The 72,089-nt window shown below is 44.2% G+C and overlaps 2 protein-coding genes across 2 annotated transcripts; one reads left to right on the top strand and one right to left on the bottom strand.

The window, feature by feature from the left end:
* The first annotated feature begins 1,999 nt into the window (after nucleotides 1-1,999).
* LOC308329271 (uncharacterized protein) lies at nucleotides 2,000-26,197 on the top strand. Its single transcript, XM_080783493.1, has 4 exons — nucleotides 2,000-2,308; nucleotides 3,435-3,569; nucleotides 4,664-4,825; nucleotides 24,615-26,197. Exons 1-4 carry the CDS (start codon nucleotides 2,080-2,082, stop codon nucleotides 26,054-26,056), a joined length of 1,968 nt encoding a protein of 655 aa, XP_080639619.1. The 5' UTR covers nucleotides 2,000-2,079; the 3' UTR covers nucleotides 26,057-26,197.
* A 6,646-nt stretch (nucleotides 26,198-32,843) lies between these two features.
* LOC308329875 (NBAS subunit of NRZ tethering complex-like) lies at nucleotides 32,844-67,845 on the bottom strand (the record flags this gene model as incomplete). The annotated part of the gene is made up of 17 exons (XM_080784376.1): nucleotides 32,844-34,569; nucleotides 35,312-35,443; nucleotides 35,945-36,104; nucleotides 37,961-38,100; nucleotides 38,232-38,415; nucleotides 39,398-39,487; nucleotides 40,202-40,404; nucleotides 41,359-41,574; nucleotides 47,980-48,326; nucleotides 54,346-54,614; nucleotides 59,709-59,819; nucleotides 61,340-61,563; nucleotides 62,702-62,839; nucleotides 63,368-63,444; nucleotides 63,579-63,702; nucleotides 64,187-64,295; nucleotides 67,715-67,845. 17 exons carry the CDS (start codon nucleotides 67,843-67,845, stop codon nucleotides 34,285-34,287), a joined length of 2,940 nt encoding a protein of 979 aa, XP_080640502.1. The 3' UTR covers nucleotides 32,844-34,284.
* Between the last annotated feature and the right edge of the window lie 4,244 nt (nucleotides 67,846-72,089).

Raw genomic sequence — 72,089 nt, 5'->3', positions numbered from 1 at the left:
TCTGCATCTTCTCTTTTGCTCGAGTTATTTGAGTTATTAGATTTTTCTGAAATGGTTTCAGTCTTTGTGTGACCGAAGACAGACTCATACTCATCCTTATTTAGTCTAATTCTCACTCTGTCCTTTTCCAGTCGGTCATTAAATTCTTCTTTAACAGCATCTTTTCGTAGATCGTTAATCTCGTTTGTGAGAGTGACACATGCTTCCATCCTCTTAAGGATCTCGTGTTGGAGTCTGGTTCTGTATAACTGACTGATACTCAAGGCAGACATTATCCCGACTTGACTGGATGTCTTGGTTTAATCTATTAATGTCGTCTACAGTGCAAAAGGCTTTTAATTTAAACCTATTTTCCCGTGCAATCTTCTTCCATGTGTCATAAGCCTTGTTAAATGATTTCTCTTTTTTCTTCGTATCCTTCTCACAGGAAAGGGAGGGTGACACAGAATTGATGTCTCTGGTCGTCGTGTTGATGATAACTCACTGGTCTCATATCCAGCAGTGAGTTTTTACTGTAACTGCCCCCTGGGCTTGGTTAATGGTCGTTGATAATGAGACAGTAGTTTCCAAACTGATGATGATGATGCTCTTTATTTTGGTGAAGCACCAAGATGCACCGTAAAAACTGCAGATAAAATATATAATCCAAATTAAAGTCAAAATACAACAAAGTCTTTAAACATAGTTTAGCCAAAAATAAGCTTCAAGCTTGACAATAAACACAAAGGTAAATCTTAATCATCATAAGCCAACTGGTAGCTATAAAATGACATTATAGACATTAATTAACTCTTGTAAACGAAAATAGTCCTTCAGGTAGCCATGCGTTGCAGTCAATGTCACACGACAATAGTGTTTACATTAAGGCAATAAAAAAACGCTCTTTTTAACTAAAAGAAACACACACTCTTGGCACTATGAAATATTCCTGCAATGTTCACATACAGACCTCATTCCGCCTTCCAAGGGGGTTAAAAATGGAAATAAAACATTATAACTGAGAGAGTTCGTTCTGAACTGCACGCCATCTTGTCTTTCATTGAACTTTCAACTCTAACGTCACCTTGTAGGAATGCCCAGAAAGGACATGGGCCAACTCTTCCACCTAGTGGACAGTTTTAAACCACACATAACCCAAAGCTGCTCAGAATGTAGAAACCACAATAAACCATGGCATATCACCTAAAATATAGAAAAACAGGTTGGTGGCCATTTACAGATACCACTAACCAACTCAGAAAGTACATAGACATAGGCAAGCTGGAAGTTACGTAGCGAATAGCTAAATCTAATAATTCAATATGTGAGGCTAAGATTTGAAAGTTTGTAGCGGTGTGTGCAACAACAAGCAAGTAGGCACTCGACAGAGTGCAGTAGTTGTTACTGCGGCCAGAAACCTCTTATCTCCATATTGAAACGTTCTGTGTTTTTTCATAATATCCTACCTGATGTTGCTACAGCGTTTTATGATGAATTGAACATGGTGGACCCTATTGTAAACAAGTGGTCCACAGTTATGTAGTTTTGTATTGAGTTGTGCTTGAAATGTACTGTAGCCTACCTCTCCAATCTGTTAATAAATTATTAAATCAATCATAGCATCACACAAGCATCAGAAGGAGTTTGAAACTCTCCAAGTGAAGTGTTTTGAGCTTGTAGAATTGTTCATGCTTTTGAATTTGAATCCTGAAAAGTAACAGTTTTGGACATAGCCCTATAGATTTCTACCCGGCAGCAACGATATCCATAGCATATGTTTAATGTTTCCATCCATGGTTTTATTTAACATTATTTTGATTCACATTCTCTCCACATTGATCTATTCTAGTCTATTCTAAATCTATCAGCGACAGTTACACACCTCCTCCACCAGGGGGCGAAAGGCATTAAGGCCACTGTGCCCTGGATCCTGTGTTGACCAGGAAGTAGAAGGTCGTGTAGTTCTTATTCTTCCTGTTGACAAGAGGTTTCTCCAAACGAACTAACGGAGACGGTTTCACAACAAGAGGAGGTCAAATGTCTCATAAAACTAGTTAAAACGTCTCATAAATAAGTTAAAACGTCTCTGAAAGAAGTTGAATGTCTCATAAAGCAGTTAAAGCGAATGAAATGGAGTCTGTACGGCTGGAGATAAACGGACACATGACGTCGGTAGGAGAGCAGATATTGTGTGTTTTGGAGAAACACACAACAAGCGGTGATGTTGTTCGGCTCAGGGTGTTTGTGTTGGAGCACCTCAGCGCAGCCGCACAGTTCATGTGCAGCCTCTTCCAGAGAGAGATGGACACACTGCTACACACCGCTGCAGGTGTGTGTGCTGTGTCCCACGGACCCCACTTTGAGAACCACTGTTAGCCTAGGGAATATATCTGCCTTGACATCCTCTATGGTGTGCCAACTTGGGCACAAAAAGTAAAATAAATCAATTAATAAATAAATAAAAACACTGCTAGACCAGTTTTCGGTTCAAGTCAAGGTGAAGGATCTTGCTTTCGTGAGTGTACGAGATCGGTAATACATTGGTCAAATCATGACATTGTTAGACCATCTGGGGGAAATAAATGAATAAATCTGCGTCGTCGTCCCCCACGCAATTATAGCCTATCTAAAGGTAAAATCCACCAGCCGCCTATGGCTGAAACAATTTAATTCTTTACTGTTGATCATTGATCATGCTGAAATGTCACCCACTGCCATTTTAAGAACTTTCCGCCACTGGGTTCAACCATCTATAACAGGGGCCGGCAATTCCTTTTGGACATGAAGTTCCATGTTTTCATTTACCTGATAGTCAGTGTGCCATGTCGTCACTAACCCTACGTTTTAACACCTGGAGACCTTAGAGACCAACGGCGAGCGTCGCTTGAATTTCATTGGCTATCACACACTATCGCCGGGCGACCAAAATATGAATTATTTTTATTTTTTCGTCCGACGTTCCTCCGCCCTCTTTTCGATCATCGCCTGTTCGCCTGCTATCGTCTCTATCGCCAGTAGTTGCCGGATCCCATTGACAAATAATGCACCTTCGGAAAATTCGTCTGGCTGTCGCCCGCTGTTAAAACGTAGTGTAAGTTTAATCAACAGCAACTCTCTACCATTTAGCTGGGGACCACATGGAACACCCTCAAAGACCACTGGTGGTCCCCGGACCACTGGTTGAAACCACTAGTCCACAGGCTGTACATAACCTTTATTTTGTACCTTCTATTTTATACGTTTTTTTTAATTTTTTCACACCAGGATGTAATGATCGTTGGACTCCCAGACTCCTTGCCCAGTCAGTCACAGTTATCAGTTTGAACCAAAATGTGGAATTATTATTTTTAAATTACTCAACCGATAAGTCTATGGCAACCCAGTGGAAGAAAGAGAGACAGAAAGTGTCAGTAAAAACATTCACTTTTTTTCCTCATTTCATTTTTTTCCCATAGTCTTCCTCGCCTCAACAGAGGAGTTTGCTGATGAACATCTGGTCCAGGAGGAACCACAACCTCCACACATTAAAGAGGAACAGGCGGAGGCTGATGTGTCAACATTGACATCACTACACTGTGACACTCTTTCAGGTAAATACAACAAAATAATTGATTTAATTTCATCGATTCAAATCTTAACCTTGTGACCTGGCCGTTTTTGAATAACCACAGTATGAAATGTGTTGTAATACCATACTAATTCAAATCTGCAAAGTAACAATTATTTATTTGTAGTAACTACAAATAATTGTTGTGTAAAACGTTTAGTGAGAATGAACAAATAATTAAATTCATCCAGAGAGAGAGAATATAATAAAAGGAATAAAAAAGAGAAGACATATTTGTTGTCCTTTAATACTCAGGAATAACATTAAACTCCATCCATTGTAGGGCTGGGTTGTAATGGGAAATATGAAATTGTGCATTCACACCACTAATTGTAAATTGCATATCCTGATGTCTAGTCTAACTGGGTGTGGTCTACAATGAGTACTAGGCCTCTCTCGACACATCAATAGGCTTTTGTTATGACCAAAGTGTCGGTGAGACGGTTCCTGGACTCCAGCTGGGTAACAACACCAGCCCAGCTTCTGTCTTTGTATAGGTCATGTTTATTCATCACAGTTTATTCGAACCCATCCAAGGTTACTAGACTCCGACCACTTGTCATTTTAATTAGATTTGTCCCATTGTCTGATATGGAGACTAGCTGTCTGGTCATGTGACCAACAGTTACTCCTCCTCCTTTGAGTAAGACTGTATAAAATTGACATACATATAACGTATTGTTCTAGAGTTCAGTTGGAAGATGGTTGTGCTCTGGAGATCTCTATTAAATTGAACTGAATGCCTCATCTCATCTTGTCCTCACCTTATCTTTTAGTTTAAGTGGTCTTGTGTTAGTATAATTTCCACGACAGGGTACGGTAACCACAATACCGCCATGCCGTGGTTATGTATTTGATGCATTAATGAATGACAAGCCTGATAAATATTGTCCTTTCCTTGTCGTTTCTTTTCTCTTGGTGCGCAAAGCCTCAGTCTCAGCATGTCACTAATGTAACATGGTATCAGTCATAGTCAATAGTCAAAACTTGACTATTGTAATTCCCTCCTTACTGGCCTACCGGCATGCACACTTAATACTAGTAGTTCGTTCTTACCTCCTCTCTCCTCCTTCTTAGACCTCTCACACCTCCCTGTGTGTAAAGAGGAGGATTCTCCTGAACATCAGGAGAGGATCTCCAGTCTGGTCAAGGAGGAACCACCACCTCCACACATTAAAGATGAACAAGAGGAGCTACTTTTAAAACCAGAGGAGGCTGATGGGGTTGACGCTCCCTCAGGTAAGAACTGCATTACTACTAATGTAAAAACATTGAACAAGGAGACTGAATTGAAAAATGCCCTTCGACACAAGTCTGCTGTTTATGTCACTGGGGAGAGAAAGCAGTATCTCTTTGACTTTGTGTCTATGTAGACCTATACCTGTTTCACCAAAGAGCTTCTGTCTAGATACACATCTAGATCACGCACCTCCCTTTGTTTCACATTATAGAAAGTCTTTGCAAACCTTTTTCCTCTTTTTTTGAGAGGCGCTAGACCCTCCTATGACCACTAGAGGCGCTAGACCCTCCTATGACCACTAGATGCACTAGACCCTGAGCACTGATCACCCCATAGCGATGATTTGATTGGCTGAGCAAAGTACATATTGAAGGTAAAAGTGAAGTTGCCTAAAGTGATTGGCCTGGATGACATTTGTGATTATTTGATTGGTTGAGCACGGAATATGATGTATGATTATAAGTGCGCCCCTCACACAGGTGTGATTTGTATTAATTTATTTTGGAGGAGGAGCAGTTCAAAGTTATGTGACTGAATATTGTGTTGATCTGTAATGTAAAGTTCACCATATCCTTCTACCCTAATCCTTCTACCCTAATGGACAGGGGGTACACAAGCACATGGCCGTTTATCCGTGCTCCTTCTCCTACAAAACTACACTGTTAGCACACATCTCTCCATGCAAAAAATAATCTGCACGCTCCCAGAATCCAGCTGCACTACATTGCATCCACGCAACTGTCATATTTACTGTACAAATATTACTTTTATCAGACACACTGTTATTGCGCAACATTTCGCTGCGATGCAAATTACATCACAACTTTCTCATTACCCGGCACCTCCCCTTTTCACTGCACACACACACATACACACATGCACGTGCGCACACACATACACATGGCACAGCAGCACGCTAAAGCACAGTATGCTACAGTACTGTACTGTACAGTATGGTAATGCACAGGACAGCACAGTATGGAACAGTACAGTAGCGTACAGTACAGTATGGGACATTATTGTACAGTGCAGTGTTGTACAGTACCATACAGTGCAGTATGGCACAGTTCAGTATGATACATTACGGCCCATTAGGGTACATTATGGTACCGAACCATACAGTACGGTACAGTACAGTACAGAAGAGAGCAGAGCAGAACAGAGGAGAAGAGAGCAGAACAGAGTATAGTACAGTACAGTGGAGTACAGTACAGTACAGTGGAGTACAATATAGTACAGTTGAGTACAGTACAGTGGAGTACAGTACAGTTGAGTACATTTCGCTGTGATGCAAATACATCACAACTTTCTCATTCCCCGGGACCTCCCCTTTTCACTGCACACACACATACGCACACGCACACACATACACATGGCACAGCAGCACGCTACAGCACAGTATGCTACAGTACTGTACTGTACAGTATGGTAAGGCACATCACAGTACAGTATGGAACAGTACAGTACAGTATGGGACAGTATTGTACAGTAACTTATAGTACAGTATGGCACAGATCAGTTTGATACATTAGGGTCCAGTACGGTACATTATGGTACCGAACCATACAGTACGGTACAGTACAGAAGAGAAGAGAGGAGAAGAGAGCAGGACAGAGGAGTACAGCACAGTGGAGTACAGTACAGTACGGTACAGTACAGATGTGTACAGTACAGTGGAGTACAGCACAGTATAGTACAGTGGAGTACAGTACAGTTGAGTACAGTACAGTTGAATACAGTACAGTGGAGTACAGTACAGTGGAGTACAGTACATTTTAGTACAGTTGAGTACAGTGCAGTTGAGTACAGCACAGTACAGTACAGTACAGTACAGTACAGTACAGTACAGTACAGTACGGTACAGTTTGGTACAGCTGAGTGCAGTACAGTTGAGTGCAGTACAATACAGTACAGTACTGTGGAATACAGTACAGTACAGCGGAGTACAGTACAGTCCAGTGGAGTAAAGTACAGTGTAGTCGAGTAAAGTACAGTGCAGTACAGTGAAGTGCAGTACAGTACAGTACAGTACATTGTAATACAGTACAGTACAGTACAGTGGGGTAAAGTACAGTATAGCACAGTGGAGTACAGTACTGTGGAATACAGTACAGCACAGTACAGTGGAGTACAGTACAGCTGAGTACAGGACAGTACAGTGGAGTACAGTACAGTAATGTAGTACAGTGTAGTACAGTACAGCAGAGTACATTACAGTGTAGTACAGTACAGTACAGTACAGCATAGTACAGTACAGTGGAGTGAAGTACAGTGCAGTACAGTACAGTACAGTACGTACAGTACAGTACAGTACAGTACAGTACAGTACAGTACAGTACAGTACAGTACAGTACAGTACAGTACAGTACAGTACAGCTCAGTACAACACAGTACAGTACAGTACAGTACAGTACAGTACAGTACAGTGCAGTACAGTACAGTACAGTAGAGTACAGCAGAGTACAGTACAGCGGAGTACAATACAGTACAGTACAGTACAGTACAGTGGTGCACAATACAGTAGTGTGTAGTACAGTACAGCACAGGAGTACAGTAGAGTACAGTACAGTGTGGAGTACAGTAAAGTACAGTGGAGTACAGCACAGTACAGCAGAGTACAGTACAGCCCAGTACAGTGGAGTACAGTATAGTACAGTATATTGTTCTGCAGACAAGATATCTGTGAAATCCGCAACAGGTTTTAGCCCCTGGTTTATAGCCGTCAGGACATCGGTGTCTTGCCAAGTGAATGACACCTTCGCCGCCCTGTCCTCCAACAGTACTGCTCGAATAGCTGGTGCCTGCTCCAGGATACGGTCAATCATCTTTTGTCGGTGACAAAAGTGAAAGGTATACGTTTGCTGGCCTACTCTACTTATTAATGAACCATTAAATAATACAAATATGAGAATTGGGCTATATTGGCTTATTGGGCCTATGCCAAATAAACTATTATTTAGTAGAGCTATCTTACTGTGATGAGACGGTGATCTGGTAGTTCCATGTCCTGTTGTTTCCTGTGTAGGGCCTGCTGTCTGTGGCCCCATGGTGTTAACAACAGGCAGGCAGAGTGGAGCGGTGTGACCGTGCGAGGCAGCTGATTTATTCTTCATTGTATGCCGGTGTCGGCATGTCCCGTGGCAAATATAACTAATCTACAAGCTCACAACGCATTGCATTAACGACGCATTTTAACTTTTAACTCGGCTCCTGCACCGTCATATGATTAAAAAGCTTAGGGGAGACTTCTCCTTCTCCTGCTGCAGCCTGGCCAGACTCATAGCGAGGGTTCACTGATGTTTCTTCCCCGGAAGAATCTTCAGTGAATCCCGCTATGAGGCTGGCCAAGCCAGGCTAGCAGCTGGGTGCCCCTCTCTGCCTCTGACTGAAGGTTCTGTGATCTCACCAGACAAGCCGCCGATTAACGTTATGTGGCCCAGAGTTAAAATTTGAACCTTAATATATATTCAGTTATTCATTTATTTTTTTGATTTGAAAATCCGTTAGAATATGGAATTTTCGTTGGCAGCAATAACATATACATCAGCAAACAAACAGAAACAAAATAAGGTTGAGGCAATTAAAAAAGGGCATACAACCGGCAGCAAATCAAGCAGTGCAATATGACAATAAAACAATAGCATAGAGCATAAAACCAGTGAGTATATGAATAATGTGCTGCTTACTTTCTATGTAGTTTACCTTTAAGCCTTGAATGTGTAAGGAGACCAATAGCTAGGTGGGAAATGGACATGATAGTTCAGTTGGTGATAAAAGCATGACATTTGGCACAGATGACCTTCATAGAACCCTAATTGATAATCAACGCAGAATTCCAAAAAAATTCAAGATGGCCGCCAGTTTGCAATTGGACCTATACGTTTTGGACTATACCACTTTGCTAGGGCTGTACATCTTTGATTTCACCATTATTTTGATATAAGAGAATATGTTCTGGAGGTATTTCTACCAAGTAAGATCAAAATAACATTAAGTTCCAATATGGTGACATGTTTTCCAATATGGCTGCTGATAAATTACATAACTGTACATCTGCTCATGGTTAATCCACAGTTGGTGATACAAGCATGGCATTTGGCACAGATCACCTTTATACCACCCTAATTGGTAATCAACCTCAGGCCACGCATAATTCCTACATTTTTCAAGATGGCCGCCAGTTTTCACCAGTTGTAATGTCTTCAACTGTGCCTATGTTTTGGACTATATCCTTTTGCTGGGGCTGTAGTTTTTATTTTTTTCATTTTGATATAAGAGAACATGTTCTGGAGGTATTTCTAACTAGAACTGCACTCTGTCGAGTGCCTACTTGCTTGTTGCACAGTGCTGTAGACCGCTACAAACTTTCAAATCTCAGCCTCTCTGTAAAACAAGATTTGCTATATTGAATTATTAGGTACGTACCTTGCTTTTGGATGAAAAAAAGGAGTATTTTGAAGTATGGTAATGATTACTTATGTTTGTTATGGCAGTGGTGTCAGATTACATACATGTATACATAGGGGCATTACCTTTAGTTTACCCCACACTGAAACATGTCATCGTTACGTCACCATCGATAACCAATTATACCCTGGCATTTGTACATATATTCACCACGTCATGCTCATACTGTATGTCTATATATATATATATATATATGTATATGTATATGTAATTTCTGAGTTGGTTAGTGGTATAATGTGGTTACTCGGGTGGTTTGATGCGTATGTCCCTTGAATCCACCAGGCACTGAAACATATCATCATTACGTCACCATCGTAAACCAATTATACCCTGGCATTGGTACATATCTGGGACATAGGCTTCGTAGCATGACGGAAAATATACCTGCACGGTCTGCTTTCGTATGTCCCGTGCCAGCATATGACAGCTAAGGGACATTGGTACATATCTTCATCACGTCATGGGACATATGCTTCGTAGCATGACGGAAAACATACCTGCACGGTCTGCTTTGTGCCAACATATGACGTCATATCATATGCTGCTAAGAGACATATGCATCGTAGCACCTGACTGATAACATTACTTGCACGCTCTGCCTGCACAAGTAACAAGTAAGATCACCTGTACACCTTCCGAAAGACTAAAGCCCTGTCTTCCTTGGCTCGGCTCTCCCGCACTGGCACATCCTGTCAATTCAGGTGCAGCAGTTTAACTTTAATTTGGGGCAAGCTAAACAGCATTTTAGCAGTATCACAGCTATAGTGTCAACCAGTGTGCCCTGGTACTGCAATAACACAATAACAAGTTGTCAATTGGGCTTTTGGGATTTTGTAAACCTGTCAGCCATCTTCACAAATTGAGGGATTCTGCATGGCACGAGGTTGATTACCAATTAGTGTGGTATAAAGGTGATCTGTGCCATATTTCATGCTTGTATCACCAACTGTGTATTATCCATGAGCAGATGTACATTCATGCAATTTATCGGCAGCCATATTGGAAAACATGCCACCATATTGGAACCTAATGTCATTTCTGACCGTACTTCGTAGAAATACCTCCAGAACATATTCTGTTATATCAAAATGAGGGGGAAATAATAGAAAAATGCAAAATGATATAGTCCAAAACGTAGGCCCAGTTGAAGCCATTTCAACTGGCGAAACCTGGCGGTCATCTTGAATAAATTAGGAATTATGCATGGCCCGAGGTTGATTACTAATTAGGGTGGTATAAAGGACAAGGTGATCTGTGCCAAATGTCATGCTTGTATCACCAACTGTGGATTAACCATGAGCTGAACCATGAGTAGTACAGTTTATCGGCAGCCATATTGGAAAATATGCCACCATATTGGAACTTAACCCTCTTATTCCCAGCCTTAAATCACATCTTTTTGTGGCTTAGGCCAGATTTGGCGACTTTTTGAATGACAATAGAAAAATGTGAGATATGACCACAGTGGCATGAAATATCTCATTTTCAAGCTGCATGTCTCTACTTCACAATGAAAAAGGAATTATGACTCTAGCATGTTCCTTCGTTGACTTATAAGCATTTTAGTACAACTTGGTTTCACTGTTCACTGAAAACCAAGGTGTATTAAAATGCTTATTACTAAACAATGGAATATGCTAGAGTCATAATTTCTTTCATTGTGAAGTAGAGACATGCAGCTTGAAAATGAGATATTTCATGCCATTGTGGTCATATCTCACATTTTTCGATTGCCATTCAAAAAGTCGCCAAAGCTGGCCAATGCTGGCCAATGCCCCATTTCTTAATTCGTCATTTTCATGCAAAAAGAAAAAACAGCGGTCTAAATAAATTATATATATATAATCCGGCAGTTTAACTGTAACACCCAAAACTGCCACCAGATGGCGGGAACGCACCATTATGCTGAAAATGCCGTTAGAGTCAAATCTCTTGACATCACTTCCTGTTCAAGGGTGTAAACAACAAGTGAAAGTTTGACATCTCAGAAGATACCCTGACTCTTCCGCATTGCTAAACTAGCATTAGCTCTTTCTTATTTTACTCAAATTAAGCTCAAAAAAGGCCCAGAAGATCTCAAAATGTCCGATTTTTTTGCCGCGATTCACATAGAGACGGCGCGCGTGCACGATAGTGCACGATCGCGCGGATTTCGGCCGGTTTTTAGTAGATTACATAAAAATAAAAAATAAAATGCAAAAAAATCGGAAAAAAATGATAATTTTATTAAATTTTTTTGGAATTATTGTCTACCACGTCCACAACGTCCTTGGCCTTGAGGGATTTGTTGATAGCACGTCAAAAAACACGTCCTTGGCCATGAACCAGTTAATGTTATTTTTGTATCTTACCTGGTACAAATACCTCCAGAACATATTCTCTTATATCAAAATTAGGGGGAAATCAAAGATTCAGCCCCAGCAACGTGATATTGTCCAAAACGTAGGTCCACTTGCAGCAATTTTGAAAACTGGCGGCCATCTTGAAAATGTAGGCATTCTGCGTGGCCCAAGGTTGATAATGAATTAGGGTGTCATAAAGGTTATCTGTGCCACATGTCATGTTTGCATCACCAACTGTGCATTAACCATGAGCAGATGTACATTTATACAGTTTATTGGCAGCCATTTTGGGAAACATGCCGCCATATTGGGACCTAATGTTACTTTTTATATCGTACTTGGTAGAAATACCTCCAGAACATATTATCTTACATCAAAATGAGTGGAAATAAAAAATATTTACAGCCCCAGCGAAGTGATATAGTCCAAAACGTATGTCCAGTTGCAGCCATTTTTGAAACTCGTGGGCCACCTTGAAAAAAATGGAAATTCTGCGTGGCCCGAGGTTGATTATCGATTAGGGTCATATGAAGGTGTCCCGAATTTCATGCTTTTATCACCAACTGAACTATCATTTATTGAAAACAGCTATTTCCCGCCTAGCTACAATGTTCCTTTGCCTAATTAGTAACTGCACCTGGTAGCCTCAGCAGGGTAGTTAATGAGGTGATTAGTTTGGTCAGTTCAGTTCAAGCCAGCACACTGTCAAGATTTCTCTCTCACTGCATGTTGAGTTAACCCTTTCTCTCAGGCCTTGGACAGGATAAGTCTGTAAGTGTGTGTGTTATTTGTTAAACTTTATGGCTCTCAAGCATATCTTGGCTCTTAAAGCAATATGCTTGTAAGTTGGTTTGATCTTTTCTAAAATGTTGAATGCATTTAGTACAGTGAGTACAACATGTTCTTTTTGTAATCGTGTGTGATGCATACAAATAACTAATGTTTGGTTTTTTGATTGTACAGTATATGACACCAATGTTGTGTTTTCTATTTTTTCTGTTTTGCAGTTTTACAAATTTAAGTTATCACCAGTAAAGAACCTAAACCAAGTCACTGCCTTTTGGAGCTTTATTGGGAACTTTGTTAGCTGTCTGCCAAGCCATACAGACTGTACACCAAACGTATAGTAAGGGCAGAACAAATAAGAACACTCAATTAAAAGCAATAGTTAAAAGGTGAGTCTATCTACCGAGGGAGTCTGTCTAAGCTGAAGCGTAAGTTTATTCCAGGCTGTCGGGATGTAAAGGCAGAAGGCAGCCTCACCATGGTCGCCATCTTTTTAGGCACCTCGAGCATGCGCGCACCTGAGGCCCTAAGAGGGCGGCCTGGGACATAACTAGGTAGGCAGTCGAGGAGGTAGGAAGGTGCAACACCGTTTAGAGCTTTATATACAAGTAAAATGACTTTAAAATCTATCCTAGAACCAACTGAGGGCCAGTGTAATGAGGCTATAACTGGGGTGATATCCTCTCTCATTTTTGTTCTTGTTAAAAACCCTGGCTGCTTTGCACAAGTTGTAGCCTGCCCGTGGTTTTGTTTGGCAGGCCAGAGAAAAGGGCATTTCAGTAATCGAGTCTAGAGAAAACAAAAGCATAGATCAACGTCTTTACATTCTCTAGCGACAAGCAGGCTCTAATTCGTGCTATGTTTCTCAGATGAAAGAAGGCCGTCCTGGTAGCCTGATTAACTGGCTTATTGCCACCCTAATTAACAGTGGATTGTGCCTTCTACCTGCACTATTCATATGTTTAATTTGTCATTTTAATGCCAATAGAAAAATCCGTGACATACACACTATATATCATTTTAACATGATAATGCTATAGTATTATACCCAGTCCTGATGGTGGCAGTAACTTCACCATTATGCCAATTTTGACCAAATAGAGCGAATCTGGCGATATCACTTCCCGTTCAACAGATCACAACATCCGATAGCTTTCTAAACTGTGTTGTGTTGTCAGATGTCCGGGATGCTAAGCTGTCATCGTTTATTTTTTATAACTAAGTCAAATGAAGCTCTAATCAAGCCCCAAATATCGCATTTTATGCAGCGATGCACATAAAGACTGTGTGTGCGAGAGCGTGCACGCGAGGATTTCGGACGGTTTTAGGTAGATTACATCGGCAGTTAGCCAAACAAGCTAAAAGTTGCTAAATTTTATTACATTAAGCCCCCGATTATAGGGAATTGATTACGTCAATAGCGTCAGTGGCCATATCAGGGATTTATTGATTCAGTATGTCAATTACGTCAATAGCCATAAGGGTGTGCATTGAAGTTCAAATCAGAATCAATAATAACCCCAAGGTTCTTTACCGTAGTGTTACTTTCTACAGTCAGATTACAGTCTGTTTTTTATCAGTTCCTTCTGCTCACTAGAGCCTATTATGAGAACCTCTGTCTTGTTCTCATTAAGCTTGAGAAAGTTCTCACTCATCCAGCATTTAATGCTGGACAGACAAGTCAACAGCGGGTCTAGGGCAGAGGGCTTGTCCGGGGCTACAGAGAGATAAAGCTGGGTGTCATCAGCATAAAAGTGAAAGTTCACTCAGTGGGTGGCTCTAATGAGTTCTCCCAGTGGCAGAATATACTGTACAGTGAGAACAGTAGAGGTCCAAGGATAGAGCCCTGCGGAATACCAGAGCTGATTCCGTGTTTGTCTGATACAAATTCGGCTAGATTAACAAATTAGCTTTCGGCTAGATTAACAAATTAGCTTCTATCGGATAGATACGAGGTAAACCAGGACAGTGCCGTGCCTCGCAGGCCTATCAAGTGCTCCAGACGGTGAATTAAAATTAAATGATCAATCGTATAAATGCAGCCGTTAAGTCCAGGAGAAGGAGAACGGATACTTTCAGTAGTGTTTCAGTACTGTGGCCTTTCCTGAAGCCTGATTGAAATTTATTATGAACCTTATTGTTCTGTAGAAACCTCCAGCTGATGGAAGATGATTTTATCCAGAACCTTGCCCAAGAAGGGCATATTTGAAATGGGCCTGTAATTTCCCAGTACAGCAGGATCAAGGTTATGTTTCTTGAGAAGTGGCCTAACTACAGCGGTTTTCAGAGCATCGGGATATATGCATATAGGTGCACTATATATTAAAACACAACAGGTGTCAGGCAGTGGTCTGATAGCTCAGGTCTATTCATAATCTTGTCCATTGTAATATTAAAGCCTCTAGATATTACCACGTCCAGGGTGTGGCCATGCTTATGTGTTGGTCCAACAACGTGCTGAGTAAAATCAAATATTTGTATGAAGTCCATAGTTATGGTGTTGGAAACAATGTCCAGATGCAGATTTAGATCACAAGTAATGAGAGTTCTGTTATAGTCAGTGGAGCAAATGGATAAATGTTCTGATATTTCTGTTAAAAATAGGGCTTTACTAGACTTTGGGGGGGGGCGATAGATATTAATTAAAGGCACGGGAGATTTATTTTCCAGTATAGTGGCATGACATTCAAAAGATCTAAAGCTGCCAATTGTCAGAGGTTTGACCTCCTTTTTTAGCTTGAGTGAAACTATAGTTCGAAGGACATGCTGGGGCTAGTATGAGTATGAGCCATGTCTTAGTTAGGAAAATAATGTGGAGTTGCTCTTCAGAAATAATGTAATGTACAGAGGAGGATTTGTTAGTTAATGAACGTATGTTAAGTAATGCAAGGTTTAATTTGGTCGATGATGATGGTGAAATGGCACGGCTCAGTGGGCGTAGACGGTGGAGTTTGGCACTGCGTTTGGGGTGATGGTGGATGGATACTGTAGGGGGATTCCTTTTGCCTATAATTGTTGGGAGGCTGTATGGATGGGTGTCAACAGGAGTGATCAGAGTCATGTAATTAGTCGTTTTGTTATTGTTATTTGGGACAGGAATGGTGTGTGCGTGTTGTGGTCTGAGCCCAGTGGAGACGGGGCTGAGGAACAGGGCGGAACTAAACTGGGAAGGACCGGGGGGACGTCAATAGTAGACGGACACGGACCAATCTGCGGTCAGCACTGTGTGGTGGCTTACACGGCGGGTGTAAGCCACCAGTTGTGATTGAATGACAAACTACAAGCGTGCGATCCACACTCTTTTTCTGTTGTGCCACTGAGTTGGTGACAGCCAAGTTTTGTTGTAGCCGAAACAGTTCAACCATTGCCATTCAAGTTTTGCAATGGCAGCCTTTATGTTGCTGGCATTGTCCGTTGTTATTGCCACAAGCTTTTCTTCCTTCAAGCCCCAATTTGCCCTGGGGCTTGGAGGAAACTAGCGTTTCCCCAAAAGCTATTTTGGAGGCACTTTGATTCTAGCTTCCACTCCGGGGTGATGGCATGGAATGGCAGCGACATATATGGTGCCATGTTACGGCTGACCACATGTCAGTCGTCGGTGAATAGAACTCTGATCCCGACACCAGCTTCTGCAGGTCCTCTCTCTCTCTTGATTGTATAGGGCAGGTACAGCCGTCTTTGAAAAATACCTTCTATCGGGCAACTCGTACCATGGATCCAGTTTGCCCACCATGTTTTGGAACTCTTTTTTTCCGACTGTGTTGAAAGACACCATTCCCTTTGCCAAGTAGTTGGTTACAGCCGCGGTGCATGTCTTCCACCTTCTACTGTCTTGGCTGTATGGCGTGTATTTGGCAAAAGCAGCTGAGATTCCCATCTATCCAACAGCTGCAGTAGGTGTTTTGCGGCTGCCCACGTTGGTTGGAGCCGTGAGATACATCCTCTTATAGGTCAGCGGGTGTTTCTTTTTTAGATACGCTTTTAAGTTGGACGTGTTGCCGTCGGTAGCCTTAACTCTGTTCAAGCAGACCTTGCATACTGGCCTGTCCAGGTCATCTGGGTCTCCATTCGCGTTGGGCACAAAGCCAAACTGGGGCTGTTGCATTACGTTTTGAGACCAGGTCTCCGGCTGCTATTTGGCCCATGGCCATTTTCTTGCTTTCAGTGTGTGTACATCTTTCTAGCATTCCGTGGGTATCACGCTTTGCTTAAGGCAGAAGAAGCCCATATTTGGGATCACTCGGAAGAGCGCAGTCAATATTCACACCGAAATACTTAAGTACGACCAGAGTGTATTTTATAACTTTATTATTAATTCATTGTGATACAACAAACAACATTTAGTAAACACATCCGTAGTGGCTAATCTGCACAGTATTGACCTTTTGTTTAGTCCTGGTTTTAGATTGTCACAATAACAGATTAATTGAGCTATTTACGACAGTGAAAAGTGTCTTATTATAACCAATTATAGGCAGTTGGACTGATGTTAGTGTCAGGTATTAGCTAGTTGTAGGCATAGTGGCTTAGTTAGTTAGCATAGCTATGTAGCATGGCTAGATATTAAACCTGAAACAGATAGGAACAAAGAATATATACATTTGTTACGTTACATTCCCTTAATACGTTCTAATCATTGATATTGAACAGAAATAGCAGGCAGAGTATAATCATTATTTACCATGTCCCCGCCCGAAGTCCCTTTCTTCCTCAGTTGAGTACGGTAACATGGCATTGGTCCGACCTCACGTTGGCCCGACCTCCCGTTGGTCCTACCGGTGGGACTAAAGAGAGCCCCTACCATTCCTCATAGCCCGACCTCCCGTTAGTTCGACCCGTCGGGCAGTTCGCACTAAAGGGACGTCCCGTTGGTTCGACCTCCCGATATTCCGGCCACTGTCAAAACAGCTTTTTCAGAGCGCATTAAATGTCTTGTAATGTCATGTACATGTCTTGTGCGGAGATATCAGAACCGTTCAAAGCTGCTTTTTCAGAGCGCATTAAAGCATGTCTTGCACGGAGATATCAGAACCGTTCAAAGCTGCTTTTTCAGAGCGCATTAAAGCAGCTAATCAATAGCGCATAGGCCGCCTGACATTACATTCGGATTTGATTTAGGCTACGCACTGTGAATGTGTTCAGAATGTGCGCACCGAAAAATGGCCGATCTGCAATCTCACAAGCATGCATAAGACAATTGCTGTCTGTCTGTCTGTCTGTCTGTTTCTTTATTGATTCCCGTCGGTAAATTCATGTGCCATAGAAGGCTATACATACATAGGCTATATATTGTCTACCGGTATATATAAAATGGAATGGATCGTACTGCCCTCTGCCAACGCGCGGTCTTGAGTGCTGCCTGCATGTGGTCTCTCTCTCTCTCTCTCTCTCTCTCTCTCTCTCTCTCTCTCTCTCTCTACTCATCCGATCATTTTCTAAGTTACATGCATTCAAAGAAATAATCAGACGAGTCTGTCAAATGCACACCATGAACTGTCTTGGATAACTGGCCAAGTTGTAGACATGCTTGAGATCGCAATTAATCGTTAACATAGTAGTATTAGATAAATATTCATATACAATATAATAAGATTCAAAGACATGCTAGTATGTCTGTCGTCTTGTAGAATGAAACATTGCTTTCTGTGCTGAGTTTGATGCAGTGATCTGAGAGAACAAAGTTTGCATGCCAAAACACGTCAGAAAAAAGAAAAAAATCTATAGTATGGCAATGGCAGCCAAACAATCTGGAATGACTATACCTCATTCTGACAATAAGAGATTATCCATAATTGTTTTGCTAAATCCGGTGTATTTGCTGTCCATGGTGCTGAAATAGGCTACTCAAGTGGTTTCTTCAAAAATAGCCGATCTGCAATCTCACAAGCATGCATAAGACAAGCTGTCTGTCTGTCTGTCTGTCTGTCTGTCTGTCTGTCTGTCTGTTCCTTTATTGATTCCCGTCGGTAAATGTGTGCCATAGAAGGCTATACATACATAGGCTATATATTGTCTGTATAAAATGGAACGGATCGTACTGCCCTCTGCCAAGGCACACGATGCGCGCGCGGTCTTCCCTGAGTGCTGCATGTATTCGTGTTGGGTTGCGTATAGGCCTATAGCCTATACTATATCATTATCCATAAGGACCCCTCCCCAATGGAAACAATTGGGCGTCTATCAACGCAGGAAAGACGGCGCGTGCACTGCTCCTTGGCATGCAGTGTCCGTTTCATTGATTGCAATGTATTGGCCTATATGGGCTATAATTTGATTAGGTCAGACATTAGGCCTACTATAAATATGGTGGGTGTTTATATGTGATTAATGTACGATGGATGCACAACCACATAGGCTATTATTTTGTAAATCCACCTTGCGATAAAACATGTGAGAAACACATGAGCATTTAACTACAACTACTTAATGACTAGATCTGTAAAATCATCTGAAACTGAATACAAGCAGAGAGACAAATCATATATTATGAACTTTTATATACACACAAATCACAACATTTGTTAAATAAAATGTAACAAAAAAATACTTTTTTGTGACCACCACACTCTGGTGCGTTATCCACTCAAAACTACAATGTGCGCTCACATTGAATTCTGCATGGAACAGTCTCTAAAATAAAAATAATTGGCATATAGCTCTTGCCACTCTTTTTGATGAAATGATGAAACTTAAAAGAAGAAAACGATAACGATAAACGATAACGAAAAAATGCATTTCTTTCACATGAAATTGTGAAGTGAATACTGGATCAGTATTATTCATCCAGTGTGCGGACACCCTGATTATAGTCGGGTTTCAGACGCATAATTCTCTCCTCCAGGCGCCTCCATTTTCTCCTCTGTGTTGGTCTGGCCTCCCTCTCTCAGCAGCTGCTGTTTGGACCTCCGTCAGCCGCTGTTGGTCCTTCACCTGGCGCAGGAAAATCCAGATGGATGGATGGATGCTGCCTCTGGAGTGCCGCATTCCACTTCTGATGAAAACCTATAAACAATAAAAACAATGGATGAACAGTGGTGGAAAAAGTATCGCATTAAGTATCAAACACTCCGTTGCAAATCAAATTAGCCTAAATAACGTGAGTAAACTTACAAAACAACGAATTGGTTTCAAATATACTTAAGTAAAGTGAAAGTTTAATCATTATGCAGAATGTACCATTTCATGTTTTAAAATGTCTAAATTACATAACAATCTTTTGCAAATAGCCAATGCAAATGTATAAATGCAATGATTTAAGACGTAATTGTAATTCTTTCTAAATGAACTACCCGAAACGTCACTATATACAGGCTAACTATTTGTGCGCAAAGTTTACTCAAACTCACCCTCGACATGATTGTTGGTATGGTTGTCTGAGTTCCTGGTGAAAACGTTCCACAACCTTGGAGGGAACTGGCTGTTTCCATCAATATAATTTCACTCCAAGTATTGAATGAATTCAGCCAGCCTAGGGTAGCGCCGTCTCACTCTAACAGTGTGCGCCGATGCTGCATGACGGTGAAAATTCTCACGGACCAAAGCCAGAGGCAGGTACCCCATCGCCATGAATTTTCTGATGCATCGCTGCACACTGTCGTGCCTTCCATATGGGCCTGCAAGACTGAGCTCCTGGCCCCGTCGCCAAAGACTTTGGGTCTCCATTGGTGCCCTGTCACGCGACGCACCCTGCGTTTGACATGGGCCAAGATTTGCCTGTATTGGCCGACAGTCTTGCCGGTCACTAGGCACATCACCAACGGCACCACTCTGCCCAGATAGTTGCCATGGATTGTGACGAACTGTTCGTAGGGCCTGGGGCAACTTTTGAACGTGCCATCCATATAAATATCCTGGCACCTGGATATTGGCACCCTCCTCGTCCAGGTCAAAGACCTGTGTCTGCAACCATCCACTGCAGCCCTTCCTCCAACATCGCCAATAAATCTTTTCTCCCTTCGCCTTATTTTTACAATAACGGTACCCATCATGTATGAGCACCTTCCCTCCCTTATACGACGTATGCCATGGCTGATTTGGAAAGAAATTCCTGCCACGAGATGCTCGCCTTATATAATACTTAATACAGGCGCTGTGCATAAAAGTGATTGCACTCAAATTGGGTTTTGTGAGTAAAAGTGATTGCCCTCTAGGTGTTGTGCGTAAAGAGATTTCCCTGTACAAATTAATACATAGGTGCTGTGCGTAAAAGTGATTGCACTCAAATGATCAATGCGTAAAGAGATTTCCCTCTACAAATTAATACATAGGTGCTGTGCGTAAAAGTGATTGCACTCAAATTATTAATGCGTAAAGAGATTTCCCTCTACAAATTAATACATAGGTGCTGTGCGTAAAAGTGATTGCACTCAAATTATTTATGTGTAAAGAGATTTCCCTCTACAAATTAATACATAGGTGCTGTGCGTAAAAGTGATTGCATTCAAATTATCAATGCGTAAAGAGATTTCCCTCTACAAATTAATACATAGGTGCTGTGCGTAAAAGTGATTGCACTCAAATTATTCATGCGTAAAGAGATTTCCCTCTACAAATTAATACATAGGTGCTGTGCGTAAAAGTGATTGCCATATCACGCGAAAAGCAAATGGCGAGGGGCGCACAGAAAGCATGGATGCATAACCGGCCAAGAGCACTCCTATGATTTTATATTTTTACCTAGATGTTACCGATTTGGGAGAATAATGATAACACCCCTTCTCTATTTATTTATTTCCATTTTAATATAGTGTGCTATTGAACCATGAAGAAACCACTTGAGTAGCCTATTTCAGCACCATGGACAGCTAATACACCGGATTTAGCAAAACAATTATGGATAATCTCTTATTGTCAGAATGAGGTATCGTCATTCCAGATTGTTTGGCTGCCATTGCCATACTATAGATTTTATTTTCTTTTTCCTGACGTGTTTTGGCATGCAAACTTTGTTCTCTCAGATCACTGCATCAAACTCAGCACAGAAAGCAATGTTTCATTCAACAAGACGACAGACATACTAGCATGTCTTTGAATCTTATTATATTGTATAATGAATATATATCTAATCTAATACTACTGTTAACGATTCATTGCGATCTCAAGCATGTCTACAACTTGGTTATCCAAGTTATCCAAGACAGTTGGTGTGCATTTGACAGACTCGTCTGATAATTTTTTTGAATGGCATGTAACTTAGAAAATGATCGGATGAGTAGAGAGAGAGAGAGAGAGAGAGAGAGAGAGAGAGAGACCACATGCAGGCAGCACTCAAGACCGTGCGTTTGCAGAGGGCAGTACGATCCGTTCCATTTTATATAGACAATATATAGCCAATGTATACATGTATAGCCTTCTATGGCACATGAACCGACGGGAATCAATAAAGGAACAGACAGACAGACAGACAGCTTGTCTTATATGCATGCTTGTGAGATTGCAGATCGGCTATTTTTCGGTGCGCACATTCTGAACACATTCACAGTGCGTAGCCTAAATCAAATCCGAATGCAATGTCAGGCGGCCTATGAGCTATTGATTAGCTGCTTTAATGTGCTCTGAAAAAGCAGCTTTGAACGGCTCTGATATCTCCGCGCAAGACATGTACATGACATTACAAGACATGTAGAGAGAGAGAGAGAGAGAGAGAGCGAGAGAGAGAGAGACCACATGCAGGCAGCACTCAAGACCGCGCGTTGGCAGAGGGCAGTACGATCCGTTCCATTTTATATTGACAATATATAGCCCATGTATGTATAGCCTTCTATGGCACATGAATTTACCGACGGGAATCAATAAAGGAACAGACAGACAGACAGACAGCAATTGTCTTATGCATGCTTGTGAGATTGCAGATCGGCTATTTTTCGGTGCGCACATTCTGAACACATTCACAGTGCGTAGCCTAAATCAAATCCGAATGCAATGTCAGGCGGCCTATGAGCTATTGATTAGCTGCTTTAATGCGCTCTGAAAAAGCAGCTTTGAACGGTTCTGATATCTCCGCGCAAGACATGTACATCATGACATTACAAGACATTTAATGCGCTCTGAAAAAGCTGTTTTGACAGTGGCCGGAATATCGGGAGGTCGAACCAACGGGACGTCCCTTTAGTGCGAACTGCCCGACCGGTCGAACTAACGGGAGGTCGGGCTATGGGGAATGGTAGGGGCTCTCTTAGGTCCGACCGGTAGGACCAACAGGAGGTCGGACCAGCGGGCAGCCCCCTTGAGTACTGGGAGGCTCGTCTTTTTGGTAGAATCTGGCATTATACATGTTGCAAGCCCTTTTTAAAACCTCTGTTCTATTAGACCTTCCTCCAGGGTGGGTCTAAACACTCTGCATCAGCTCTTCCTGTTATTGGCTGTTTGTCAGCTCTAGGAAGCCTGGGCTGTGGTACCAAGGAAGTGAATCCACTCACATGTGGTCGCCGTGTGCTGATCATGTGGACATTGGAGATGTGCCCACCCCCGCTGTGTGAGTTGGCCTGTGTGAGAATTCCTTGTTCCTTATCAGATCCCCCTCTGTGAGCAAGATTTGGGAAAGCTCCTTGAGAAAGGACATTTTAACCCCCTCATAGTCCTTTGTATGACTGTACTTCAAGATTATGGATCAGTTCAACCCATGACATTACTAGCTGCTTTACAATAATTAGACATTCTATGGATTATTATAACTTGTAGTAGTTTTAGTTAGACATTTGGTGCTTCTACTCAATGTGTCCCATTTCACACCTCTTTGTTAACTCAGCAAAGCCAGGGCCTGCTCTGGGGTCAGGGCCCAGTGACAGTTTAGTACTGAGATTATTGGCACATTATGCAGTGCGACTCAAAGATTGTAATTCCTGATTCGTGCCTGGTCGTACGACGGTGTCACGCCAAACGCAGTCGATCTACAAGCCCACAGCATGGCACATCCATGATGCCTTGTGGGCTTGTAGATTCCAACTAGATCACAGTTGGATATAAGTGAAGTTGAAGCAGACAGTAGCCTAGTCAGCCTACCTCAGTTTGCAGCGATACGTGGCGAACAGCGACGTAACCACGCAGGCTGGTCATTGCGGATGTTATTCCGGATGTAGCTGAAGTAGCTAGATGTAGCCAAAACACTCTAGAGCTGATCGACAACAACGGGAGGTGTGATTATTTCTACCGCGACTAGCGACTGGACCGCGGTGGGCCGTCTAACACATACTATTTGCTTAGAATTGGACGGAATGATTTAGATCAAGAGTTATTAACGTTTTAAGATTTTCGGTCTTGTCGACTAAACAGGGGGGGGAAATTTTTGATGACATCTCACTGTTGCGCAACAGACACAATGTTGCACAACAGACACAGAGATGCGATCAGTTTTGATATCAATAATCTCCGTCCTATTAAACACTCTAATGGCCCGGGGTTATTTAATCCATTCAATTATAGTGCACAATCGATTTATAGCAACGGAGCAATTTTACAGACTGGCCGGAAGTTATACCAGATGTGGCTGGAGCAGGTAAATGTAGCCAAAACACTCTGACTGGACAGCGGGGGCCCGTCTAACACAGGATATTTTCTTAGAATTGGACGGGATGATTTAGATTGCAAGTTATTAACATTTTAAGATTTTCGTTGTCGTTGGCTAAACCGGGAGGAACATTTTTGATGACGTCCCACTGTTGTGCAACATCGATAATTGCGCAACAGGCGCTCTTAGGCCTTAGAGTGATGCGATCGGTTTTCATATCAATAATCTTAGTCTTTTGGATCAAACTTTGTTTGGATGGTGAACTTCGTCCTGGGCGATTGAGCTCCATTCAGGGCATCACACCGTACTAATTAATAGGACGGAGACCTCCGTCTAGGGCCCTTAAACACACTCCACTAGAGCTGTTGGGCTCCGCCAGATGTTGGTCAACTCAACACTCTTTGCATCTCTGTATGTATTTATCATTTTATCTTACTGACGGCACGGTGGGCGGCCGTGTGCCCCAATGAAATTGCGCTGTCTGCGTCATGGCCCTTACGCGCCTGGTGGCAAAACACAGCCATCCAAGTTTACTGTTTTGTCAGTCAGCACACAATCACATTTAAAATGTGGAATACGTGGACAAAGAGTATTCTGTTGATACATTTTCCATCCACTACTCTGCACTGAGGTACGAAGGTTGAAGATTCAAACCTTTATAGAGTCTCTTTGTATTCTTTTTCTTAGACTTTCTGCACGTCCCTGTGTGTAAAGAGGAGGTTCCACCTGAAGAGGAGAGGAGCTCCAGTCTGGTCCAGGAGGAACCACAATCTCCACAGATTAAAGAAGAACAGGAGGAGCTACTTCAAAGAGCAGAAGAGGCTGGTGGGTCAACGTTGACATTACTAGCAGTGAAAGGTGAAGATTATGATGAAAACAGAGATACAGAGCCTCTAGCCGGCATCTCAACTGAAAACATGAAAACACAAGCTGATGTGGAGGACTGTGGAACATCACAACCAACTAGTGATGAGCAGCTCCTCTCTTCACACTGTTCTGAATCTGACACTGAAGACAGTGATGAGTGGGAGGAGACTAGGGGAGATCAGTCAGCTTTAAACACACTGAAATCACAAAACACACAGAATGTGGGAGGACAGCGCAAGCTGTCCCAGGACCTGAAATCATCTAAACAAACTGACTCCATGAGGAGTCACACAGGGAAGAAACCTTTTACTTGTACAGAGTGTGGCAAAATGTTTAAATTAAAGCAACATCTGAAGAGGCACTCAATGATTCACACAAGGAAGAAACCTTTTAGTTGTACAGGGAAGAAACCGTTTAGTTGTACAGAGTGTGGCAAAATGTTTAATCAAAAGGGAAAACTAAAATCACACATGATGACTCATACAGGCGAAAAGCCCTATACTTGTACAGTATGTGGTACAGGCTTTGCTACCACACGTAATCTAAAAACACACATGAGGATTCATACAGGTGAAATGCCCTTCTCTTGTACAGTTTGTGGTAAAGGTTTTAATCAGAAGAGTAATCTAAAAAGACACATGGGGACTCATACAGGTGAAAAGCTGTTTTCTTGTACAGTTTGTGGTAAAGGCTTTAATCAGACGGGTAATTTAAAAACACACATGAGGAATCATACAGGTGAAAAGCCTTTCTGCTGTACAGAGTGTGGCAAAATGTTTAAAGGCCAGGGAAATCTAAAAGTACACATGATAACTCATACAGGTGAAAAGCCGTTTTGTTGTACAGTTTGTGGTAAAGGTATCACTCACACTGGTGATCTAAAAATACACATGAGGACTCATACAGGGGAAAAGCCGTGTTCTTGTATAGTTTGTGGTAAAGACTTTATTGATACGGCTCATGTAAAAATACACATGAGGACTCATACAGGAGAAAAGCCGTTTTCTTGTACAGTTTGTGGTAAAGGCTTTACTACGACAGGTGATCTAAAAAGACACATGATGACTCATACAGGCGAAAAGCCGTTTTCTTGTACAGTATGTGGTAAAGGCTTTACTCGGATGGGTAATAAAAAAGCACACATGATGATTCATACAGGTGAAAAACCCTATACTTGTACAGTATGTGGTAAAGGCTTTATTTATATGGCTGATCTAAATGTACACATGAGGACTCATACAGGTGGAAAGCCTTTAGTTTAAGACATATGATCAGTCAGTCTAATCCAGGATGACCAATGATGCAAAAGCAGAGGAATTACACAATCTGACAATATCAACATGACATGATAGAATACTGACTACCGTAATAGTTTATTGTGATCTTATCTTGTTTTTTTATGTGATGAATATGGATCAGATAAGGTACACGGGCTGACACAGTTGGAACATGCAAACTGTGGTAACTTCATAGAAAGAGTAATATGCGTAGAGTTATTTACAATCAGTCCTGTACATACAATGTCTCTGTTAGGAGCTGTCAAGACCCCAGGGGTCACGGGACAGTTCTAATCTTGATGAAATCTGCAATCCAACAGCTGTGTGTTCAGGGAGCTTCCTGCTCTGTTCTCTAGCCTACAATGTATTTGTGATTGAATCAGTTAGACCTGTTAATAATATATTACATTCTACCTTTGTGACATTATGTGTTAAATAAGGTTCTGCATACTTTATAATATAGTATTGATATTTAGTTAGTCCTATTGATATAAACCGTATAGTCACTGTGCCACATGAGCTACATGCCAGACGTCCCGCCTACCTCTTACAGGAAGATCCGGTAAAAGCAACAATCTGATTGGCTCCCATAAGAGAGGAGGCAGCCTGTTTGAATCCGGAGGGGGGACTTTGTGAAGTGAATATATGGCAATGTTTGGGACCACTGTTTTGTGTTCACATAGATTGGCTACTACAATGTGACTCCGAACTGAGGGCACGGGGCCTTCAGCCCGTGCCTCTGCCTTGTTGTACTGAGTGAATCCTGACAATAAAGCTGGATTCGTAAGACTGCAACCTGCCTGCCTACCTCCGTTCCTTCTCACTCATTCAACCATCGCTGCTACAAGACAAGGGTCATTTGACACAAAATATACATCATATGTAAAACAAAACATTACATTTCCCCACACCTTCCCCCAGCATAAATGCAAATACATCATTGTCCTCTTTCTCTGTCACGTCTTTGTGCACTGTATACCAGTGTTGTTTTTGGCAGGTATTTTTTGATTGTGTCAGTCTTAGTCTTTTGGACGAAATGCTTATTAGTTTTAGTCACTCTTAGTCATTTGGGAAAATGCTTAATTAGTCTTAGTAATTTCTATCCTTGATAGTTTTAGTCGACGGAAACTCCTAAGGGTTTTAGTCAGTTTGTCATTTTAGTAAAAGGTTTTAGTCATTTTAGTAAAAGGTTTTAGTCCAGTTTTAGTCAAAAAATTAAAAATGTCTATAGCGTACAGGTATTAATACATTGGCATTGGAATCAAGGTTGACAGGTTGTCATTGTCATTTGAAGCTATATGATTCCCTGCTTTCATATGACATGAAAACAAATACAATGGCAGTCCCTCAGTCAAATCTGGTCACAAATATACCGGTATATAAAACTTAAACTGAGATAGACTACCACAGTACAAGTTCAGATGCAAATAATAACAAAGATAAAATGTATGATAGGCTATTTCATATACCGGTAATATCAAATCAGAACAGTGCAACACTGCAGTGATGATCCTCATCCAACTATAGACTGTAAAAATCAAAGGCTTCAACGAGAGAGAGAGAGAGGGGGGGGGGTCCCGTTAGCAACAAGCTAACAGCATACCGGTACGTTCGTTCTATGATCCATAAAACGACGCATGGTGCATCTGCCGTTTATAGAACCAACGTTCGTTGCATGAAGGGAAGATCTGCGGGCGCGCAAGCACATCGTGTCACAAACTCATTACTCACTCATTGTAGTAGCCTAGTAGGCTGTGGGATAGATTTCACTTGCTTTGGGTTTGTGTAATTTCCCTCCCTCCTCCGCAGTTAGACCGCTGCACTCATTACCGGTAGTTTTATTGTCGGTGGCCATCAACAGGGGGGCCATGCTTGCTTATTGGCGTTCTCTCCCGAAGTTAACTTTGTTGTTGTATTGTGTGCGAGCCGAGCACCGCGGCCACGGCATCTGGACAGTGGACGCTGACTTGACAGGCAGGCACAGCCAGCCAGAGCAGCGAAAGTAACAGATATGGCACTTGAAAAAAACAAAACGCAAAAAACCCGGCTCATAAAAGGAAGCCGGAATTTATATACTTAATTCAACGCCATTCCCGGTGATTAATAGGGGCCCGGTAATGAATAGAAAGGAGGAGTTTATTGGAGGATTTACGGTATATCTCTTTGTGGAGAGCCTTGAGGTGTCACTTTAAGTTGGTGGTATAATGATATTCTTCCCAACTAACTTGAAGTCACATGGTTTGTCCCTGTCTTCCGGTACGATGCACTCTGTTGTATTCTCTGTGACATTATATTTCGACGACCACCAAGCCCCGGCGTTGAGGCTGTGGGCGCCATCATGGTCAACTGACTCTGTGTGTGGAAGTGAAGAAATGGGACGGTGTGTGTGTGTGTGTGTGTGTGTGCAGATGGGCGTGACCAACAAGGAAAGGAGGATAGCGGCGACGTTATTAGTGGAACATTTTCATGCATTTAAAACTTTGTTCGTCAATCCACTAACATTTTCGTCTAGCCTCGTCTTCACACACACACACACACACGTCTCGTCATTGTCATTGTCATCAAACAGAGCTATTTAGCTCGTCATCGTCAGTCTTGTCCCGAATTATTTTAGTGTCGTTCGTTTTAGTCCGTCTTAGTCCTGGAAAAAGGTGCGTTGACGTTGTAATTTATGTTATTGTCAGTCCTGACGAAAACAACACTGATTAGGGAGAGACTTTTTAATAAGATAGACCCAAACCATGAATTTGTATGGTTGGAGGACTTCGAGAGACTGAAGCGCCTGTTTCAAAAGTACACTTTTTCATTTGCCTCATCCCTTGAGAAGGCCTGGTCAATGAGAAGGAGGGCCATTTACATGTAAAATGGCCTTGTTATTATTGTTTTCGTTTTTTTTTCTTTTTTTTTCTTTTTTTCGAATAATACAAATATAATAATAATACAAATATGTATGAACAGGAAGGACTGTAGTGTCAGTTGTATTCAGTGTATTCTGTGAAATGTGTCATATAATCCCATATGGGATGGGCCAAAGTGGCATGGCACGAAAATAAAAATTCATATATGAGGAGTTGGTGAGAAGCAAACCACGCCTACTTTATTTAGGAGACCATTTGTTGGAATAATGATCTGAATTGTATATATATTGTATTATTGATATTACTCTTATTGTGAAGTAACAAACACCAGACAGGAAGTGCTTGTTAACTGTGTGTATATAACCCGGTGTAAATAAATCAACTCAGTGGCGTGTGTCGTACTGATCCAGCAACACTACAGCTGATGCCTCCTGTGTTATTTATTTACTCTTCAGTATTATTCCTCCGTCTAGTTTATCTTCACTTCTTATTTCTGGTACAACACGCTATTACAGCTGTGAAACTGAACACCATTTGTAGGCTTTGTGTACCATTTCGCCTCTAGTGGCTCCAATTAAGTTTACCCATCTTCATACATAGACCATCTTTGGATAACCTAATGGTATCACCTTGCTGGCAAGCAAATATAATAGGAAACTAGAACTGCACTCTGTCGAGTGCATACTTGCTTGTTGCACACTAGTAGGCCATAAATGGCCAACTAGTGCGGAAGCAGAGCGCGCAAGTACTTTCGACCGCTGTAAACTGTGGAATCTCAGTATGTCTGTGAAGGAACGTTTGAAATGTATAATTATTAGGTGTAACTATTTGCTACCTACCCACTTTATGCATATAAACACCTAGTATTATTAAGTATGGTTCAAGTTTATATCTATATAAGAAATACAGTTTTATCGATGTAGATATATTCTGGATCCCTTTTTAGTTTTTTAAAGAAAAATAAATCATTGATATGTGATGAAAGAAAAAGGTATATAAACTGAATTAAAATATGTTAGTCATCGCAGTACATGGGATGACTATATAAATGATGACGTAAGACATACGTATACATATACATATACTATATAGAGTATGTAGTTGTAAGTTGATTAGCGGTATACTGTGGTTACTAGCCGTAGTAATTCTGCAAGACTGACAAAGTGGAGAGGGCTATGGACGTTTTGGACACCCAAACCAACAAGGAGGACATCATCACAGCCAGCTGTGAACTATTCAAGTTCATGTTCCATGGGAAATTGCACAAAAGTTTTGGGGACTGGAGATTTGACATCTTCAGCAAGCAGGCCGCTACTGGGAGTATCAGACCAGAAAAACTGCCCCCGACAACAGGAGCCACAGCACAGCACTCTCTACGAGCTTATATCCAGACCAGAGATTCGCAGCTTCCATTCATACTCCAGTACATTCAGTTGCAACTGTGAGGCGGATTGTATTGTACATACTCAGGTGCTGCTGCAAAAAGCAAGGAGTGAAGTGCATGCATTTCTGCTTGTGGTAACTGCCATGGCACATTTTGCAATAACAAGCCAGATGACAAGAACAGTGAGGGCGATGCCAGGAAGTTGGAAGAGTAGAGATAGTTGTATGGTTATTCATATTTGTACTACACAAAAGCATATTTATTTTTAGCGCCGTAGTTTTTTATTATGTGTTGATCTTTTTTATATAGTGATATAGCCATATTTTCTATATTTATTTATTAATGAACTGAGTGGGGGGGCTCCTCAGAGTCATCATAAGACTTATTTTTATGATTGGGTGGACCTCTAATTTGCATATTTCCAAAATGGCAGCTATTGGCCATATTCAGACCGCAGCCATCGCATTGCCGACAAGGTGATACCTATAGGTATCATTATTATAATAAATTTCACCCTTATTTTACTGTTAATTATTTTTAAGGTGTGACAATAAAGTCTTTCTTATTCTGAAAAGAATAAATCAGCTAAAGATTGTTCTTTTGTCCAAATATACTTTTCTTTCAACAGTTAGTTTTAATTAAGATGCATTTGTGATGTATTAATGATCTTTATATTATATTTGAATATGCCCCCCCCCCCCCCCCCCCCCCCCCCAGCCACACACACACACACACTCACCCCGTAAGCACACTGGACGAGTCAGGAGAGCCAGATGAAGCTGATTAAGCCCTTCTTCTTCGTGGGGTTTTTAGACAGCTGGTGGATGGAAAAGAAGCTCCACCTCCGCGCCCGACGGACAGCTTCCCGGAACAGCTTGCACCAGACTCAAATGGAAGCCGCGCACAAGCGTGAAAATGAAGCGCGTCACCCGGCAGTGATAGGCACTAGCCAATGGAACAGATTCAGCCTGCAGCCCATCCACTGGGCGGGTTTTCACTTGTAGTTTTCTTCTTTCACGGAGTCAAACGCCCCCTGGGAGGGAATTGTGAAGCCATGTCGAGGCGAGGGATACAGGGAGACATCTGGGCAGTGGAAGTAACATTCTGTCCAAATTGTTAACAAAACATCATCTGAAGAAATGTAAAGCAGTGGTTCTCATGTTTGCTTCAGATCACCCCTGTAATCTTTTCATCCATGGCACCTCTGGCTGAATTGCATTGTCATTTACTGTAACCCTGATCCATGATGACATTGAAAATAACTTTATACTTTATAAAATAGCCTGTTCTCTTCAGCCTCCACAGCCCTCCTCATCATCATCATCCTTCTCCGTGGTGGTCTAGTGGTTAGGATGTGGCACTCTCACCGCCGCGGCCCGGGTTCGATTCCCGGTCAGGGAACACTGTTTTATGATGAATTCCTGTTCTGTTCTTTAACTATAAAGTGTCTATTTGTACGTCTCTAAATGTTTTGATGAGTTGAACAATGTGGACCCTGTTGTAAACAAGTGTAATGCTTAATTGGGTCGTCCACTCACAGTTAACAGTCTTTGTATTGAGTTTGTGCTTGAAATGTAGCCTACACTAGAATGCGCCTTTATCTGTCAACATCTTGTCACTCACTTGTCACTCTCACGCCCACTTCGCCAACCAAGAAATAGAGGACTACAGGCCATTAAATAGGCTTCCGTGTGCGTCTCCTCTCGGGACCGCCCAAAGACTAAAGTGAGACCTGACGCGACGCCCAAATGACGCCTCCACGCCTGAGTGTGCCCACGGGGACACACACCCAACACACAAACAGAAAAGAAAACACCTTATACGTCCATTGACATGTGCATATCATGGCAAATTAGTTATTACAAAAGCAGCCAATTTTATGGCCAGGGAGTCATTTTTACTGAAAGGTAATGGCTGGAACGGATTCAGCACCCCAAAAACTGCATATTGCAACTGCACACCTCACAAGCTCATATTAGCCAATTTTAAAATGTCCTGCTGTTAGCCTAGGCCCTCTGGGTACCCCACCTTTGATTAGCTCCCACAAAGGGAGTTGGCTTGGAACAAATCTTTCTGTGATAGTAGACACCTTTATGAACACATCTGTGAAGAAAGCTAGTGGTAAGACTTTTTCCCCAGATTTGCCACAACTTAAGCTAATTTTACCTAACTATATATGAACACTTAAAAGAAAAAAATTATCTACCTTGTGGTTTGGTCAAAAAGATGACATCTAATATTTCTCTAGTATAGTGGTGGTCGCCATCTTTAAATGGTCCATTTTGAGATATGTTAAAAAACAATGACAATTGACACGATCCGGGTAGGTTTTGGAATGACACGGCAGAGAATCTGGCAGCACATTCACATCATTCTCTCTCTTTCTCTCAAATGAAGGCTAAACAAGATGGAACAATGATGAAGAGCGTTATAACCAATGTCCCATTTCAACAGCTGCCCTATCGATACGATGCAATATGATTCAGTAGAATGAAAACACACAACCACTTGACGTGATTACATTATTCTTTATTTGGAGTCTGTGAGGTAAAGGGGCCGTGGCAAAGACAAACTGTGACACTATGACAGACATTGTACAAACGTGTGTGTGTGTGTGTGTGTGTGCTTGTAGATTAGGTGTGACTCGTCTATCACATGGTCATGTGTGAGTGAGTGTGTGTGTGTGTGTGTGTGTGTGAGTCGTCTCTCACATGGCCATGTGTGAGTGTGTGAATGCGCTGAATCATTATTAAACAGATTGACTGGCCGCATGTGTATGTCTGTCTGGAGTATGAACAGCTGCAATACCGCCGGCAGCCAAACAGTGGTGCTGTTGAGCAGCCAGCACCACACGTCGTGTGTGTGTGTGTGTTTATTTCATTTTCTTCCCCAGTATGATCGTAACACAGCAGGATCATCTCGGAAGCGACAGCAGCCGTTTGATCACTGCTATTCATCACGGGAAATATGGATACTTTGATGCAAATTAAATGAACATTTTGGCTGAAATAAACATTCTCATGAAAATTAAAGGTTTAACCCATTTTGGGCGGGAACCCCTTTTGGCGTTTTAAAGCATCATGTTATATACTTTAGCTACTGAAAAAACTTGTACGTCTGCTATTTTTTGAAAAATCACGAAAATGTCCGCGCAAATCTTTGAATATATGTTCTTTCGTATATAACGTTTTTAACTCAAAGCTTTGCTTCTGGGGGTGGTCCCCGGAACAACATATTTGCAGATGGGGGTCGGCGGCCAATTAAAATTTTTGGGGGTCCTTGACATGAAAATGTTTGAGAACCACTGACATAGAAACATGGGGTTTTTCAGAAAACTGTCATGATTTAGACGACTTTGATAAAATCGCCTTCAGGTCTAAATGGGTTCAAATGTCCGCGCTGCTCCAGTGTTCTCTCCTCCTTCTGCCCCAAGCGTTTTCTTATTTGACAGGATGACGATTGTACTCGTCTAACGCACACGTGGGTAACTTGGTGGCCCTTGGGCCACATGCGGCCCCCCGCGTCTTCACTTAACGAGGCCCACAGGTTGTAAATACTGATATATTATTGATTTGCAATAGCATGATCCGCTTCAATTACTTCTAATTGTCTAAATTAGTAGCTTAATTAGTAATATTAAAATGTAATTGTATTTTTTTTTTATGTCCAATTAATTCGTATTTAGTTCATGAAGTTAACATAACTATAATTAAAGGCATTACATTTTTTTTAAATAATCCAATTCAAAAATAGTCAAACAGAATTCACGATTGCAATACAAATAATAGCAAAAAACAGCCAATCTACAAGCTCAAAAAGCTTTCGACCTTGTGGATCGGCTATTCTTTGCTACAACAGTAATATGCAATGTGGCCCTCTGGTAGTGAGTGTGGACATATAGTGGCCATCTCCACGGTCAAAGTCCTGGTCTAAAGCATAGATTGGTGCCCCTGCGGTCCGTCGTCCAATCATCAGAGCCACTTCTTGAGGACGGCCAGCGCGGCGCCGAAGGTGCCGGCGGCCGGGTGGGCGCCGCGGTGCGCCAGAAGCAGCGAGCCCGCCTCGGGGGCGTGTCCGGCCGCCAGGAGGCGGGCGGCGGCCTCCTCCACGTCCCAGCGCCGCTGTCCAACGGGCTCCGAGAGGAGGCGGGCGCACAGCGCCGGGTACAGCGCCGACGAGGCCACGCCCACCAGGAGCCCGGCGTCCAATAGCAGAGCGAGGAGCTCCTCGTCGCGGGAGGACGACGCCGCTACTTCCTGGTTGGGGAGGGGGAGAGAGAGAGAGAGATCGTTTTGGGGATTTGTCTTGCGTCTATGAAATGAAAACCCATTTCTAAAACGGGTAGTCCCAATAATTTATTCTGATTGGCTGGTTACCGTCACGTGACAGGTGTAAATTCCACCAATAACCCACTCCTTCAATCACTTTATATAATTTGCAGCTGATTCCAGCTGTACTGGGGAAGGGGAGCGCTTGATTGCTTTACAAACACATGCCGTGCGGGCGTGTAAGCACCGGCCGGCTCATATGACTGTGAATGTGTGGCTCCAGGCGTGGCTCCTTGACGTGAAATAGTTTGAGAACCACTGATATAGGAACACAGGGTTCAAACATTGAACTAAAAACCAACATTAAACCTGTGGGGCTAGCGGCCCTCAAACAAGAAAAAAATCAGACCTGTGTGAACTGAGTGGTGCAACTCCCCTCCCCCCTCTCTCTCTCTCTCATTAGCAGGCAACAGTGCAGCACCATCTCTCTCTCTCTGTTTCTGGCACAACAGCGCCACTTTTGCCCCTACTGGTATTCATAGTCACATAGGTTAACACGGATATTGTCGTTCCTTGGAGTGGTTGCACCACTCAAAAAATAAGAAAAATAAAATACTAACATTATGCTAATTATTCGGACCAGGCCGGGCCGGGCCTCGGGCCAGTCCAGTTAGGGTCTGGCTTTAATTTCCAGGCCCGTTGAGAACTGTAAATGATTCACAGGTGGTACCTGCGACATGGAGTTGATCTGATCCTGGGTCAGTCGGAGCAGGTGCTGGTCTTGGCTCTCTGCCATCAGCTTGAGGGAGCAGAGCTGAAGACCTGGCTGATCCTGGAGCAGTGACGCTATGTGGAGGACGCACTGGAGAGAGAGAGAGAGAGAGAGAGAGAGAGCACAGAACAGACAGTAAAGGTTAATCGATGTTCAGAGACTGTAGAGCCACATAATGCTTTTAAGAGGAAACACACCCACTTGCGCATGCACACACGTACGCACGCACAAGATAAGTGAGTGTTTGTTCCTCTCTAGAGGAACTTTATTAATGTATTCATCCGTTTGTAACTCAAAGAGCGTTGTAATTGTTTCACAATGTTGTGGTTTACATGAAGTCCTTTCAGTATGCGTTTATTTATCATTCTCTTAAAGACCCCCAGGTGTTTTGTATGTGGAGTTTACATTACTTTAATAGAGGTATAGTGGTAACTGTGGTTATAACATTGAAATATGTCTTCCCTGTATATTTTTGGTTTATTCCTGAAAGCTAAATTATGTCCACAGCAACACGCAACACAGACACACAAACACCCACACACCCACACACAGACACCCCCCCCACACACACACACACACACACAGGGGTACCTGTGCAGACAGCTTGTGTCTGGTGTCGTAGAGGGATCGCACCATTGCCACGACCTGCTGACCCAGGTCGACCTCCGACCCCTGGCCTCCGTGCGACCCCGGGCAGCGTGCGAGCAGAGCGGAGGTCAACATCACCCAGGGGTTACGCTCTGATTGACACCTGTGAGACGCCAATCACAATCGGAATCAAATCCGTCGTCACATCACGGCTTTATTTCGTCGACTAAATACTATGACAAAAAAAAACTTTCGTCGACCACCTTTTTTCATTGGCGGAAACTAAATGGAAACTAAATGAAAATGAAGCTATGACGACTAAAACTGAGACTGAATATATTGACAATTTCGTCAAGCTCACAACACGTTGCGCCGAGACACGTTGTGAGCTTGTAGATCGGCCGTTTTCAGCAAGTGTAAAATCACTCAAGGTCCGCCAAAATACAATTTTGTAGACTAAATCTGCAGTTGATTTAGTCTAGTCTTAGTTGTTACAAATACAATACAAAATGAACACTGTTGGGAAGAGGTTGTGAAGAATGATGTGGGGAAACTATGTCTGACATGGAAGTGTTTATTTATTTTATTTATTTGACATGTCAGTTTTCACATCAATGTAAATGGGCCAGAGTTAGCCGAAACTAAATTTCATCTGTAGTCCCTGGGCAGGCTCTTGAAAAATGAATGATAAAAAGGACAAAGTGTAGTGTGCCTGCACACAACACCATGCGTTGATGCCATGTGTGCATTATGTGCAAGCACCAAACACCACGTCCATACAAAAACACAGTACAATACAGATAAAAGAAAGACAAAGTGTAGCGTGCCTGCACACAACACCATGCGTTGATGCCATGTGTGCAAGCACCCAACACAATACAATACAGTACAATACAGGAACAGATCAACGTGGTACAGGGGACAGAACAACGGCAAGTGAAGTGAGAAATGACACCGGTGATAAATACTAAATAGTGCTGATAGTTACTCATGATTACAGATTTGAGTTGTTTTTAGCCACCTTTTCAGGTTGAATTTGAAGGTCAGATAGTTGGAGGTCTCTCTTAATTCTGTAGGGAGACTGTTCCAGTGATGGGAGGCTCTAACAGCACCAAACACACTACGTCTGGTTGGCACTTTACAGTCCCCTCTGGTAGTTTCCCTTGTTGTTCTGTCACCACTGTTCAGTGGTGGAGGTGCAAGTCCATTTAAGATCTTAAAAATTAGGCAGGCATCTGCAAAGTGTTTAAAGCCGTCAAAATTAAATAAGTTGTACTTTTGAACTATATGGCAATGGTGGTATTGGTTGGGCTTTTGATCCAGTGTTTTTAATGTCTGTTTGTAAAGTGATTCTATGGGTTTTAATTAGAAGGTCTGAAATAAAATCAGCTAAATTTGCATGTGCTTAAATTCACATTTAGAATTTTTTTCAGATGTCAAGATTTTCTGAGATGATAGAATGGTGATGGATGATGATGCTCATGGAAGGGGAACCTTCTGAAAGCTTCATGGGCAAAGATAATCAACTTTAAAATAATAAAAAAACGGTCAAAATGACCTCTTAGACCTTCTAGTGTTAAAGTTGTCTGATTTGTCTGTGACCAGGTTGTGAAACAGTAGGTTATGTGTGAAAAAATCATAGCATGCATGAAGAGTTTGGCTGCATCTGTTGTTAGATATGGTCTTATGTGTCTGAAATTGGAAAATTGAATTTGATTTTATTGGCTACATTTTTAACATGCTTTTTAAATGTCAAGTTTGAGTCTAGTGTAATTCCAAGACATTTCAATTCTGATACTACCTGAATACTACTACCTTCAATAAGAATGTCAGTGTCAGGGTCTGTGGATATTTATTTTAACTCCCTCTGGCTGCCTGTTTATTGTTGTGAATTCCTTCCTTGGTGCATACAGTCTATGAACAAACAATGACAAACGGAGTGTGTGTGTACATGTACAGCCGAGTCTTCGAGATTATTTATATTTGGTTGCGCGAGTGTGTGTGTGTGTGCGACCTTACACTTCCTCCTTCGCCATGGGCGGCCACGCCTGGAGGAGGAGCATGAGCGACTGAAACTCCTCCCACTTGTGGGTGTGGTCTAGCAGACCCAGGAAGAGGGCGTAGCGCTTGTCCTCGTTCTCCACGTCCTCCATTTCAACCTGACGGGAACAACAGCGACAACAGTTCATAATACTGCAACATCCAGAATGCACTGCAGGTAAAACTACAACTCCCATTTCAACCTGACAGGAATAGCGCGTGTGTGTGTGTGTGTGTGTGCGCGTGCTACCTGTGTGTCTCTCAGCACAGCCTGCGTCCGGTATAGCAGCAGCAGCAGGGCGTCCTGCTCTCCCAGGCTGAAGTTGTTCTCCAGGATCTGAAGCACGTGGATGCGCGGACGCACTGCCAGCGCAGCGGCACCACAGAACGGACGCAGCCACGCCAGGAGGTCGTCTGAGGTCACCGCGCCGTCACTGGGGTGGGGGGGAGAGAGAGACAGAGAGAGAGAGAGAGGGAGGTCAAAACAAATTGGTATCCTGACATAAAAAGCAATGCGTTTTCCAAAAAGGAAAAGCTAATTGTATCCCAGCTATAGGTAGGCTAGTGGGAAAACCCACTTGAAATTTAAAAAAATTGTCTTCTCAATCCTGACAGTTTTCTGAAATACCTCATGTTTCTATATCAGTGGTGCTCAATATTTTATGTCAAGGAACCCCAGAATGTAATTTGTAATTTGCCACCGACCCCCCCCCCCCCCCCCCATCTGAAAATACGTTATTCCAGGAACCCCTCAGAAGCAAAGATTTCGAGTTAAAAACGTTCGCTCTGAAAGAATATATATTCAAAGATTTGTTGCCGCAAAAACAGCAGACCTACAAGCTCGTGAGTGCCGCGCCATGAGCTTGTAGGTCTGCTATTTTTCAATAACACACACCAAAACCCAGTTAGGAGCCGTGTCGATCCCGCTGACACTGCATCATCTGCATCCGTTGCACTGCATATCGGCCCAGGCAGATTAAGTCTGCCCCCTCTCAATCGTGGGAGGACTTCACGGTCAAAGTGGTGACGAGCCAACCAGATTCGTCTGGAACCAGGCTATAACCAACCAGGGCCCAGTGTGCAAATATGGGGCGGGGCATTGCAGGAAAGAAATGATCGAATACTGGATATTAGTCTCGCTAGGCGAGGCTAGCTGACACACTGCCCACTTGGGTGCCATACTGTTTAGCCCACCTGATCCCATATGGGGCCCACCTATGGAAGCATAAAAAAGCTGCCAAAATTCAATGACCTGAAGATTAAAAAAGGCATTTTTCTTAATTCAATTGATTTTCTTATTTGCTATTTCATTTGGCAGCTTTATGCTTCCAAACCCACCTAGGTCGCACATGAATTGGTCTATTATGTCTCACTGTATTAATAGTGAATACAACGCTGTTGTGTCACATGACCTACCCGCTCTGCACCGCGTTGTGCACAGAGGTCACCATGGCCTCCAGAACCCCGAGGGGTTGTGGGTAATTTGTCAGGGCGTCCTCGTCACCGCTGGAGACAACAAACAAACAAACAAACAAACACATGTTTTAATCGCCTGTATTCCATATACAAAACTACACAGCCATAGAGAGTATGCACATGCATCACTTTTCCACAGAGGATTTCTCCTCCCACCCACTTGCATTAAGTTGCTCTAAAGTGCATGAGGCGATTTCACTCCTCCTTCCAAGTAGGACCAGAGTGCATTCTGGGATGGATTGGAGCCAAACACATGAACGCGCTGCCGTTGACTATCATTGCACGCGTTCACGTGCGGTCACATATGAGACAAGCGTTCACGTGTCATCATGAACATGCACAATGATAGTCAACGGACGAGCACGTTCATGTGTTTGGGACCAAACTGCAATACTAAATTCGGCCACTATGTCCATTCCGCCTCCGGGTTTCCTCCGGGTGCTGTCTCTATTCATATATACTCTAAGACAGACAGCAGTCTCTCGTCCCTCCGGCCTATAGGGCCGTACCTCTGGCCTATGGGACCTACAGTACCTCTGGCCTAGGGGACCTACCGTACCTCTGGGACCTACAGTACCTCAGGCCTATGGGACTGTACATCTGGCCTATGGGACCTACAGTACCTCTGGCCTATGGGACCTACAGTACCTCTGGCCTATGGGACCTACCGTACCTCTGGCCTATGGGACCTACATTATCTCTGGCCTATGGGACCATACCTCTGGCCTATGGGACCTACAGTACCTCAGTGCAGACACCAGTCTCTCCACGGCGTCCTGAAGAACGCTCTTGATTGACAGGTTGCCAAGGCCCACGGCCACGCCCAGCAGCTCTCTGATTTGCTGCAGCGGCTGTCCGTCTGTTGCCATGGTGACCGCCAGCTCCCGCACCTTGGAGCTCTCCGAGCGCGACAGGTCGTACGCACGGCTGTAACCTCTGACCTTTACCTGGAGAGAGACACAGAGAGACAGACGGGGAGAGAGAGAGAGGGAGATAGACAGATAGACAGAGAGAGAGAGAGAGAGAGAGAGAGAGAGAGAGAGAGAGAGAGAAAGAAAAGAGAGAGAGAGAGAGAGAGAGAGAGAGAGAGAGAGAGAGAGAGAGAGAGAGAGAGAGAGAGAGAGAGAGAGAGAGAGAGAAAGGGATATAAACGGAGAGAGAGAGGGGGAGAGAGAGAGAGAGAGAGAGAGAGAGAGAGAGAGAGAGAGAGAGAGAACCATGCCTTTATTTGACGTTATTTAGATCTTCTTTTGACGCAGTACCACAATGTCCTGATATGAGGTGGTACTAGTCGTTATAATACTGATGCTAGATAAAACCAGGCTTGTTTAAATTCCATGCCAGCTTGGAAAATCAACAATGGTGGACATTGTAAACATAGTGGAAATGCAAATTTGGAACTGAAAAGGAGGAGAAATCATACAAAGTAGGGTGATACTGATGACATCACGCATATGACCAAATCAGTTGAGCTGTTCCTGAGAGTAATTTCCACAAAAGCCCCCTTATGATGAGAACGTTTGATTGTTCAAATGTGCATGTTTGTGGGGATAGAAAACACATAGGAAAGCCCAAAAACACAAAATAAAAAAATAAATTGAATTACCAGCATAGGTCCTTTAAAGTACACATATTGCTAAATGTGTACACAATCTTTTGAAACTAGGCAATCTAGAAGCTCACAAAGTGACACATTGTAAGTACAGTACTCAAGTTGAGGTGGATGCTGGCAAATACTGCGGCATGGTCATGCTGGACCTACAAAAGGCTTTTGACACCGTGAAGCACTCCATACTGGTTAATAACCCTAAGCGCCATAAACAGAGGTCTCCGTCCTATCAAATAGCAACGCTCGACGCTCAGGATGGAGATTAATCACAGGAAAACACACAGCAGCTTACCTCCGGGCTGTCTCTGAGTGACATGACAAAGGCGTGGCCTAGCGTCTCCAGGTGGGCCTGGGACTGCCGCAGGTGGGCGACGGCCTGCTCGTAGCTAAGCCCCTCCTCCTCCTCCGTGGCCCCGCCTCCCCCTCTCTTCTTCTTCCACTTCTCCTCCAGCTGACGCAGCGCTCTGCTGGAGCGACGGATGACCTCCGACCTTACCTCCACATCGAGCTGATGAGAGAGAGAGAGACAGTCACAGACAGACAGACATTCAGTGTATATAAACCAAAATTACAGACTGAGATCATATCGACATCGGTTATCGGCCATATCGAATACCGATATCGGCCAACATGTCTCATCGGTACATCCCTAGAACATGAAGGGACCCAAGAGGGAGGAAATTATCTGCCCCCTTCCTTTCCCCCCTCCCTGTACTTACAGTGCTGTTAGTTATCATGTGATATTGAATTTTTAATTATATTTTCTTTACCTGTGTTGATACTGAATCTTGTTGTTACAAATCTTGTCATGTCTTAGACATATGCAATCAATTCATAGACATGATGTCTATGAATTGATTGCATAGGGCCTACGTGGAAACAAGACCGTAAGGACTTTTCTTTTGGTGCTATCCCTTTTGGACTGATTGCTTTTTGATGTGTAAAGCCATTACGACAGCATCAAGGCCCGACAAAATACATTTTAGTCGACTAAATCAACGGTAGATTTAGTCATGATATTTAGTCAACTAAAACTAAACACTAAAACATTCCAGGTGACTAAAACTGAAAATGAAAACTATTCCAAGAGAGTATGTATGACTAAAACTAAAATCAAAATTTGCTGCCAAAAAACTAAAACCACAGTGTTGTTTTTGGCAGTTTTAGTCATAGTCTCTTGAATAGTTTTCATTTAGTTTTAGTCATATTTTAGTCACCTGGAATGTCCTAGTGTTAGTCTAGTTGTAGTCTAGTTACTTGCGCAAGCAGAGCGCGCAAGTACTAGTTTCGCCCGGGACTCCTATGCACCGTCCCAGCCGTCCCGCCAATTTTTATGCGTATGCACCGTCCAAGCAAATGACATGACTAATTGTGCCTGATACACTAAAACATATCGTCATTACGTCACCATCGAAAACCAATTACACTCTGGCATTGGGTCCTTTAATCCACATCTTTATTACGTAATCATTGAGAGCTAGTTATACATATAGGCCTACTATGTATGTATAAAACCAATGGTTTTCGATGGTGGTGACGTAATGACGATATGTTTTAGTGTCGGGAGGATTAAAGGTAATGCTCCTATGTATGTAATCTGGCACCACTGCCGTATCAGGCACAATTAATCATTACGTAATTTGCTGGGATGGTGCATACGCATCAAAATTGGCGGGACGGCTGGGACGGTGCATACGGCGCAAAGTAACCACAGTATACCGCTAATCAACTTACAAATTACATATACATATATGTATAACTAGCCCTCAATGATGACGTAATAAAGATGTGGATTAAAGGACCCAATGCCTGAGTGTAATTGGTTTTCGATGGTGACGTAATGACGATATGTTTTAGTGTTGGGAGGATTAAAAGTAATGCTCCTATGCAGGCCTGGAATTTCATCCTTTTAGGGGCAAGGCCACTTGGCCTTTAGTGTGGTCAACTTTTTGAGGACACAAGGCCAAATGCCAGTGCATGAAGGCCATCCATTAAAACAATGATTTTAAGTCCCCGGTCATCATTATTTTAGCTTAAACTTTGGTTCAGAACAGTGCTTCTTAAATAAATAATCACAGCTTTAAATAACAAAATATAAGTAGCTACTGTTGTAAACATGTCTATAACATGGGGTCCCAGTGCAAAGATGAAAATCATAATGAAATGCCCTAGGACCTTGTCACCCTAGGCTAATTCATATACATTTAATTTGGGGGTCCTTAAAATTAAAATGGCTGAGAAACTGTGAGTTAATTCACAGAAGATGCAATGACAGACAGCTTACATTCATTTGTATAGCCCTGTTTCTGTTCTGCCTTGTTTGTTTTTGTTCTGCTATAGTCACAACTGTGTGATATGTATGTTCCTTGTTTTTAATTTTCTTCTATTGTTTATACTGTGCAAATTGTTCAGCACCTTCTAACTTTGTTTTCCGAAAGGTGCTTTATAAATAACATTTACTTACTTACTTACTTACATAACTTTTGAATGAGGGCTTGGTTTAGAAAAGCCTATATTTTGTGCTAAAGTAATATATTGAATAACATAAATGTAGATTTTAAGTCTAGACTGGCATATACTGTAGCATTGTGGGGCTGCAGGACTGAGGACTCTGGACATAAGTCAAGTGTAAAAAGCATTTTTGTATAAGTGTGTGCTTATGAACATTTACCACGTTATGTCCGCATTGATACAGAAATGAATGATTATTAAGCAAGCGACGCGTGGTGTACAGTGAGTGCTTGGCTAGCATTTGGCTAGCGATATTAGCCGTGGCCAGCGTTGGCTGTTTAAACAATTTACTCTGTCAACTAACATAGCAGACGATAGCGTGGTAAATGGTGGAGGAGTCCTGCAGTCTATGCTGTTGCGTGATGTTGTTTTGTGAGTTCATATCCATGAAGACGAGTCACGTTGGTCTTAACACACAGGCTCTGTGTGATATTAATCTTGAAGCACCGCGCCAGCGGGGCCGAGTGTCAGTGAGTGAGAGCTGTCAGTGCGTGCATGCGTGCATGGAGCGGAGGAGGAGGCAAAATAACTATAATACAGACAATACAAGTCTGCGCGAGACGGCTGGGGAAGGTTACTGTAATGACTGGAAAATTGCGCAGAGGAAAAACGGTAAAATTAACTGCTGTGGGCGCCGCCGGGGCACCGCGGCCATGTGGCCGTATGGGCATATCATTTTTCGAGGGGCACACGGCCAAAGAGAGGGGCAACGATGGCCATGGCCGCCGTGAAATTCCTGCCCTGCTCCTATGTATGTATGTAATCTGACACCACTGCCGTATCAGGCACAAGTAGTCATTACTGAGATTTGACAGTTTGTAGCGGTCGAAAGTACTTGCACGCTATGCTTGCGCACTAGTAGGCCATGTATGGCCTACTAGCAAGTATGCACTTGACAGAGTGCAGTTCTAGTTTTTATCTGTTGACGAAATTGTCAGTATATTTAGTCTTAGTTTTAGTAATTTTCATTTAGTTTCCATGTAGTTTCTGTCCGTGAAAAAAGGTAGTCGAGGAAAAAAAATCGTCTTAGTTTTAGTCATCGTAGCTTAGTTTTCATTTAGTTTCCATGTAGTTTCCGTCCGTGAAAAAACGTAGTTGAGGGGAAAAAATCGCCTTAGTTTTAGTCATCGTAGCTTAGTTTTCATTTAGTTTCCATTTAGTTTCCATGTAGTTTCCGTCAGTAAAAAGGTATTCGAGGAACATTTTTGGTCTCATAGTTTCAGTGGACTCACCTTATCGGCCGCCTCGGGGGAGAAGGTGACGTCTCATAGTTTCAGTGGACTCACCTCATCGGCCGCCTCGGGGGGGAGAAGGTGACGTCTCATAGTTTCAGTGGACTCACCTTATCGGCCGCCTCGGGGGAGAAGGTGACGTCTCATAGTTTCAGTGGACTCACCTTATCGGCCGGCCTCGGGGGAGAAGGTGACGTCTCATAGTTTCAGTGGACTCACCTTATCGGCCACCTCGGGGGAGAAGGTGACGTCTCATAGTTTCAGTGGACTCACCTTATCGGCCGCCTCGGGGGAGAAGGTGACGTCTCATAGTTTCAGTGGACTCACCTCATCGGCCGCCTCGGGGGAGAAGGTGACGTCTCATAGTTTCAGTGGACTCACCTCATCGGCCGCCTCGGGGGGGGGAGAAGGTGACGTCTCATAGTTTCAGTGGACTCACCTTGTAAGAAAGGCCCTGGACAGTGCTCACACACAAGCATACACACAGCACACACAAGCATACACAAGCAGCACACACACACGCATACACAGTGGAGAGGCCCTGATTGCCACAGGTGTTTTGGGTGCTGATCACTCAGCTATTTGACTCTGAAGTTAACTGATCAAAGACTAGCTCCTTAACAGGCTGTATGGCCTTATTGGTCAAATAGTAATTTAGGCTTGCACACTGCAATCAGAGCCAGTGATTCCAGCTTGATGTGCCACAGAGCTTCATTTCAGTTCAGTTTGGCCAACAGTAAAGACCTGTGCAGTGTGTGTCATTCTTGATATGTGAGTAGCAGTATTTGTGAGTGTTTTGTGATTATATGTTTAGTTAAGTCAGTATAGTGTGTCATCATGTGCTACGTGCTATGTGTGCTATGTTTAATTCCCTGCATTTTATTTGATAGTTTCTGTACACATATGCCAAGTTTGCCAACAATATATATGGTTTATATAATTAAGTTAATTCGTTTCATGGCCAATTCAGCATGAGACTTGTTCAGAGTGTTTCGCACTAGGCCTATACTATACAGTGTACAATTGGCAATTTAGGCATTTAGTCTGTGTTAGTCATGTTTTAAAGAGCATGTATGTTTTTGTTGCTTTATTTTCAGACCATACTGTCACTGGTCAGTGTCATACTGTCTTGTCAAAGTGAAGTAAACTCAAGTCTAGAAGCAATGTGGTGGTCCATGGTGTTTGTTCTGATCGACATTCAGGGGCGAGTGCTAATTCCAACCAGTATACAGTCCTTTCAGTAACCCTCAGCTACATTTTGGTCCTTCGAGCCGGATAGCAGCACTTACCCCTGCCCCATTATGGACCACCATGAAGAGGAGAATTCAGAACCAGCAGTCCGGTCAAGGCGGCTGATCCATCCACCTATCAGATTTGAGGACTATGAGGAGAGCCATGCTCACCGAAGGAGACCTGCCCCAATTTCCCCTAGTCCAGTACAGTACAGACTGGGGCCTGAAGAGGAGCGGTACCCAAGGCCAGAGGGAGCTTCCAGGATGACACCCCTCTATACCCATGACTCTCCAAACATCAGCCACAGATGGGATCCTACTTTAGATAAGTGGGGCTATTCTCAGAGGGAGGAGACCATTACCAGACCAAGGGAGTCTCGTCCTGACCCACAGCTAGCCTACCAACGGCTGCGAGAGCCCCTGGAGAATTATGTGGAACACTCCACTCCCTTCAACCAGCATTGGCAGTCAAGACAACAACAGCATTACCAATCAGAGGTGGAGGAGATTTACAGGGAGAATTGCAGATTACAGCGATCTCACAGAGCGATGCAAGCAGAGTTGGCAGAGCTCCAGCAGTTCAAAGATGAGATGAGGAGGTTTATGGAGCCCATCAAAACAACCGAACCACCTCAGCGACCTGCTGCCCAACAACTACCTCCCGCAGAGGTGGCACAAGCCGGGCCAGCTCCTAAAACACAGCAACAGTCGGTCCCTCCGACTCACCCAACACCTCCACCTCCAGACGAGGAGGTGGAGGAAGACTGGCACGACCCATCTCCATGGCCTACCAAAGACGAGGTAGGACAGACTCCAACACCTGTGGAACCAGTATTAGGCATGTTGCAAAGGTTAATGACTGAGATTCAGGTCATAAAAGACCAAGTTAATGTGGTTCCTCACCAGAGCAGAGAACAACCAGCATTAAAGAGACAGGGTTCCCCACCTCGTAGGGACCCTCATCCGCAGATGCCACATGTGAAACTGGAGTTCTTGAAGGCAGAACCGTCAGAGTCTTTTCCTCCATCAAGGTTTTCAGCTGCAACACGCCCCCCTAATGTGCAGTCTACTCAGCTTTCTCACATTGCGACACGCCCACACAATGTGTCGTATACTCACGCCCCATCTCAGCCGGCAGCACGGCCCCACAGTGTGCCGTCTTCACAGCCCATTCCGCAGGGCCAGAGGCAGTCTGGTTCATCACCCGTCGTTAAAGCTCCAGATGGTTTCATAGCCAATGCTGAGTTAACCTACAGAGGGCCAAGGCCAACCATTCCCCACTTCAGTCACAGAGACCCCAGTGAATTTGCACGCCTAAAGATGGCTCTGGCAAACCTGCTACCCCCAGAAGGGACGGAGTTATTTAAATACCAAATTTTGGTTGATCACCTTAAGCTGGAGGAGGCCAGACTTGTGGCCGACTCATATCTAAATTCTCCCACCCCTTACTCAGACACCATGGCGTCTCTGAACGAGAAATATGGTCAGCCCCACCAAATAGCTCTGCACAGGATTGCTAGTGTTATGGACTCACCAGACATTCGCCGTGGGGACTATGTCACCTTTGAGAAGTTTTCCCTTCAGGTCCGGTCCTTAGTAGGCATGCTTAGGACTCTGGGTACAGACGGCGAGGCAGAGCTACATTGCGGGTCCCACGTAGCTCGCCTACTGAGCAAGTTACCACCTGAGCAGAGGGCAGATTTCAGACGTGCCATGTTCCGCAACCCAAGTGCCGTTCATACACTGATAGATTTTTCAGAGTGGCTGCAATACGAGGCCTGGTGTCAGGGAGAGAAGGTGACTTCTCATAGTTTCAGTGGACTCACCTTATCGGCCGCCTCGGGGGAGAGAAGGTGACGTCTCATAGTTTCAGTGGACTCACCTCATCGGCCGCCTTGGGGGGGAGAAGGTGACGTCTCATAGTTTCAGTGGACTCACCTTATCGGCCGCCTCGGGGGAGAAGGTGACATCGTCCAGGAAGCCGACGGCGTGGGCGGGGCTCAGCCTCTCCAGGTACTTGGCGCAGACGTCGTAGGCGTGCAGGAAGTCCTGCGGGCTCTGCGGCGGTCTCTTCAGGAGGTGGGGGTCTCCCGTCCAGAAGAGCTTGTGCAGCCAGGCGCCGTGCACCGCGCTGGCCGACAGGCGGGAGGCCTCGCCGCCGCCGCCGGGCAGCGGGAGCAGGCCGGCCAGCTTGGAGATGGACAACACGTTGTGACTGGTGAGCACCGGAGACAGAGCCAGCAGCGGGTCTGACACCTCGTCTGTCAACTGACGATAGTCCAGTCCTGTGGGGAGGGAGGGAGAGAGGGAGAGAGAGAGAGAGAGAGGCAGAGATAGTTTTGATAACATACAATACAACACAAATTAATCATTATTAATGGAACTGCTAACTACTAATTCTGCTCTGCATGCGTTGTTTGGTGTTTTCCGTTGGATGCAGAGAATGGATTTGCAGAATTCTGCATGCAGAGTTTCAATTTGGTGTTTATCCCATTTTTCCGGTTCTTGATCGGCAAGTGGGCCCCAGACTTCACAACCATCGAGGGAAATGGGTTCTATAACAGAGTCTAGTATCTTTAGCCAGGTTTGTATTGGGATGTTTAACTTGATGTTTATTTTGATGGCACAGAAAGCTCTTCTTGCCTTGTCCCTCAAGTCATTTACAGCTTGTTTGAAGTTACCTGTGCTGCTGATGCTGCTTCTTGGAGTGGTTGCACCACTCAAAAACCCTTGACTCTATGTCAGTCGTTCTCAAACATTCATGCCAAGGACCCAAAAAACATCTGTATTTGTCTGCTGGCTGAGGCCCATCTGAACAAAAATGTTGTTCCAGGGATCCCCCCAGGAGCAAAGATTTGAGTTAAAAACGTTCGCTGTCTCTCTCTAGGTCGTCCTCAGACGAGCCCTCCATCGTCGTTTCCAGTCATCCCGGTTCTCCATACATCTGGCCAGTTTGTTGGTACTTTGCGCTCCTGCGTCGTTCTTGAGTACATCCACGTATGTTAGCGTGGGACGTCCTCGTGACCGGTGCCCGTGTGTTGGTTCCCACAGCACTAGTTTGCTGGCTGGCAGCTCTTGGTGTCTTTGGCAGTGTCCTGCTAGTCTCCTTCTCCTGGCTGCTATTTTCTGGCTCACCCCTTGGCATTCCATCATACAGAGTTGTGTTTGTAACATGTGTGCTCTTATTGATGTTGAGTACTGCCCGCAACATTCTGGTGTAGCACCCATCGAGAGACTTCTGCAGGGTTGGCTTCAAGATCCAGCATTCACTGCCATATAGGAGAACGGACTCTACCGTTGCGTAGAAGAAGCTGAGTTTGGTTTGACAGGGGAGGTTGGAGTTCCATACACTGGCCATGCCGTTTAGGGCCCTCCATGCAAGGGCCTTCCTCACTTTCAGGTCTTGTTCGGTTGAGTTGACCCATGAGCCCAGGTACTTGAAGTCATTGACTTCCTTCAAAGCAGTGCCTTTGAACTGTTTATAGCACAAACAGACTTCACATACTAGAGCATGTCTGAAATAAGTGTCAGAGCTGAAATCGACATGTAAATATGAAATAAATGCTTAAACATGTAGCTAGGTGTAATGTTAGAGACCACAGAAGTGAACCGTTCAAGCCCGTTTTCTCAACTCGTTGTTTTCTGCAAGACATTACTCTATAAGCCATATCTCCAAAACTGGTGGGCCAAACTGAACAACCAATATGTCATTTTGAAGCTATGATTCCCTGCTTTCATTTAAAATTAAAAAAAGTATCTCAGTCAAATGTAGTCACATATAGTCGGGTAATTACTATAGTCTTGTCGCCCTGTTAGGGCAACCGCACTAACAACATCATCCCTTTTTGGAGGGGTGCAAGTCCCCCGGCAATGCATGGCTTTCCGAAATTGCGTCATAGGCCAAGCAAAGTCTATGGACTTACAATTACAATGTAGGTATTTAGCAGACGCTCTTAATCCAGAGCGACTTACAATAAGCAAGCACAAAAAAGCATGGCAATACATCACATACGCAAAAAGTAGTTATCATGAAACATGCGTAAGCTAAAGGTCATTACACACTGGCGAATTAGCGACGCGATGCTAGTAATAAGCGATCCGAAAAAATGCGAAATATTTGCCCGGCGAATTCAGTCGCGTCTGTACACATATAAATGCAACGGGTATTGTGCGATTATATTCACACCCCTCCACTCCATGTCCTCTCCTCCTCCTCTCCTCTCGAAACGTTGGTCTATAATAGATGTTTTTTGTTTTTCGTGACTACGAGCTGTGCAACCTCTCCTTCCTTCACACACACACACACACACACACACACACACACACACACACACACACACACACAGTTGTAGGAGGGGAGGTGTGCAACAGCGTGTGCTGCTGTGCTATCCAGACCTGCGTAGCCGGACCCGCGGACCGGCTGTTATGATGCAAAGAGTTGAACCCAATATGCAGAGTAACCACAGACAAGTATAGCCGTTTAAGGATTTAATCAAAAATAGGAAGCAAAAATCTTACACTGAAGTGTTGAACACAGGAAAATCAGGAATACATCTTACTTCAGTAGAACACAGGAATCAGGAATGGCGGAATGACCAAAGTCAACAGAGGAGAGGACATGCATCGGCAACAACAAACTATGAACTGACACTGAAATGTTTGCCATGAGTCCAGTCTTATAGGGGGAAGGTTGATTGAGGAATTGTTCACAGGTGGAATGACGAGGGAGTTAGAAGCAGGTGAGTGAATGGGATGGAAATGAGGGAGTGGCCAGGGAGGAGACATGGTCTGTGGAGTGACAGATCATGACAGTACCCCCCCTCTCAAGGGACGGATCCCAGACGTCCCAAAACCTCAATGAGGAACGAGCAGGGTGGGTGGAGGGGGCCTGGAGGAGGGAAACTGAGGCAGGGCAAAGGGGATCTTCAGGTGGGCGGCCAGGACGACGGCCAGAGGCAAGTCTGGTGATCTCAGGGGGACGTCCAGGAGGATGGGCGGTGGCAGAACGAGCGCCATCGGGGGGACGGCCAGGACGCTGGGATGAGGCAGTGTCACCATCGGGAGGGCGGCCCGGAGGTCGAGACGTGGAGGCTGAGGAGGTGCAGTCAGGAGGGCGGCCTGGAGGCTGAGACGAGGCGGAGGACCGTGGAAGCGGAGCCGGGTATGCTGCAGGAGCTGGACGTGATGCTGCAGGCGGAGCAACAGGAGATGCTGCAGGCTCTGGGGCTGAAGCTGCAGACTCAGGAGGGAGGGCTGCAGACCCAGGAGACGACGCTGCAGACTCAGAAGCCGGGACCCAAGAGGCGAGCTGCAGCGGCGGGGCCTCGGAGGCGAGCTGCAGCGGCGGGGCCTCAGAGGCGAGCTGCAGCGGCGGGGCCTCAGAGGCGAGCTGCAGCGGCGGGGCCTCAGAAAACGCTCCAGACGACAGGAACGCAGAGGAAGCTGCAGGCGGAGGCGACGCCGGGAATGCTGCAGGCTGAGGCGACGCCGGAGATGCTGCAGGTGGGACTGCAGGCGGAGGCGGAGCTGCAGGCGGGACTGCAGGCGGAGGCGGAACTGCAGGCGGGACTGCAGGCGGAGGCGGAGCTGCAGGCGGGACTGCAGGCGGAGGCGGAGCTGCAGGCGGTACTGCAGGCGGAGGCGGAGCTGCAGGTGGGACTGCAGGCGGAGGCGGAGCTGCAGGCGGGACTGCAGGCGGAGGCGGAGCTGCAGGTGGAACTGCAGGTGGAGGAGGCAGAGCTGCAGGTGGAACTGCAGGTGGAGGAGGCAGAGCTGCAGGCGGAGGCGGAACTGCAGGCGGGACTGCAGGTGGAGGCGGAGCTGCAGGCGGGACTGCAGGCGGAGGCGGAGCTGCAGGCGGTACTGCAGGCGGAGGCGGAGCTGCAGGTGGGACTGCAGGCGGAGGCGGAGCTGCAGGCGGGACTGCAGGCGGAGGCGGAGCTGCAGGTGGAACTGCAGGTGGAGGAGGCAGAGCTGCAGGTGGAACTGCAGGTGGAGGTGGAGCTGCAGGTGGGACTGCAGGAGGAGAACAGGAGGAGGATGCTGCAGACTCTGGAGACGGGACCCCAGAGGACGCTGCACACCCAGGAGACGAGGATGTTGGGACCCCAGAGAACACTGCACACCCAGGGGATGAGGAGGGTGCTGCAGATTCTGGAGATGGAGAGCCGGCAGACAGCAGCTGACGGAAGCAGCCGAACAAAAAGCCCAGGGCCAGAGCTTCCATAACGTCAGGCTGACGCCGGTCACCACTGGAGTTCACTGCCAAGGGCTCTGGCAGGTCACCGGCTGAAAGGGCTGTTGAGGGTGCAGAGGGCGCAGGCAGGACACCTAGGGGGATGGCCGGCAAGGGCTCTGGCAGCTCAGCAGGAGGTACAGTCGGTGAGGGTGCAGAGGGCGCAGGCAGGTCACCAATGGAGGCCACCGGGGAGGGCTCGTGGATGCCGGGCAGCACAGCACTCAGTGGAGTGCTGGGCAGGCTGGGCGGCGGAGTGCTGGGCGGCAGAAAACTGGACGGCGGAGAGCTGGGCAGGTCTTTCACAAAGACAGGAGACAAAGTCACTGGGAGCGAGGAACAGGGGTCAGGTAGCTGAAAAACACCCCCGGGGTCCCGCTGCCGTAGTGCAGGCCCGTGACGGGGCTGCACCGCTGCAGGCGGGAGTGCATCAGGACGTGAAGGGGCTGCGGGCGGGACTGCAGCTGGACGTGACAGGCTGGGTGGCGGTGGTTCCTGGCAGTGTAGGCGGCCATGCCTTTTTCTAGCAGGCCCCCGGTTCCCCACACTGTCAGGACAGGTGGGCTTGGTGGCTGGGAGACCCCGGGATACACCCCCCCGCCTGTTGACACAACGGGGACCCCCCCGAGCCAGACGGGTGCCATACAAGGGATTTTGCACATGAAGTTGTTCTGCATAAACAGGAAATTCTTCATTGCCGGGAAAATAATCCATATAATCCATATACTGGGTCTTCTGCTCGCTGGGAAAATTTTCCATACACTGGGTCTCCTGCCGGATAGCATCAGGGCTAAGGGGATGCAGGCTCATCACTCCAACCCTAATAGAGTGATGAGCTGGCTGGGAAGCATGAGGTAGTGAGCTGGTCTCAAAGTTCTTCAGCCTCCCACAAACCACATCAAAATGGGGGACAAAATGGCTTGTCCATGGCCTCTCTTTGAACCACTGCTGGTGTATTGAAACCTCCTTCTGGAGTTCAGCATGCCGGTTAGGAGGAGAGGCCACAAGACAATCAACAAAAGTTTCAAAGCTCAGCACCTTCCTTGTCAAAAACAGTAACTCTGCTGGGTTCATTTTGATGGTCAGTTCATAATGTTATGATGCAAAGAGTTGAACCCAATATGCAGAGTAACCACAGACAAGTATAGCCGTTTAAGGATTTAATCAAAAATAGGAAGCAAAAATCTTACACTGAAGTGTTGAACACAGGAAAATCAGGAATACATCTTACTTCAGTAGAACACAGGAATCAGGAATGGCGGAATGACCAAAGTCAACAGAGGAGAGGACATGCATCGGCAACAACAAACTATGAACTGACACTGAAATGTTTGCCATGAGTCCAGTCTTATAGGGGGAAGGTTGATTGAGGAATTGTTCACAGGTGGAATGACGAGGGAGTTAGAAGCAGGTGAGTGAATGGGATGGAAATGAGGGAGTGGCCAGGGAGGAGACATGGTCTGTGGAGTGACAGATCATGACACCGGCTGCTGCTCTGTGGACAGCTATTGTACGGTACGCCACTGTTTATACACAGCAACGCAGTTTGGGCTGCATTCTGATTGGTCAGAGGTGTTGCAGTTCGCCTGCGAATGTCTGCAAAATTCGACACCAGAGCGAACACATAAAGAGCGAAAACTGTCACATTTTTGCACATTCGCCACTGATGTGGAAGCTTGCATTGACTTCAATTCGTTTAAAAAAAATGTGAATTATTCGCACGAATAAATCGCGTCACCAATTCGCCAGTGTGTAATGACCTTAAGAACGTAACAGTGGAACATCTTACCCATTCAGGACGGGAACCCCTTTTGGTGTTTTAGCTATTGAAAAATAGCAGATCTACAAGCTCATAGGGCGGCACTGAGCTTGCAGATCAGCTATTTTTGAAAAATCATGAAAATGCGGCGCAAATCTTTGAATATATATTCTTTCAGAGTGAGCACTCACTGACATAGAAACATATTGATTTTTTTTAGGATTTAGAATACATTTTATTTCAGAATCGACCTCAGGTCATAAATGGGTTAACGTTTGTTGAGACGGAGACAGACCGACAGATAGCTCACCGGTGGCGACAGCGCGGAGCTTCCTGAGCAGCTTGAGGTGCGACTGTGGCGTGATGCGCGCAGCGTCTTGGGGGCGTGGCTGGCCACCGCCGCAGGCCGCCGCTGCCTCCAGCAGCGTGTAGTAGTAGAGCAGACGCTCCAGGTCTCGGCCTGCCACGCTGGGCAGGACGTACTTGGTCATGTGGCGGCGGAAGGCCTCGGGGTCGGCCCGCAGCGCCTCCGGCAGGCCCAGCTGGTCACTTCGCTGCTGCAGCTCCTCGGTGGACAGCCTGAGGAGAGAGAGACACCATACATAGACATACATGAAGGCTATAGGTGGCTCTAGGCGGAGTCTCTGATGTATAGTTCACCCGGGCGGCCATCTTGCTACGGGGGCGACAGTACGGTATGTTCAATGGCAGCTCAAACAAAAACGGTCATAACTCCCTCCAATCTTGACGGATTTACAAACGGGTTGGTGTATTACAAACGTTGTCAACGTGGCTTTAAGTTCTCAGCGGGCCCAAAAATTATGGCCCCGGCCCGACCCTACCCTAACTGGGTCGGCCCGACCCTAAAGATTACCATAACTAGCCCTTAACCGTTGTGAGATATTTCCCGCGGGGGGTACTGCGCCCGGGCGCATTTTTAATTCACTAATAAATTCATTATTAATCATTAATGTGTCAAATCGAAAAATATGGTCAATGCCTGTGTGAAAAGTGGGAGTGATTGGTGCAGGCAATGATGAGATAAGGCGGTGTTTCTGACAGACAGACAGACATTGTTAGAATTATAGTATGATGTTAAGCCCGAAGCCCGCCAAAAGCCAGACAGAAAAAAATGAGAGAAAAAAAAGCAGCACTAAATTGCGGGCACAGCGGCGCCGTGTTTCAGTGTGAAAGTGAGAACGGAGATCAACGGATTTATCGAAATAAAGGATGTATGTAACTCACGTTAGAATAGGCTATTAATGTTCCATAACTTCCATTTCCAATCATTCTAATGGATTCCATACAGTGGTGGTGGTGACTGGTGAGTAAACAACAATAGCTGCTGCCGCTCCCTCCCTTAGTTTCCTCTGAAGTGAAGTTGCTTTACGTGTAGCGTTTAAGTTATATACTGTATCACCATGGATCGTTTGGTGACGTTGATTAATAATTAGGTTTTATTCATCGCAGCCAGCTGGGTTAGCGAGACTCAGTGCAACATGACGAAAACCTTCTGACGCTTCTTCAGCTGTGATAATCCGATTGATTTTATAAAATATTTAAGCATATGGCAACTTGGCAAGTTAACTGGTGGTAGTAGCTCATTGGTGCGCAAACCAGAGGGAAACCAGCGGTAGCAAGGCAAGCAAGCAAGTCTCACACCGTTCACTGTTCTCTCTACTGTACTGCCTGTGTGCAGTGCAGGACTGTGGGGCAGGCTGCATGCTGCTCTGGCCTCGTACACACATGCCGGACGGACATGATCTGTTCTGTCTGTGTTTCATGGCCGCCTCAGGCTCAATGCTTTGAGCCTGATGTGTGTACGAGGCCTCTGAGTCTGAAATGCCAGTGCGATGCGACCCCCGTCTCCAGTCCTCCTCCTGTCACAAGTGAATCGCCTAGCGCAGCCCTCTTCATAATAAATACATGTATACACAATCACATTACACAAATAACAGAATTGCTATTTTCATTATAATAACACTCTTTTAAAAAATGAAAGAAAAAAATAACAAAATCGCGGAAAAACACAGAGCCCGAGGCTCGGCCCGGGCTTGGGGCAGAGTTTGAGAACTTTAACGTGGCTATGATTCAGGACGCCTATCTGCTTAATTGTAGTTATATGAACGTCGTAGAAAAGCACATCTCTGGCGCTTATAACAAACCAAACCGTTTGAAAATCGGTTGGAAATTTGAGAAAGTTATGGTTATTTTAAAGTACATGCCCCATAGACACAATGTTATGGTTATTTAAAAGTACATGCCCCATAGACACAATGTTATGGTTATTTAAAAGTACATGCCCCATAGACACAATGTTATGGTTATTTAAAAGTACATGCCCCATAGACACAATGTTAGAAAAGTACATGCCCCATAGACACAATGTTATGCTGCCCGGAGGTAAGATGGCCGCCACGTAGCAACGTCGCTCTCCATTGGCCAGAGCGCGGGTGATGAGCCATCTAGCCTTCTTATATATATATCTATGAAAACATATCATATGCTGTCACTGTTTCCTCATTTATCGCCGATATCGCCTTTTCACGCCCGTTTTTCATATGGCGCTCGGCGCCAACATCGCCTTTTCACCGCTTTATCATATAAAGCGATTGCGGTTCACGGACTGTACTGAGAAAACGGCGAGGGGAAATCGTTATTTTAAATGGGACTCGATGGGATTCGCACGCACATTTTTCCCTGGTGCGAATCCGTTGAAGCAAAACCGGTTCATATCGATAACGTTAACGATGACATGAATTCCGACAAAGGCAGACAATGGTTGGATTTTAATTGACGGAATACTTCGTCAAAGGGCATTTATTCACCCCCCCCCGGTAGAACACAGCAGAGATCACTGATGTAGGGATGACCAAATGGAAAGATTGTATTAACCGGTTACCGCCAGGACTTGCCGGATAATTAACCTTTATCCGTTAAGAAAAAAAAATCGCTATTTTACCCATTAAAAATAGACAAATACAGTTTTTTTTCATAATACAATGTGCACTATTAACCATTAAACATAACAATATTACAACGAGGAAGAAGAAGAATTACACACATTGTTTTCCATAAGAAATATGGTGTTTATTTTAGAAGTGAAACGGGAGGATTAAATACAATCATCTTGCCGGTCACGCGGCCTGCTGTCAATCAGTGCACTATAGTGCGTAGGCTACAGTATACGCATATCGCGGACCGGTCAGGAAGGATTAGGAATAGCCTATATAGGCTAATATACAATAGGCCTACTAAATAAGCATTGGCCTACACAAAACAATAAATTAAATCGGCAAGTTCTGTGCTTTTCAACAAAAGTAGAAACACATGCATTGCACATTGAGCAGCGCAAGGCCACAGGCCCACAGCCACTTGAGGCCAATTACAGAACATCAACTCCCAGTCCCATGTAAACATGACACGCTAAAATAAATAAAACTAATAAAATAATTGAACAAGTTACAACGGTTGAAGGGTATATAGTAATTAACAGCAAAACATTGTCAAACGAAAAAATGTATTAATCAGTATGACTGTGAGAGGAAATTGGAATACTTGAGTGGATAATAAAATAAACAGGGCAGGCCTGCTCTGTGCCTATAGCGGCCTTTAGGCTTTGAGTTTGACGCTCTGGGGCCATAGGCCAATAGCCACTGCCAGCCGCAGTAGCACATTAACAAAATAAAATAAAGACCAGGCCTACCTTATTAGTAGCATCACAGTGTCCCAATTGTTTAACGGTTTTTATTTAAAAAAAAATCTACATATCCACATGCTCAGGGGTTAACCTTGTGCGCAGTCTATTGACTACAAGACCCGCTTCAGAGAACACCCTCTCGGATGGCACCGAGGTTCCAGGGATGCAAAGGTAACGCCTCGCTAATATGGCCAGCCTCGGAAAGCGGGCCTGGTTTGCTTTCCACCATTGAAGTGGGTTACTTTCCAATGTGGGGGGACAGTCTCTCATGTAGTTGTCCACTTCTGTCCTCTCCTAGGAGCTGACGCATGGCACTTTCCTTCTCCACTTCAGCAGCAGCAGCAGCCATCGGCTCGTCCTCACGATCCTCCTCCTCACGATCCTCCTCCTCTTCATCAGTTGCAGGGCCAATCTCTGCGACACCTTTAATTGATTGAATACTTTATTACATTTGAACAGTTTGCAAATAGTGCCTGTCACTGTGTACTGCAGTACGAACTACAAATTATAAAATGGTGGTGGTGCTAAAGGGATAACACAAAAAGTAATTAAAGTATACGAAAAAAATGTATATAGCCTATACAATAAATGTCAATAATATTCACCTTCATCATCGGCCTGTTGATTCGAATTCTCCAATTGTACGTTAGCGCAGATTTCTTTCAGCTTGGCTGTCGCAGCGTCTCTCTGCCTTGGTGTGAAGGAAGGCAGGTGTTTATGGCGAGGGTCAAAGGTGGTGGCGATCAGGGCTGGTTTTGAGACCAAGTCAGCCGTGTCAACTGACATGCGATCCCGCAGGGATTTTTTTTTACCTTGGCCTTGAACTCTGCCACTTTTGGGGTGTCATTTGTGGAGCTCGCTAGGTGTTTGTTCAGGAGGCTGAAGGTGATGGGGTAAATGTTTGAAATCGACACCTCTGATTCTGTTGACATAACATTGGTCACAGTTTTAACTTCTTTAAAACAGGTAGGACATCTTCAATCATTTGCCAGTGTTAGAGATGGCATGGGCCTGAATAACTATTATTCACAAAATAAGGCCTATAGCGACATGTACATACTATATACCGTATGAAACAGTAGACTCTCTGCTTTCATAAGAAAAATACTAATACTGTAATAATAATAAAAATCACACCCCTGTGAAGTGAGCAGTGCAATTGCACTGCTCACTTCACAGGGGTGTGATTTTTCTGGGTGGTATTTTTCTTATGAAAGCAGAGAGTCTACTGTTTCATACGGTATATAGTATGTACATGTCGCTAAAGGCCTTATTTTGTGAATAATAGTTCTTGTTTTTTTTCACAAGCAGCGTGCAGGCAAAAGCAGGTGTTAGAAAAAGGTCAATATCTCCAGAATGGAAGATGGTAGAATCATAATTTTTTTTTTTTAATTAGTGGACAAGTTGGGCTTTCTTTTGATTTATGCGGTGTGATTCTCGCTATAAGAGGCCCCTCGCTGTGGGCCCCCCAAAAAGTTCAAAAAGCCCATGTTAACCCCTCAGCACCAGTAAGCCATGGTCCGCTAGAACCTGTAGCAGTTAAAGTGTTAATAAACGGCTAACGGTTATCGGTTGGACACCCCTACACTGATGTCATACAGAAATACAAGTTGGCATCCCACTTCCTATGCCAGATATTCCAATGCCTTTCCCCAGGCTTTTCATTTTTGAGCTGAATGCGAACGAAAAATGTCTTCTACATCCTGACAGTTTTCTGAAAAAGCTATGTTCATGTCAGTGGTTCTTCGATGTTTCAAAAATAGCAGACCTACAGACCTACATAGATCTGCTATTTTTCAATAGCTAAAGCGTAACATAATGCTAACACCAAAAGGGGTTTCCGCCCAAAATGGGTTTAAAAAGCCTGGGTACCGAGGCTATCCCACCTCTAGTACGCACTGTGAACTCTGATGGTGTCGACAAGCTGAGCTGCTGATTTCAAACTATGCGTGCGTGCGTGCATGTGCGCGTACCCGCTGTCCGTGAACAGGAACTCCAGGTGTGTCATGTAGACCTCCCACAGAGGAATGTTGTAGCGTTGGGCGAGAGACAACGAGATCCTGTACACGCTGTCATCTAGGGTCCTGCACACACACACACACACACACACACACACACGTTAACCATTTATTTATGTCCACACAAAGGAGATGCATACAAGGACACAAATTGTAAAGGTGCAGTAGAGTTACACTTACAAAACCATGGCATGTGTTACAATGGGCATGTCACTCAGCATATATCTATGGGTATACTGTAAGTAGCAGCGTCTCCGCCATATATGCCGGCTGCCGATAATAGCAGAGACACCACAATACTCTGCCAGCCTGTTTGCCTCCTTTTTGGGCATCCCGAGTTGTTGGAACCCTCTAACAACCACTCCAGTCTGTGGGTATAATGCCCTAGGCTGCCGAATATACAAACACATAGTCTGCACCTACAGCCCAGCTCTGAGATGGTATTTAGAAGTGGTTGGTATTCAATGACACTTGGTCATAAAGGCTTCCTCTAGGCTAGTGTTAAAGGTGCAGGCCATCTCTAATACAGACACATCCCTGACTCTTCATCAACCACAACATCATCTGGTGTATTAGCTGTCAAAGATGTAAATTATGTCTGGGTTATCACAGAGTTGGAGCATGGATGGAATGACCCTGGAATCATGCTTGTACATTCTCACTGAAGATGTATGATGTTTTGATGTCCTTTGCTATGAGTTCCACTATTCTATCATGGCGTGCTATTGTATGTACATTCCTTTGTATGCATGACAGCCGTTCAAGATGTGCGACAGTGTTTCAGTGATCTGTTCTATGGTGTGGGGCAAGCAATGACGCACGCACGCACGCGCACACGCACATACACACACGCGCACGCACACTTTACAATTTAGGCATTTAGGAGACGCTCTTAATCCAGAGTGATTTACAGTAAGCAAGAACACCATATGGAAATGCATCTAATACATAAAACATAGTCATCAACAATCTACTAACCTACCATCTGTTCAACCCATTCCCAGCCAAGGAACGACAGGTTACGTTTTAAGCACTATAACCCTCTGTGATCATGTTTTAGGGTGGAAAAAAATCACGGCACTCCATCTTTAATAACTCACTCTGCCAGGCCCATGTATTAGTTGTAGTTGACTATAATAACATTAATAACTCTCTCTGCCAGGCCCATGTATTAGTTGTAGTTGACTATAATAACATTAATAACTCACTCTGCCAGGCCCATGTATTAGTTGTAGTTGACTATAATAACATTAATAACTCTCTCTGCCAGGCCCATGTATTAGTTGTAGTTGACTATAATAACATTAATAACTCACTCTGCCAGGCCCATGTATTAGTTGTAGTTGACTATAATAACATTAATAACTCACTCTGCCAGGCCCATGTATTAGTTGTAGTTGACTATAATAACATTAATAACTCACTCTGCCAGGCCCATGTATTAGTTGTAGTTGACTATAATAACATTAATAACTCACTCTGCCAGGCCCATGTATTAGTTGTAGTTGACTATAATAACATTAATAACTCACTCTGCCAGGCCCATGTATTAGTTGTAGTTGACTATAATAACATTAATAACTCACTCCGCCAGGCCCAGGATGGTTTCTTTCTTGTAGTCGCTGTCGGAGCTGAATCGCGCCACGTGGACACCGCGGCCCAGCCCTCTCAGCACCTGGGCCTGCGTGAGATCCGTCAGGCGCTCGTTGTACGCACGCAGCTGGCCAATCAGCTTCTCCAGCTCCTCCGGCCAGTCGCAGTGCGCCGACACGTGCTGCGTGACCAATCGGATCAGAGCCTTGGGGTCGGCCTGTAAGGGAGACAGCGGGAGAAAACAAGCGCTAATGCTATTTGCCCCCCGAAATCGTCTTGGATGTCGTTTCTTTGCCCCCCTCGATTCAAGAAAGGAAGAGAAGCAAGCGCTCGATTGAGCAGTCCAAAATAATAAAGTGACGGGTGCACGGTTCAGATAGATATTACAGTTCATAGAAAATAATACCAGCACTCACGATGTTATATCCAAAAGGATTCTTATTTATTTTTTAGTTTCTGCCCCAGCATAATCCCAGAATAATATGAGAGAGAGATGGTGCACTCGGGACACCCAGGTTCCCATTATTGTTCATATTTACGCTGAGGAATACCTGTTGTTTTGCTGCTGGGAGAAATGGAAAAAAAAAGAAGAATCATAACATTTGAGTGCTGGTATTCTTTTCTATGAACTGCCCCTCACTTCACACGGGTGTGTTTTTATATTTATTGATTGCGTTTCATAATGCTGTTCTGCACGCGTCTGTATCATTCCGGTTGCCGTGCGATGAAGTAAACAGGAAAAAAACAGCCCTTCCATTTAACTCGGATTCTTCTTCCAGGCTGCGTTTTTGATCAGAACAAGCTAGTTTTGACATCGGCTGTTGAAATGGTGAAATATGCCTTCCCGAAACGAAACGCAAAGCATCGAGCAATGTGGGACTAACCTCGCGTCACCAGGCTTTCCACCCCGGAGGAAAAATGTGGGACAGTTTTGTTGTGATTGTCAACAGCTCTGGTAAGAATGTCGGTGCTCTAAAATGCACTAATTCAATATTAGCCTATGCAAGTTTGCAACCCTCTTGAGAGGCGGTGTGCATGTCGCTCATAGAGAGCAGTCTCATGTCATGTTGAAGCATATAACATTGCAGAGAACACACTAACTATGGGTCCGGATCTATATCAGATCAGCCCGTTTTGGTCGGAACCAGTTCCAAACAGTCAAATCCTTCTCTGCGCCGCTTCGGACCGTATACAAAACTTTCGGGGGCCGGTTCTGGGCGGGTGCGGCCAATTAGAATGTTATTCGGATCCATAGCGGTTCGGTTCTGAAATCACCGGTCACGTTTCGGACCGGGTCCAATTGTATGGACGGACGCGCGCACACACACACACACACACACACACACGGCGCTGACCTGGTAGAGGGTGTGAGTGTCGTCATTGAAGCAGGGCAGCAGGTGTGTGTAGATGTGCAGACAATAATAGTATGCAGCCAACTGGAGGGAGATGGCAGAGTGACTCTGCTTCTCAAAACACCTGTTAGCATCCACCACCTGCAGAGAGAGAGAGAGAGAGAGAGAGAGAGAGAGAGAGAGTATGAGGGGAGGGGAACATGTTCGTACCACCCTCTGTTATCAAACAAGTAATGTTCCGTCGTTTGATTAATCTCCGTCCTGGGCGTCGGGCGTAATTATTTGATGGGGCGGAGACCTCCGCCTAGGGCGATACGAGTGTTAACTACACTTCAATGGTTACTGGACTATAGGGTTGGGGAATGGAAATGAGAATAATGCTCTTGATGACCCTGATGTCCTCCTCCCTGTAAGAAAGAAGGTCCAGAGAGTGGTAGTGTTTGTGGATTATGAGGAGGGTCTGGTCTCCTTTCATGATGTGGAGGCCAGAGTTCACCTCTACTCTTTCACTGGCTGCACCTTCACTGAGAAACTATATCCATACTTCAGTTCCAGTCTTCATTATGCCCGTTTGTTCTGGCACGGGAGGCTGTGGCCGCCCCAAGATAGACGGAATATATGTGTGTGTGTGTGTGTGTGTGTGTGTGTGTGTGTGTGTGTGTGTCCAACCTGTGGCAGGGCCAGTAAGTAGGCCAGTGCCAGCGTCATGTCCCTGGGAAACGCATCATTGGCCAACTGTAACAAAACTGAGAGAGACACAGAGAGAGAGAGAGAGGTAAATATGGAGCTATTTAAAGAGCGTTGAATACATTATAACAGTGTGTGTCTGCCTGTGTGTGTGTGTGTGTGTGCGTGTGCGTGCGTGAGTGCGTGCGAGTACCCTCGGTAGCAGGGAACGGTGCCTGTCCTTCAGTCTTGGTCTCGGCCAGCTTTCCAGTTCTCAGCAGAACCTCGGCGAAGTTCTCCTGAGGCACCGTGCTGAAGGACCCGTACACGTCCTGACTCTGAAATATATACATACACATACACGTCCTGACTCTGAAATGAAAATGGTCAATAAGATCCAGGCTCTATAAGCCTGATCGTTAAGGTGCTCGTTATCAATGAATCCATTCTGGGCGGGAACCCCTTTTGGTGTTTTAAGTATTATGTTATAGCCTATATTTAGCTATTGAAAAATAGCAGATCTACATTACAAGCTCGTAGCGCGGCACCGAGTGTCTCGATACGAGCTCTGCGATCGGCGATTTTATTTTTATCGTGAAAATGTGGCGCAAATCTTTGAATAATATATTCTTTCAGAGCAAATGTTTTTAACTCAAATCTTTGCTTCTGGGGGTGGTCCCTGGAACATCATATTTTCAGATGGGGGTCGGCGGCCAATTACATGTTAGGATGTAACTGTTAGGATTTAGAAGACATTTGTAGAATCGTCCTTAGGCTCTAAATGGGTTCAAAAGTAAAGTAACAAGCTCCGTCGCTACTCACCTGGTCGACATAGGGATCATCCACCAGGTCCTGGTAGAAAGGGCTGCAGCCCTGCCTCTCTAGGCTGGCGTTGGGCACCGCCCCTTCCGGGTTTCCATCAGAGTCGCCGCTGGTACCCTGAGGAGACGCGAAGAGCATGGGACGGGATATGCAGCCCATTCAGGACGGGAACCCCTTGTTGGTGTTTTATGCATTATGTTATACTTTAGCTTGGGTGGATGTATGTAGTATGCGCTGTCACGGCCAGAAAGAAAATCTGAATTAACGGGTGCAGTACTTAGTTTAGGCAGTTTTTGGTTTAGACTAGTCATTGTTGGTTAGACCAGTCATTAGTCCTACAACTACAACCTATCTCAAACCCTCACCCTAAACCTAACCTCCCATGGGGCAACACACCTAAACCTAACCTTAAAGATGGAGTGCCGTGATTTTTTTCCACCCTTAAACATGATCAGGTGTTATTGTTATATAAGGAGGTATATTTTTTTCAAAAAAAGTGTACAGTATTTGTTAAAATTATGGTTTTATGTGGACACACCCACCAGTTCATTAGGTATGCGTGAGTTTAACCTTATCACCACCCACCTAATCCAGTCCCTCCGCCTTTTAGACCACCAACTTGTCCTAGTCCCCCCTCCTTATAAAAGGACAGCCCATGGCTCCGCCCTTTTGTTTACAAAAAGACAAATTGGTGTCTGTAATGTAACAGAAACTCATGTTTTTGTGAATGTTAGAAGTGAACACTTCCCATATTTCTGATATCATATATCGGATAAGCACCATTATGCACTTATACTGCCACCATCCATGTATAGGCCTATAATCCACGCATCCATACCATATCAGATCTGTTTTTTCTCTTTTTTTTTTAATCATTTATGTATTTCCTACAATTATATTGACCCTATTGTTACAATCAGCTCAGCTCATCATCCAATTAAATCATAGTTTAACAGCAGAAAGAATTAGTTTGATAGATCATTTAGCATGAATAATTTGCCAATATATTGTAGGCTATTGATTTCCTCCAGCTAAGCACCCTGGCATTGGAACTGTCCTTTATTGATTTAAAGAAACAAGCAACCAAAATAAGTCACATAAATTGCCTTGAATATTTATGAAAACGTTTCAACAACACCAATCCTTTTAACAACATATTAATCTGAGGGTCCTTCACATGAACCAAGTCAAGTCAACCACATCTCCCCTGAAAGTTACTTATATGAAAACAAGCCCAAGTCGCTTAGTAATAGCCAGACATGGCAACATGACTTCCAGCGCGACACAACAGATACTTGACTTTACAGCATTGTATAAGTATTAGGACCTACATATTGACTACAACAGCCAACAAGAATGCACACTGTGACACTATACTCTGTATCAAAGCCCGACCACTGCGATTATAAAAGAAAAAACCTACTCCTTGAGAACAGCAAGAGCAACTATACAGCAGAGCAGTATAGGCTAGCCTATAAGGCTGGTTTGTTGTGGTTTCCTTGATTAATCCTGTGGACCCGACGTGAACATTTACTTGCTTCCAATCTAACGAAAAACAGCCTGCTCTGCTGTGAACTGGTAATGTGTGAAATTACCGTTAGAAAAGCTGCCACACAGTTAGGCACAGAGCAGCAAACTGGCTGCGCCATTCAGTTCACATGTGTGTATGTGGCAGGCAGCTCCGCTCACAGAGGTTGTCGTATTTAAAAAATATATATAGAGGGGGAGGTGCGTGTGTGCGTCACACTATCAGTGTTTATATCATTGGCCTGTCAAGGGTTCAGCCTAACCCTAAATAAAACCCTAAATACAAAGTTATTACACTATTGCACATAAACACGACTCCAGGGTGTCTAATGAAGTACTGTCACCTCATAGACACATGACAAACTGGAAAAATACAAAAATTGTGGCACTCCATCTTTAACCCATGTCTAACCAATGACTAGTCTAAACTAAGTATTCACCCCGAATGAACTTGATTTAAAGTACAAATATGTGGGTGCAGTACCAAAATGTACTTCAAGTACCACAAGTAGAAAGTACATTATGCAGATTGCAGAATGTCCCTGTTCACAAGTTTTCATTTGTATAATATACGTTGCAGCGCAATGGGAAGAAGGAAATTGCGGGATTTGACAGACTCCACTTCATGTTTCAGCTGTGTTTTTAAACCCAGTATTGTGTCCTTCACATGTATTAACGGATGGGTATTATTATTTGTTGTTTTTTGGGTCAAACCCCTCAATACCCCTTCAATGCATAGAAAACTGCATTTTGGCACAGTATACCTACAATGCAAACACAACAGGTCTTACAAAGCATTAGTCCAAATGTCTCTTGCAATGTGCAATGTCTTCTTCTGAAGATAACAGATATATGATAACTAATTTCACATCAAAGCAAATCAAATAACATTAAATAGCCTCACATTAAACAGCGTTGTACTGTTTTGGTTTACTTACAATAAATTACTGTTTTTGGATACATTAGTTAGCACCGTATATGTTTTGGGGGACCTTGACTGATTTATACTAGGCCTACAATCTTTTGGATTGCAGTGACCCCACATTGTTTCTTCGGGAACAATATTTGTAGTTACAATGAGGGCTACATGAGCCGAAGGGAGAGAAACACTTCGTCTCTCTCCAGTCCGTGCGTATGGCACGGTGGTGGATGAATAACAACGGATCAACGGAACTGACTGACATAAACACACCGTTACAATTCAGAGGCACTTCATTAAGAAAACTCAACTAATAACGCTTGCGTGTGTTGATCTGCCCGATGCTGACGTTAGTATACAGTATAATGGTTTAGAATTTAGATTGTTTTCCTCTTGGACATGCGTTTGTGGGCACAGTGGCAGGGGGTGGAAAGCCGATTTGAAAAGCTGATTTGTCCCATGGTGTGCACTGCGCAACTGTGCATGGGAGTAAAACATGCTGAAATCAAACTACACATGCACGCGCACACGCGCACACACACACACACACACACACACACACACACACACACACACACACAGCGGCCAATGAGGTTGCAATAATGAGGCATCTAGATTTTTGAGGCACGCCAGCCCCTCCTATGTCCACAAACTTTGTCCCATACAAAAAAAACATTACATTCCCATTGACAATGAATGGAGAATGTTACGTCAGTGTACATTTTACGTCATAGTTAAATTATGTCAAATTTTAGGTCATAGTGTAAACGCAAACATTGAAGACAAAGTAAAGGTGAGGACGGAAATTGTGACTGGCCCGGAATGAGAGATGATGTATGATGATAAGAGCGGCCCCTCACTGCCCCTCGGGTGTGATTGTATTGTATGCCACACGTGCACAATACCTGCTGAAGGGTGCTCAGTACCTGCTGAAGGGTGTGATTGTATTGTATCCCACACATGCTCAGTACCTGCTGAAGGGTGCTTAGTACCTGCTGAAGGGTGTGATTGTATTGTATCCCACACTTGCTCAGTACCTGCTGAAGGGTGTGACTGTATTGTATCCCACACGTGCTCAGTACCTGCTGAAGGTGACCTTGGCCAGCAGCTCTCGTCTCTTGTTGTTCTCCACTTCCTTTTTCCTCTCCAGCTCTTGGTCCGGTGACAGGAAGTCCTCGTAGGGAACGTCATCCAGGTCCACGTCCCCGGGCATGATGAACCTGGACCACGCGCACGCATGCACGCACATTTTACAGTATAGGCATATAGCAGACACTCCCTTGCAGTACTACTTGTCTAAATCATATGCATAGACATCCACTGAACAAGTGCACTTCAAAGTGTGCATGCAGGGCTGAAGTCATATGGTGTTGGAAGGAACGTGTATACCCTTGTACTGCCAGCCCCAATTTTTTTGTTTGGGTAACAAATTGGCTTATTTTTAATTCATCATTTTAACATTAATAGAAAGATCTGATGGTTTGAATATATCGTTTTGATGAGACTGACGATCCTAGTGTCTTCTCCAGAATTGCCACCAGATGGCGAGAATGCACCATTATGCTGATTTTGACAAAAATAGAGGAATCTAGGAGAGTCACTTCCGGTTCAAATGATCATCAACATCCGGTACTAGTTTGACCCAAGCCACTGCAGTGAATCTCGTCGATGCTAGGATAATACCATATTTTTCATTACTAAGTCATATTAACCCCAAATCAACCCCAAAACATCGCAAAATATCACATTTTTCACAGCGACGCACATAGAGACGGCGCGCGTGCACGATGGCGCACGATCACGCGGATTTCGGTCATTTTTTGGTAGATTACATCTAACATTAGCGATATTAGCGAAAAAATGCTCATTTTTTCTCATTTGAAGCCCCAATAAATAAATTCCGTTTAATCCGGTTATGGCATGTTTATATTTTTCGATTAATTCCGTTTATTCCGGGTTTAGTAGTCCAGGGGTTAACACACTCGCCGCCATACGGTGGCTGAATTCTTATTCGAGCACGGCCACGGGTTCATTTCAACTAGGAAGTGTAACATCTCCACGTCACGTATTTCCGTGAATGTTTGTAAGCGACGGTCATACGTAGCCTTTATAGGAATGAGCCGCAAATCAAGCTAGTTTTTTTTTGTATTTAAAAAACACAGCCTGGAAGAAGAATCCGAGATATTAGCATAAAATAAATAGTTCCCCAAATCAATCAAATCAAGACACAGGTGTGTAGGTGTGTGTGTGTGTGTGTGTGTGTGTGTGTGCGTGCGTGCGCGTCCACGCCCACCTGCCCCCGTCCTCTCCGTTGCCGATAGCGATGAGCGCGTCCAGGTCCGTCCCCTTCAGGCCGTACTCCAACAGCTCCTTGGCTGCGTCCACGTTCTCCGGAACGCGCTCCACACACTCATGGAGCACCCACGAACGCTTCCTGATTTTACTCTGAAAGGAGGAAGAGGAGGGGTTTAGCACCCACGAACGCTTCCTGATTTTACTCTGAAAGGAGGAAGAGGGGTTTAGCACCCATGATATGATATGATAGTCAACAGCCAGCGTGTTCATGTTATTGGGGCAATCAATCCCAAAATGCACTCTGTTCCTATACCTGGAAGGAGGAGTGAAATCGCCTCATGCGCTTTTGAGAAACTTAACCCATTCTGGGCGGGAACCCCTTTTGAGTGTTAGCATTATTATTATGTTATGCTTTAGCTATTGCAAAATAGCAGCTCTACAAGCTCATAGCGTGCCACCGAGTGGCGCGCTACGAGCTTGTACATCTGCTATTTTCGAAAAGTCGAAGAACGACTGACATAGAAACATAGCTTTTTCAGAAAACTGTCAGGATGTAGAAGAGATTTTAGAATCTGATCTCAGGTCAACATGGGTTAATATATACTCTAAGGTTTAGCACCCACGGAACGCTTCCTGATATTACTCTGAAAGGACGAAGGGGAGGGGTTGAACCCATTTAGGCCTGACGTCGAAATAAATCAAAAGTCTTCTGAAAGAATAATACTATAGGTCTCGCCTATGACAGACAACTATTCCACAATCTCCGAATGCTATATAGACTGGAACGACACCTCCCGACATCAGAGTAAGGAAGCTGCCATTTCCGTTCACGAAAATATATTGTGTATGTATATTATTTACATTTTATTATTGTTCATAATTATACAAACTGCATTATGTCTGTGATATAAAGCGTGAAGTGAAATGCCAACACTGACAAGCATGCCAGCAAGAACAGTGCGATTGATGATACAGTTTCTTAGCCAAGTCAATATAAATATGGATATGAACAGACCAATAGACAATATAAACAGTACCAGATAGTCTTGTATGGAGGCCACAGACACAGTACTCTTCCTCCACTGTCTTTGGTAGAGCAGGTCAATATAAATAATATTTATTATAATACAGTACCAGACAGCGTTGATTTTGTCGACTAAACCCAAGACGAAAAATGTCGACTACCTTTTTTCACCGACAAAAACTAAATGGAAACTGCTATGATGACTAAAACCAAGACTAAATATACTGAGAATTTCGTCAACAAATAAAACCTAAAATGTTAGGAAGGGACTAGTAAGTGGACAAGAGATCCAGTACAAGTTATTTTACACTTGGTTGCATGCTGAAAATAGCAGATCTACAAGCTCACAGCGTGTCGCAGCGCAAGTGTAAAAAAAAAACAGTCATTACGACGGCATCAAGGCCCGCCAAAACACATTATGTTCGACTAAAACTAGACCAACACGAAAACATTCCAGGTGACTAAAATGTGACTAAAACTAGTTTCATTCCAAAGACTATGACTAAACTAAAATAGAAATGTGCTGCCAAAAACAACACTGGTGGTAGACCGGGTCAATATAAATAGTATTAGTAGTACCAGATAGTCCTGTATGGAGGCCACAGACACCGTGCTCTTCCTCCACTGTCTCTGGTAGACCAGGTCAGAGTCCAGACTGTAGGCCTGAGCCAGAGACAGAGCCTCGCCATACTCCTCATTATCGATCTGGGAAAAACACATTCAAGCATTTGATTATATCCACACACAGTAGTAGGAAATTAATGGAAAATGGTGCATTTATATATATAGCGCCTTTATGCAAGGCGCTTTACATAAATTGTGCATTACATTCACACACCGATGGCGGCAGAAAACCATGCAAGGAACCAACCAGCACATCAGGAGCAATTAGGGGTTCAGACTAGTGTTGCTCAAGACACTAACTCTGGGGGAGCCCGGATTCGAACTGGCAACCTTGCGTTTACCATCACTGCGTGAAAAGAGGAGTTAACGGGCAATTATGGTAAGAATAAATCTATCGCGACTAGCGACTGGACCGCGGAGGGCCGTCAAACACAGGATCTTTTTTTATAATTAGGCGGGATGATTTAGATCGCGAGTTATTAACGTTTTAAAATTTTCATTGTCGTCAGCTAAACCGGGGAGGAACATTTCCGATGACGTGTCACTGTTGTGCAACACAGAGGATTGCGCAAGAAGCACATCTAAGGCTGTGGATGCGATCCGTTTTCATATCACTAATTTGTCTCGGGCACATAACCGTGCACTTGAACTTGACGTGATACGTCACGTCACATTTACAGTATGGGCCCTTAAACTGTTACGTTAAGGGTGCAATTCGGGAGTTTACCGGAGTTTGTTGAAAAGTTTAACGGGAGTTTCCTGTAATATGCACATCCATACTCCATGCTTTTTGTGCAGTGCATCCAGCCACTCTACCCCTGAGCCACCACCGCCCTATTGCCGCCAATGCAACGCATCCTCATCATCAACCTGGAACACATGTTTAAAGTCAGACTGCCATTATTTTTTGGGTCATTTTATTTCGTAGTTTCAGACACTGAATCTGAAACGGAAGCCCGTACGTTGCTGAACCAATCAGAGTGTCGCATCCCTTCGGGCTATAGGACGTTACTAGCCGTGTTGCACACGGGTGCAGTCTGTTTGTTTACAAGGGAGAGAAAGACGGCACAGCTCAGCTCGTTTGCTGCCACGTGGCTTATTACTTGCGCAAGCAGAGTGCGCAAGTAATAGTTTTTCCCGGTCCGTATGCACCGTCCCAGCCAACCCGCCACTTTTGATGCGTATGCAAATAAAACAGCAAATTGTGCCTGATTTGCTGGGACCAGATTACATACATACATGACCATATTTCTTACGTCATCATTGAGAGCTAGTCATACATATAGGCCTACTATATATATGTAATTTGTAAAATAAAATAGCAAATTGTGCCTGATTTGCTGGGACCAGAGTACATGGTGTGTATAACTAGCTCTCAATGATGACGTAAGAAATATGTGGATTAAAGGACCCAATGCCAGAGTGTAATTGGTCTTCGATTGTGACGTAATGACGATATGTTTTAGTGTTGGGAGGATTAAAGGTAATGTTCCTGTGTATACATGTATGTAACC

This window comes from Protomyctophum bolini, assembly GCF_963924005.1.
Source record: "Protomyctophum bolini genome assembly, chromosome: 15".
NCBI lineage: Eukaryota > Metazoa > Chordata > Actinopteri > Myctophiformes > Myctophidae > Protomyctophum > Protomyctophum bolini.
The sequence above is the reverse complement of the archived record's forward strand: the minus strand, read 5'-3'. Positions and strand labels throughout refer to the sequence as shown.

Coding starts and splice junctions, on each gene's coding strand:
- LOC308329271 (XM_080783493.1), top strand. CDS start 2,080: ATGTCTCATAAAGCAGTTAAAGCGAATGAAATGGAGTCTGTACGGCTG. Junction 3,570..4,663: donor ACACTGTGACACTCTTTCAG/GTAAATACAACA, acceptor CCTCCTTCTTAG/ACCTCTCACACCTCCCTGTG. Junction 4,826..24,614: donor TGGGGTTGACGCTCCCTCAG/GTAAGAACTGCA, acceptor TCTTTTTCTTAG/ACTTTCTGCACGTCCCTGTG.